Below are 72089 nucleotides of genomic sequence, written 5' to 3'. Positions count from 1 at the left end.
CGAAGCTAATGGTCAGTACCTGAAAAACATGCGGTGTAACAACCGTCAGCGAATAATGCTGGTAACCCACTGACATGACACCGCAGCATTTATAACCTGACCCATGCACAACGGCAAGCAAGTCAAAGGTGGGTTTGTGCCTTTAGCACAGTAACCGCTAGGCCTGTACCTTTAGTACAATGGTCGGGCACAAGTGGTGCCAACCGCCAACAATTCATTTCCACCAATCACAATCTCATCATCATCATCAATCAATCACACCGGCCATTGCGCAATGACCACGATACTCATCCCCATTCAATCAATCAACACATAATCAATCAATTAACAATCAAGACACAACAACGACGACACGTATTACACATAGATTCCTAGAACGATACTCAAAACACCAAGCGAGACTTATACACGACAAACGGGGTACAAAGAGACACGACAGGACACGGGGAAACAACAAATGGGGAAAAATATCACGACGCACCAACAAATTCCAGCGAGTGGATGACCACCGCCGGCGGGCAGCCACCATTCCAGCGGGTGGCCGGCGGGCAGGCCTTTGCCCGCCGGCTGCCTGCTGGATTGGGTTCGCCGAGCAGCGGGTAGGTGGTGGGCTGTCATCCCCCCACCTACCCCCCACTGGTACATAGGCAACTTTTCGGTCCCGGGATCACTCGTGGAACCCGAAACTATGTCCAGACACATTCCAACACATAACTATGACACCACGGATTCAATTAACGGAATTAAATCAATAATCGTACCAAATACGTTCTAACACGATTCCTAAACATGTCAAGACTCCACATTAATCATATAACGGTTCAGGAACATCCGGAACCATAAGAACATCAAGAAATCTATATGCAAAGTCCTAAATACCAGTCCTAGGCTAGACTCAACACCCGATCATGCATAATCCCACCCAAATATACCAAGAACATCATAATACGAAATTCACGATATAAACCCTAGGGCTCTAGACATAATTAAAATACAAGATCATACACATAATCAATCACAATATCAAGAACATCAAGATTATCAAATAAGCACAATATAAATCCTATGCAAGGGCTCTATCAAAACTCGATCACAGAATTACACATACGATTATCAAAGGAGCCAATGAATAAGATATAGCAAGAAAAATAGGTTTTGTAAGACATAGGTTACCTCTTAACCTTAATTAATCCTCCCTTGGCTATTAAGGTTCTTCTCTAAGATTTCCATCCGAATGATTTCCCTAGGCCTGGCGGTGGGGAATCTCTTGGGAATAATTTCGTGTAATATAACCATGGGTGGTAAGGGTTCTAATTGCTTTCTAGTCCCCTATTTATAGAGTTAGGAATCCTAATCAGAGTCTGGATAGTAAAGACCTACTTTCTATTCTTAACAGGTATATAGGTCTAGGATTCCTAATTAGAATCTGAGTAGTAAAGGCCCCACTTTCTTTATTCCTAATAGACTTAAAGTCCTGATTATAAACAAGGGTCCATGGTTCTTCGTGGACCACATTAATTAATTAAGGGATCCTGGCCATATTAAATTCTTTTTAACTATTCTTTAACAAAATTAATTAAATAATTAATCTGGAATTAAAGGGCGTAACACGGGGTGTTACAATTTGTGTATGAAGTTTCACACACCGACCAGCGTCGGAGTAGTGCGATGCGATTAGAAGACGGCTCACAATTGTTATTTGCAGGCGTGCCGGAAGGTTGGGCAGAACTTTGATCGGGTGAACACTATCGCCCATCAGATGGCCGAGCGGCCGGCGGAGCATTTGGCTCCCGCGGTCGAGCTAGAGGAGATCGTCTTGGAGGACGATCGTCTCGGCCGAATGGTCCAGATTGGAACTAGCCTGCCCACTTCCGTGAAGCAGGCGGTCACAGCCGTCCTCAGGGAGTACAAGGAGATATTTGCATGGGGTCCAGAGGATATGCCTGGGGTCGACCGGTCGATCATAACGCACAAGTCGGCGGTCGATCCCGGCCTCAGTCCAATGGCTCAGAAGAGAAGGCATTTGTCGAATGACTGCATGGATTTTGTGAAACGAGAGGTGGATACGCTACTAGCCGCGGGGCACATTCGGGACGTTAAATATTCCTGCTGATTGGCCAACGTGGTTTTTGGTGCCCAAGCCGCCGGCGTGGAGAATGTGCGTCGATTATACTGACCTCAACAAGGCGTGTCCGAAAGATCCTTTCCCTTTGCCTCGGATCGACTAGCTAGTAAACGATACGGCTGGTTGTGCCCTGCTCAGCTTTATGGATGCCTTTCGCGGTTACCATCAAGTATTCATGCATGAATCAGATGGAGAAAAGACCGCCTTTATCACCCCTGACGGGGTGTATTCTTACAGGGTAATGCCTTTCGGTCTCAAAAATGCTGGGGCCACTTATACTCGAATGGTAGCCCGATTGTTCAAAGGGCTGATAGGCGGATTCATGGCTGCCTACGTTGATGACACGTTCGTCAAAAGCAAGGAGGAAGCTGACCACCTAAAGGATTTGACGGATTGTTTCGAGATCATGAGGAAGTTCAACTTAAGGCTAAATCCCAAGAAGTGTGCGTTCGCAGTCAAAGGAGTGAAGTTTTTGGCTACATGGTCACCCGACGGGGGATTGAACCCAACCCGGAAAAGGTGCGGGCCATATTGGATATGCAGCCGCCTAATAACCTTAAGGAAATGCAGCGACTGACTGGGCGAATGGCTGCCCTCAGCCGATTCTTGTCTAAGTCCGCCGACAGGACCCTCCCCATCTTCGAAGTTATGAAGAGGCAGGATGGGTTCCGGTGGACTGGAGAATGCCAGGCGGCTTTCGAGAACTTAAAGAAGTATCTTCTAGCTCCACCTCTCTTGTCCAAGCCCAAGGAGGGAGAAACATTGTTGCTATACCTGGCCGCCTCCCACAAGGCGGTCGGAGCAGTGCTGGTGCAGGAAGAGGAAAAGGCCCAGCTGCCAGTCTATTACGTCGGGCGAACTTTGAAGGGCGCGGAGATCAATTACTCCCCCCTCGAGAAGGTGGTTTTTGCGTTAGTTACCACGGTCAGAAAGTTGGTACATATTTCCAAGCCCATACAGTCAGGGTGCTGACTGACCTGCCATTGGCCAGTATGCTGCGTAATCCGGCCTCATCCGGACGAATGCTCAAGTGGGCGATGGAGCTTACCCAGTACGTGTAACACTCCGTGTTTCACTAAATATTTATATTAGATATAAATATTTACCAAATAAAGCTATTTACTTATAATTAAATATTTTGCTAAAAATATATATATGTACCCAAATATGTTACTACGGGCTTTGGTTAGTTATTTTATAAACTATGATTTTAAATACCCAAGTCCCTAATTTATTGATACGGTCCATGATGGACCGTGGACCTTTGTCTAAAATTAAGCCCGTTAGCCTTTTTGATAAAATAAGAAGGGCCCTTTTACCTTTTCAGATTAATATTAAGAATCCTAAGCCTTTTACCTTTTGAGATTCATATTAGGGATCCTAACCTATATGTAGGGGAACTAGAGGCAAATTATGCTGTGCATCCGTATGCACCATGCATGGTGCATACGGATGCAAAAACGACGTCGTTTTAATAAAACGCGCGTCTCCCCTTAAAAAAAAAAAAACCAGGTTCGATTCCCAGCAACAACATATGAACTAAAATTCCATAATCGATGAACTATAATTCCATAATCTAATCTATGAACTAAAAATTCCAGAATGAATGAACTAAAATTCCATAATCTATAAACTAAAATTTCAGAATTGATGAACTACAATTCCATAATCGATGAACTATAATTCCATAATCAATGAACTATAATTCCATAATCTATGAACTAAAATTCCAGAATAAATGAACAATATAATGTTGTTGCTGGGAATCGAACCTGAATTTTTTTTAAAGGGGAGATGCGCGTTTTTTAATAAAACGACGTCGTTTTGGCATCCGTATGCACCATGCATGGTGCATACGGATGCACAGCATAACGATTGGGAACTAGAAGGTATTAGAACCCTATCACCCATATCTCCCTCTCCCCCCACGAAATCCTCTCCCAATAACATAGTCAAAGAATTCCCCATCACCGGGCTTAGGGCGGATTGATTGAGGAAAGATCTTAGGAAGTTGTGAGAAGTTTAATTAAGCTAAAAAGGTAACCCATGTCTTACAAAACCTATTTTCCTTGCTATCGTTTATCGATTGGCTCCGTTGAACGATTGAGTGTATGATTTTGTATTTGTGCTTTGTTGGAGCTTGTCTTTAGGAATTTGTGATATGGATTATTGTTATTCTTGATATTCTTGGTGGCCCTGTGTGGTCTTAGTATGTTCTCGTATTTAATTATGTTTAGAGCTTGTCCTTAGGGTTTATATTGTAAATCTTGTTGTTGTGATGTTCTTGGTGTTCTTGGGTGGGTTTATGCATGCTCGTTGTTGATTCAAGGTCAGGGCTTGCTTTTAGGGCTTTGCATATGATTTGTTGATGATATTGAGGTTCTTGATGCTCTTGGACCGTTATGTGTTTAATCTCGAGTCTTGGTATGGACTACAGCCCATGAGGCCCACTTGGTGGACTGCAGCCCTACACACCGCTGACGAGCTCAGTCGGTGGACTGCAGCCTATGTAAACCATCTTGACCGTAGCCAATACTGGGGAGTCATGCACATATATCACGTAGCAGGCACATGCAATTCACATTTATCACATTGGGAAAGGGGAGAAAACGTATAAAGAAGCATACGCGTGGTCATCCACATACTAGGAAATAGCCTAAGGGTTCATGCATCTCTCGCCTAGGTCAGTGGGGTACCAATTCAACTAGCATGCAATACACAAGACTCTTTTTATCCTACGAACGGTACCCGATTAAACTAGACTTAAACACGATAAACGGAGTCCGTCGGGACACCACGGGGGTCGGGGAACATCAAACGGGGAAGCCAACACCCCAAGGTGGGGAAAATCCAGCGGGTAGCCGGCGGGTGGAGAACCACCCGCCGGCGGCAAGCCTCCGGGCAGCGGGTGCCCGGCGGGCAGGCGTCTGCCCGCTGCCAGGGATGCCCTATTGGGCAGCGGGTAGGTGGCGGGCCCCCCTACCCCCACTGACTCTCTTTCAATATTTTGGTTCCGGGATCTTTCGTGGAACCCGAAACCATGTTTAGACACTTTTAAACACGAACGATGACACCACGTAGTCAAATAATGAATCAAAATCAAGAATCATATTGAACATATCCTAACATGACTCCTAAATATAAATAACATCCGAACATGCGAAATCCCACCCAAATATACCAAGAATATCTCAATTTCGAAATTCCCAATTCGACCTAGGGCTCTAATCATATTTAAATCATTGAAATCATTGTTTATCTTTAGAATCAAGAACGTCAAGATTTATCAAGAACATCACACAATCATCAAGATTCACTTATAATCATCAAGATTTATCAAGATCACACATAAGATCATCTCATCAATCATCAAGATCATATCATCATCATAAAGGATTTTATCAAGACCCAAGCAATAGAGAAGAAGCCAAAGAAGAAGATTATAGCAAGGAAAATAGGTTTTGTTGAGACATGGGTTACCTCTTAGCTTTAATTAAATTCCTTGGCTATTAAGGGTCTTTCTCTAAGATCTCCTCTTCTTGATTTCTCCTATGTTGGTGATAAGAGAATTCTTGGGAATTCTTGGGAATTCTTGTGTGGTGATATCTATTGTGGTGTGCCTTCTAGGTGCCTCTTATGTCCCTATTTATATATCTAAGAGTCCTAATTAGGGTCTAAATGGAAAATTATGCCTTGGACCCGTGTCCACAATGAATTGTGGACACGGGCCCAAAATGACGTCGTTTTTTTAAAAAAAAAAACGCGTCATTTAGTTATAAAAAAAAAAAAAATTCGCGCGGGTTTTGCCGTTAACAGCGTTATTTTTATTTATTTTTTTTTGGATTATGAATGTACAGTTATGCCGTTATGAATGTACAGTTATGCCGTTATGAATGTACAGTTATGCAATTATGAAATTATGAACACAGAGCTCTAACATTATGAACTTACAATTATGAACATATAGTGATAAAATTATGACCATGGAGCTTTAAAATTGTGAATATAGAGTTTCGAAGATTATGAATGTACAGTTATGGAGTTATGAATGTACAGTTATAGAGTTATGAATCTACAATTATGGAGTTATGAATCTACAGTTATGAGATTATTAATCTACAGTTATGGAATTATGAATGTACAGTTATTGATCGAATTATGAACAAAGAGCTCTGACATTATGAACTTACAATTATGAACATATAGTGATAAAATTATGAACATAGAGCTCTAAAATTGTGAACATAGAGCTTCGAAAATTATGAATGTACAATTATGGAGTTATGAATGTACAGTTATGGAGTTATGAATGTACAGTTATAGAGTTATCAACGTACAGTTATGGAGTTATTAATGTACAGTTATTAACATATAGTAATAAAATTATGAACATATACTCCTATAACGAAGCGGTCTGAAATTTAAAAAAAAAAAAGGAGATAACAGTGCCTAACGGCACTGTTACCCGTGTCCAGCATGCATGCTGGACACGGGTCCAACGCATAACGATTGGGTCTTGATAGGAATATTTTTGTAAGTTTTGATGAGCCAAATGTACTTTAGATCCCCTTAGTTTTAAGTCTTTTAGTACAAGCATCATAAATCAGAATATCGAATCAAAAGGAATCTACCATAGGAAGAACAAAATTAATTTGAGAAATTGATTTTGGTCCTACGAGTATTCATCCGAGAAAGAAGCATAAAGGAATGGCGTTGCAAGGAATGATTGGATGAGCCTAACGGCGAAATGGTAGAAGTTCTTACTCAAAATGATCACACCCAAGATTGATTCCCCCAAGGACTTATTTTTTACAAGTCAAAGTTTTCGGACAAGCACAATGTTCCTCAAAGGAGCACAATGTTACCAAAAGAGCACGATGCGGACAAGCACAATGTGTGCTAAGGAGCACAATGTATGCTACGGAGCACAATGCATCAAAGGAGCACAATGTATCAAAAGGAGCACAATGTTCAAGTCAAAGGAGCACAATGTGGCAAAGAAGCAAGATGTTTAGAATATGAATAAATTCGAAGGAATTTATTTTGGATTAGCCCACATCCACAAGAATCCAAAATTGCCTGAAGATACTTGATCAGAACGGAAAAATTATTTATGAAGACATGAATATAAAAACTTATCCTTGAAATAAATTCTATCAGATGAATTTATTTCAAAGATTCGTTGGATATTCAAATTGACAACTAAAGTAATATTTTAAGAAACAACTAGAAAATCAAGTTGTGTTAAAATATTATTTTGTCAGGCAAGTTGACAAATCAAATCAAAATTGAAGATCTACTATTGTCAACAATATCAGGCTATGAAGATTCGAAATTCAAAAATCAAATTATCCCACTCCAACGGATATATTTGATTGCTTATAAAAAGCCATGAAGACTTGAAGATACATGTAGAGGTGCAATACACACGGATAAACAAAGTGCAAAATCCAAAAGTGCAAGTGCTTAAATATTCTTAGAGACTTAGTCTGAATAGTCTCAAAAATTAGTTGGAGAGAGATACAATTACCTTTGTATTTGTAATTGTAAAAAGAGTATAGCTGTGTGCAAAATACTCTAGTGAGTGTAGCTGTGTGCAAAATACTCGTAGATGCTAAGTGTAGCTGTGTGCAAGACACTTGGTTGGCGTTGAGTATAGCTGTGTACGAAATACTCGAAGTTGAGTGTAGCTGTGTGCGACACACTCGGAGTTGGGTGTAGCTGTGTGCAAGACATCCGGAAGAAGTGCCTGTGTAGCACTTATTCACTATTGTAACTGTGTGTGGAAAATAGTGAATTTCTCCTAGACGTGAAAGGAGAAAAGTGGACTAGGAAGATTACGCCACTTCCGAACCACTATAAATTGCCTCTCTCATTTACATACCGCACTTACATAATTTGCTCTATCTATCTTATCCGACTAACCCGTTTACTATTCACAGTTAATCTTAATCGTTCGGGTTTAGTGTGCTTTCACGTATGCATGTAACTCAAACTTCTCAAGCTTAAATATTGATTTATTCTAAGCAAGTTTGACGTGTTGCATGTAACATTCGTCACACGTTTGACGTGACACGATATTTATTTACAATCTTGAATATTGTTATTATATATTGAGTGCACCATCTCCTTTATATATTCAAGATATCTCTGTCACTTTACATATCATCTGTACCCATCTTACATGCACATTTAAATTATTGGTTGGGCATAACTCTTTACATTCTATTATTCCGCTGTGCAGATCTAACTTACTCTATTTACTTGCTACTTAGAGTTGAAGTTACCAAAGAGTTATTTATTTTGAAAAAGCTTGAAAGTCTATTCACCCCCCCCCCCCCCCTCTAGACTTTCACCACCATATCGGGACCAACAGGTCTAAATGGTATGGGTTTGCTAATTCTATTTCTTATAGGACTAAGGAATTGGTTTTAGGGGTAAGGGTCCATGGTCTATGGTGGACCCTCCCTCATTAATTAATGGGATTTAATTCTCTTTTTAGGGTAGGTAATTAGATAATTAATTTGGGTTAGAGGCCGTAACACGGGATGTTACACATGCACCATGATTCCACTAGTAATTGTAACACCCCGTGTTTCGGCCTTTAATCCTGGATTAATTATTTAATTAATTCCGTTAATAATAATTAAAAACGATTTAATTTGGTTAGGATTCCCTTTAATTAATTAATGTGGTCCACCATGGATCGTGGACCTTGCCTAAACTAGAGCCTTAAGCCTATTAGGAATAAAGAGAGTGGACCTTCCACTATTCAGATTCTAATTAGGAATCCTAAACCTATTAGGAATAAAGATAGTAGGCCTTTACTACTCAGATTCTAATTAGGAATCCTAGACCTATATACCTGTTAGGAATAGAATGTAGGTCTTCACTATTCAGACTCTGATTAGGATTCCTAACTCTATAAATAAGGGATTAGAAAGCAATCAGAACCCTTACCACCTATAGTTATATTACACGAAATTATTCCCAGGAGATTCTCCAACACCAAGCCTAGGGAGATCAATCGGATGGAAATCTTAAAGAAGAACCTTAATATCCAAAGGGAGGATTAATTAAGGATAAAAGGTAACCCGTGTCTCGACAAAACCTATTTTCCTTGTTATATCTTATTCATTGTCTCCTTTGATATGTGATTCTGTGTTTGAGTCTTGATAGAGCTTTGCCTAAGGTTTATATTGTGTTTATGTGATAATCTTGATGTTCTTGATATTGTGATTGATTATATGAATGATCTTGTATTTTGATTGTGTCTAGAGCCCTAGGGTTTATATCGCGAATTTCGTGTTATGATGTTCTTGGTATAATTGGGTGAGATTATGCATGATCGGGTGTTGAGTCTAGCCTAGGACTTGTGTTTAGGACTTTGCATATAGACTTCTTGATATTATTGTGGTTCTGGATGCTCCTGAACCGTTATATGATTAATGTTAGGTCTTGGCATGATTAGGAATCGTGTTAGAACATATTTGGTGTGATTATTGATTTAATTCCGTTAATTGAATCCGTGGTGTTGTCGTTATGTGTTTGAATGTGTCTGGACATGGTTTCGGGTTCCACGAGAGATCCCGGGACCAGAAAGTTACCTGTGAGTCAGAGGGGGGTAGGTGGGGACAGGGGTGCCCGCCACCTACCCGCTGCCCGTGTCTACTATTCCAGTGGAAAGGCGACTGCCCGCCGGGCAACCGCTGGAATGGTGTGTCGCCGCCGGCGGGTGGTCCTCCACCCGCCTCCCACCCACTGGAAACTCGGCGTGGTTCATGGTGTTTTTCCCTGTTTGATGTTTCCCCGTGTTCCGTTGTGTCCCATTGTACCCCGTTTGTCGTGTATGAGTCTCGTTTGGTGTTTTGGGTACCATTATAGGAATTTATGTGTAATACGTGTCGTTGTGTTGTGTCTTGATTATTATTTGATTATGTGTTAATTGATTGAATGATGATGAGTATCGTGGTCATTGCGCAATGGCCGGTGTGAATAATGATGATGAGATTGTGATTGGTGGAAATGAATTATTGGAGGTTGGCACGACTTGTGCCCTGTCATTGTACTAAAGGTACAGGCCATAGCAGTTACTGTGCTGAAGGCACAAACCCACCTTAGACTTGCTTGCCGTTGAGCATGGGTCAGGTTATAAGTGCTGTTGCGTTATGTTAGAGCTATATGCGCTAACCCTTGGGTATGCTCCCCTTTCCCAAACCACGCCACCCCGTAGCAGAGTCGACCCCCGGGTTGCGCACCAAGGCTGCGGCCCCCCCTACAGCTGCCGAAAGGGATACATTAATCTTAAGCGCTCCCGCCGTAGGAGGAGTCCACCTAACTGACCTAACCACCCGCCTCGGCACATGTGCCTCCAGATATGCAACGATCGTCCTCCAGCTTAGGGGCAGGATATGCTGCATAGGCCAACGCCTGAACAAGCATTCCGCAACCCCTCTCGCCACCCTGAATATCACCCGCGTAACACTCGGGGCGCCTCACCCATGCATACACCCGTTACGGTGTTTCCACAGCTCCCACATCACCAAACAAGGCAACCTGTTAACAGCAAAAGAAAATAAAGGATTACGCGTCCCTCCACGGCCCCAGCCAGCGACCAACGTCCTAAGACTCCGGTGCCGCGACTGCAAGCCTAGGGATTCCAGAATATAGTTCCAGACAGCTTTCGTTGTTTCCCCATCATAAAAAACATGTGTAATAGTCTCAGCAGCTGGGGCTGGACAACACCTACATCTCGACACGAGCACATGCCCGAACCGAGACAAAGCATCATCCGTGGGTATCCGCCCTCGGAACACTCTCCAAGCCAGGAACGACACCTTAAAAGGAAGGTGTTTACGCCAACACTTAGCCAGAAGAGGATCCGGTGTAATGGGCAAAACAGGCCTAAGATAAGCCTTAGCCGAGGCATAAGAAAACATACCGTCAGAAGCTGCAGTCCATAGCGGAATATCCCACGGGCCCTGGCCCATTCGGGATAAGTCCACAGTGACCCCGGCATATACCAGTTCCTCATGAACAGTCAAATCAAGTGTACCATCATGTATGTAATCTAAGAGCATCTCCCAAGAGTAAGAAGCCCTCGGGAAAGGAAACAACCTGCCCAGTGGCCCCAAACCTGACCAGTTGTCCCACCAGAAATTAACCCGGCCCTGGAACAAGCGCCAGGTCAGCACCCTCTCTATGTCATCTCGAACTGCTAGCATCCGCTTCCAAGTGTGCGAATTAGAATACCGGGCCACCTTAGCAACTGGGTGAACTCGTCTACAATACTTGGCTCTTATAAAGTCTGACCACAAAGTGTGTTCCGTGTGAAATTTCAACCACAACTTCGCACTTGCTGCTCGAACCATCAAGTCCAAGTCCAAGTCCAAGAAGCCAACTCCCCCCTCCTTCTTAGGCAAAGAAAGAGTTTTCCACGAACTCCAATGGTACTGGGCTCCCCGTGATTGCTTCCAAAAGAAGCTTGCAAAGCACCGTTCCAAGTCCCGAACGACTTGCTTGGGCGGCGCACAGGCTGCAAACAAGTGTAGTGGAATAGCCTGTAATACTGATGATATCAAGACTGCCTTCCCCCCTTTTGATGGTACCCGCCGTTGCCAACTCAAACATTTAGCTTTAACTTTGTCAATCGCAGAGGCAAAGTAAATGCATTTCTTACGGCCTATGTACACCGGGCACCCAAGATACGTAAAAGGGAAGTCATTATGTGCACACCCGGTCCCCCGGCGAACTTCATCAACTACCCGGACTGGGGTACGAGGATGCATATAAAACGCACTCTTCTGAAAACTCACCAACTGCCCCGATATCTCCTCATAGTCTTTAAGAGCTGAGATGACCTTTGGTTCCTTTGATATGCAATTCCATGCTTGTGTCTTGATAAAGCATTTTATGATGATTATGAGATAATCTTGATGTTGATGAGATGATCTTGATGTTTATGTGATCTTGATAATCTTGATGTTTATAATGTGATCTTGATATTTATGTGTTGATCTTGATAATCTTGATGTTCTTGATTTTAATATGACTATAGCCCTAGGGTTAAATCGTGGATTTCGTATGGTGAGTCTTGATTATGTTTAGAAGTCATGTTAGAATGTATTTAATGTGATTCTTGGTTTTAATCCATTACTTGATTACGTGGTGTCGTCGTTTGTATTTAAATGTGTCTGGACATGGTTTCAGGTTCCACGAAAGATCCCAGGGCCGATTTATTACATAAGAGTCAGTGGGGGATAGGTGGGGGCAAGGGAACCAGCCACCTACCCGCTGCCCCAAAGAGGCCACCGGCAGCGGGCAGCCGACTGCCCGCCGGGTACTCGCTTCCCAGTATAGTGCCGCCGGCGGGGGATCCTCCACTCGCCGACCACCCGCTGGTTTTCCCCAATGTGGAATTGGTGGTTTTCCCCGTTTGATGTTTCCCCGTGTCCCGTGGTGTCCTATTGGACCCCGTTTGTCGTGCTTGAGTCTAGTTTGATGTTTCGGGTACCGTTCGTAGGATAAAAGAGTCTTTTGTATTGCATGCTAGTCGAATTGGTACCCCGTTGGCCTAGGTGAAAGATGTATGAACCCCTTAGGCTTATTCCTAGTAATGTGGCTGACCACGCATAAGTTTTATATAAATGTTTTCCCCCTCCCTATGTGCTAATGTGGGTTGCATGTGCTTGGCTATGTGTTATGTGTGCATGAAACCCCAATTGGTTGCGATCAATTGGCTATACGGGCAGTTGGATGGGTTGAGAACGATCGGCTATTAACCAGGCCGGTTGCGATCGGTTAGGTATATAAATATATATAAGGATGCGGTCTACCGTTTGGTTGCGATCAAACGTTATAAATGAGCTGCGGTTCATAATCTGGTTGCGATCAGAATCACACATTATTCGGGCTGCGGTCCACCGTTTGGTTGCGATCAAACGTTACTATATGAGCTGCGGTTCATCGATTGGTTGCGATCAATCTCCTTGTGCTGCGGTACAGGCAGGGTGCTTCGGGGCCATACCGGAGCTATATGCACTGGTACTTCGTGTATGGGCGCGTGAAGGGTCCTGCGGCACCACCAAAGTGTGTTTATGTGTTGAGATAATGATTGAATACTAATGTGAATGATGAGAAATAGTCTTGTGACCTTAGGGTATATGCTAGTATCTTGATATGCGTGATTATATTTGTTGACTGTGCCTATCCTTACTTGTTGAGTCTATTCTCGGTTTTAAATTAGAGTCTCATAAGTATATGATCGCTATTATATGAGCTGCGGTTCATCGATTGGTTGCGATCAATCTCCTTGTGCTGCGGTACAGGCAGGGTGCTTCGGGGCCATACCAGAGCTATATGCGCTGGTACTTCGTGTATGGGCGCGTGAAGGGTCCTGCGGCACCACCAAAGTGTGTTTATGTGTTGAGATAATGATTGAATACTAATGTGAATGATGAGAAATAGTCTTGTGACCTTAGGGTATATGCTAGTATCTTGATATGCGTGATTATATTTGTTGACTGTGCCTATCCTTACTTGTTGAGTCTATTCTCGGTTTTAAATTAGAGTCTCATAAGTATATATATATATATATATATATATATATATATATATATATATATGTATATATATATATATATATATATATATATATATGTATATATATATATATATATGTATATATATATATATGTATATATATGTATATATATATATATACATATATATACATATATATACATACATATATATATATATATATATATATATATATATATATATATATATATATATATATATATTGTATTTTAACGCATTGGAGTGGGTTACTAGCATTATTCGCTGAACAGATATATTTGGCTTTCAGGCACAGATGAGTAGCTCCGGAGCGCGCTAGAGGACCTGAAGCTTAGTTAGTTAGTTTCCTTATCGGCCTGCGTGCCATGATGATGTATTGACACTGTTTGAGGATTTTTAGATAGTATAGCATGTGCATCTGAGTTCTCCAGCTCATATGTGGCATAGCACCCCAAACACTTATGTTTAGGGGTGTTACAATGATAGTGGAGATTCTGAGAAAGAACCTGAGGTCAAGCCTAGATGCAGTAAACGTGCAAGAGTTGAAAAATTATTTGGTCCTGATTTTATAACTTACTTGTTAGAGTATGATTCTAGTACTCTAATTTGTTTATTAGAAAATAAACTAGATTTTCGAACATGTTTAATAGGGAATGGACCTCGAATGTATGTAGAAGTCGTGACTTCTACAGAAAGACCAATGTAGAAAGATGCTATTAAGAGTAAAGTGGATTCTATTCTACAAAATCACACTTGGGAACTTGTTGATCTTCCTCCAGGTAGTAAACCCTTAGGATCCAAGTGGGCATTTAAAAGGAAGATGAAACCGGATGGTTCCATCGAGAAGTATAAGGTTAGGCTTGTAATTAAAGGTTACAGACAATGTTAGGGCCTTGATTACTTCGACATGTATTCTCCTGTGACTAGAATAAACTCCATTTGGATGATACTTGCCATAGCCGCGTTGCGGAATTTGGAAGTTCACCAAATGGATGTGAAAACCGCTTTCTTAAATGGCAAGTTAGATGAATCTATATGGAACAACCCAAAGGGTTGGTTGTTCCCGGCTAAGAAAAGAAAGTGTGTAAATTGGTTAAATCGTTATATGGTTTAAAATAAGTGCCTAAACAATGGCATGAGAAGTTTGACCACGCAATTTTATCCTATTGGTTTAAGATAAACGAGAGTGATAAATGTGTCTACGTTAAAGAAACGATAGACGATTATGTCATTATTTGTTTATAGGTAGATGATATACTCATCGTTGATAGTAACGATCGAATGATCAAGTTTACCAAACATATGTTAAATTCGAGATTTGACATGAAGGATATGAGTTTGGCTGATTTAATCCTCGAGATTAAAATCATTAGAAGACCTGATGGTCTAGTGTTAAACCAAACTCATTATGTTAATAAAATTGGTGAAAAATTCAATAAGGATGATAATCAAGTGGATAAGACACCATTTGATGCAAATGTTTTACGAGTTAATTCCAGCATTGTTCCCCCAATTATGTTGATTTTCCAAAATTGGTCCCCGACTTTTAATTTGGACAATTTAAGCCCTCGACTATTAAAAAGTTTCCAATGTTGGTCATTCCGTTCTCTTGGTGTTAAGTTGACGTTAGAAGGAGGGCTAATAGTGTCTTTTTACTTTCCAATCGTATAATACTTTAGATTATACGCAATTTCCCTTCGATTCCCCCTTTTATACATAGACCAAACCCTTTTACGCTCAGGACACATTTGAGAGCTAGTAGACATACTTCAAAATCCCCAATTTTCTCGAGTAATGCTGAAACCCTAATCTGAGTACGAATAGCGAAGCGTTGATGCATCCATAGAATATCGTTGATGGATTCGAGAGGAAAGCAAGCTATGGTTGGGAGCAATGCTGGTCCACCAGGTAAATGTAGAGTTATGTTTTGTGAAAAAATATGTGGTGTGCTTTGTTTTTCAGTACTAGAACGAAATGCCAGTAGTGGGGACCAAATAAATAATTTGTGTTGTGTTTGAAAATGGTCTGTGGACCAATGTTGTTTGTCTACTTTACGATTTTGATGGGGACCAATGTTGTTGGTTTTTTTTTGAATGCTTTTACTGAAAAGTAGTGGACCATAAAATGGAGCATTTGTTGTTGTCTGTACTGTAAACTTTTTTTTTTTTTTTTTTTTTTTTTTTGTAATATCAAGTTGTCTAAGGGTACTGCTAATACTCAATTCTTGATTTCATTAGTTTTGTGTTTGAAAATGTTGTATGGACCAGTGTTTGTTTGCTTTACTTGCTGGGGACCATTGTTTTTGTTTTTTATAATGCTTTTATTGCAAAGTAGTGACCATATTTTATGCATTAAAGTGTACTGTAAACTAGCTTTTTATGATAACTAAAGTAGTCTAAAGTGTACTGCACATTGTCAATCCTTGATTTCAGGAATTTTTACTCTTAATTTAAGACATGTAGGAATGATTAGTCAATCTTTACCTGCTGAATATATAGGTGGTAGTGTTAGTTCATATAATGATATGGAAGAAGACCAGTGGGGGTTAATATGTTTAAAGGAGAAGGTAGTTGAAATAGGGTATGCCATTGATGACAGTTTCAGATTCTTCATACAGACTGAAGTGGGGTTGCAAGAATTGGTTAAAGACTTAGATCTTTGGAATTTAGTTAACCAATGTTGTTATCCTAAGGTAATATAGATTTGGATGGTAAAAGGAGGGGTTGGTGAAGATGTATATTATTGTGATGGCAGTGGAAATGAGAATGAAGAGGATTGTGATGGCAGTGTAGATGAGTGGGATGGAAGTGGGGAAGAATCTGATGGCAGTGATGAGGATTACAATTCTGATGAGTTAATTAATGTAGATCTACATGATGATGAAGAGTTTGTGAAAAATATAGATGTTAATGTAGAGTATGGAGGATTAGTTATTGTGCAGGACCAACCCCAACAAGGTAATGTATAGGTTCAACAAGTTGGTGATGAAATCAACTACTCTGATGAAGGTAACTTTGTAGGCAGTGATGGTGAGGCAGCAGCAGGGATTAAATGGCAAAAGTACTTGAAAGACCTTCAAGGTAATTGTCCTACATTTGCACTTAGATTGACCTTTAAAGATAAGGGGGAATTTAGAGAAGCTGTAACTAATTATGCAATCAAAGAGGGGAGAGAAATGAAATATGAAAAAAATGACAAAGTGAGATGTGTGGTTAAGTGCAAACATGAGAGTTGTCCATGGCAGGTTACTCTAAGATGTGATAAAGATGATAAGTGTTGGAGGATTACTATGTTAAAGGATAAACATGATGGTTGCGTAAGGACTCAAAAGAATTCAATGTGAATTCTACCATTGTTGCTAAAAGATGGAAATAAGAAATTAAAGGACATTTGGAATGGAAAACAAATGCTTTTTTAGAAAAGGTTTGCATTGATGACCATTGCGTACTAAGTAAGAAGCAAGCATGGAGGGCTTTAGTAAAAGCTAAAGCTGAAATAAAACATGAGGCAGAAGACTACTTCAATAGGATTTGGAGCTATTGTATGGAAATACAAAGAACAAATCCCAGTTCTACTTGTGAAGTGAAGTTGAGTAACTTGGAAGAGGCTGGAAAACAAAGATTTCTGAGGATGTATATCTGCTGGGAGGCTACAAAAGAAGGGTTTAAGCACTATAGGAGGATAATTGGTGTAGATGGGTGTCACTTAAAGTGTAAAACTGGAAGGCAATTGTTGACAGCAGTTGGAATAGATGGAAATGATAGTATATTCCCAATTGCTTGTGCCATTGTAGAAAGTGAGAACAAGGACTCCTGGACTTGGTTTCTAAAATTTTTAAAGAAGGATTTGCAGATTAATCCCATGGTAGAATCTTGTAACACCCCCAAATTTCGACATAATTTAAAATCATTAAAGCTTATGAAATAAAGGCAAAGCTATCATCAATACCCAAACAGAGCGGAAGCTAAACATCAGTGTTGGGGGTGCTATGCCACATCTAAGCTAGAGAACCTAGATGCACAGGCTAAGACTAACTAAACAAAGCATAATTCATAATCATTATCCGAATACAAGCATGGCTCACAGGCCGATTAACTAATACTAACTAAGTCAGGAACCGCAGCTCCTTCTATTGCGCTCTCGGTCAACTAATCAGTACCTGAAAAACATGCGGTATCACAACCGTTAGCGAATAATGCTAAGCAACCCACACCCACGCGTTGAATACAATACATATAGATATAAGAAATCATTTTGAGACTTGGGAATACATAATATAGTCCTAAACGACTCTAACTTCAAAATCAGGAATCAGACTCATGGCATATCAATAGACTAGACATGGCAAGGCACATAAAGACACAGCATACAACTAGACCACAAGGCAAGAAAACAATAAGACTCAACAATAACAAACAAGAGCACATAACAAGACATGTCCATGTTCCAACCTTATAACAATTCGAACTTGTATCTCCAGGCCACCCTACACACCACATCCTTATCTCTCCGGGACAACGCATGCCCCCCGCCTACATCCTCAATGACTCCACAAGGGGATACTCGAGGAAGGGCACATTATGCACATCGACTCTCAACAACAAGCGCCCTCAAGGCGACCACAAGACCCATAATGACCACTACAGACCATACTCTGGCACCACACGATACGAGTATGGACCACATGCAAAGACACGACTCACAATTCACATTACGACACACAAGACATCACACAAGACCCAAAAACATCAACGAAGACACCACGGGGCACGGGATTCGACCCACGAAGACCAAACGACCCCGCACCGGCCCGTACCCGCGAGGTACGGCGGGAGGATAACCTCCCACCGGCGGAACCACGTCGTTCCAGCGGGTGGACTGGCTGGTGGCCGTCCACCCGCTGGAACATCCATCCCTATCCGGCAGGTGGTCGAGTGGGGGTTCGTCCCCCCACCGACTACCCGCTGGAACGTGTTCCTTGGCCAATTTTCCCAACCAGAGAATTCATCCAATTCTCCCAAAAATAAAGTCCCAAACACGCCCAAACACATACCAACAACAATAGGGACTTGAACACATAGAACAAGCCAAGAACCAACACAATTGAAGCCTAAACGCAAACTCTAAACATGCCAAGACTCAAAGATAAACACGTAATGGTTTAAGAGCATCAAGAACCTCAAGAACATTAAGAAACCAATATACAAAGCCCTAAAGACATGCCCTAAACTTAGAATAACGCCCGAACATGCATAAACCCACCCAAGAACGCCAAGAACGTTACGAATAACAAGATTCACCATATAAACCCTAACGCAAGCTCAAAATACTCATAAACCCAAGAAAATGCAATTAACCACACAAGTTCATCAAGAATAACAAGAATCCATACCATAAATCCTAAAGACAAGCTCTAACAAGGCAAACATACCAAATCACACATTCAATCATCCAACGGAGCCAATCAATAAAAGATAGCGAGAAAAATAGGTTTTGTAGGACATGGGTTACCTGGTAGCTTTAATTAAGCTCCTTATGACTTCTAGGATCTTTCCTCAAGGTCTTTTTCCTAACAGTCTTTCCTAGGCTTGGAGGCATGGATCCTTCATCTGAATTCTGAGAGGGGAATTCGAGTGGTAGAGAAGGAAGGGTTATAAAGGCTCCCTAATCCCCTTTCTTATAGGTTTAGGAATCCCTAATCAGAGTCTAATTAATAATGGGCCCTCTTTCCATATTCTAACAGGCTTGGAGTTTCATTAAGGGTAAGGGTCCACGATCTTCCGTGGACCATATTAATTAATAATTTAGGAAATCCTACCTAAATTAAATTCTTTTTATCTATTCCTTTAACAGGATTAATTAAATAATTAACCCGAATTTAAAGGCGTAACACGGGGTGTTACAAATCTGATTTCACAGTAATGTCAGACAAGCAAAAGGTTCTCATACAAGCCTTTGACACTGTACTTCTAGCAGTTAGGCATAGATAATGTGTAAGACAGTTGCACTGTAACATGAGGGTGGCTGGTTTCACAACAAATTCAATAAAGGATGCATTGTGGAAAGCAGCAAGGGCAACTACAGTTAATAACTTTACAGGTGCATTACAAGAGTTAAGAAACTTGGATGAAAATGCATTTGCTTGGCTTGGTGATAAGCACCCATCAGAGTGGTCTAGATCCCACTTCACTGGATTTGCAAATTGTGACATGTTGGTGAATAACATTTCTTAATCATTTAATGCAATGATATTGACAGCTAGGGAAAGTCCTGTGATTAATTGTTTGGAGATCATTAGAAAGAAAATCATGGTAAGGTTATTTGAGTCAAAAACTAAGGCTGCTGAATGGAGTGGAAGAATTTGTCCAGCAATTGTGAAAAAAAAATAGATGAAATTGAGATGCAAGCTGGTGGATTGATAGGTTATCAGTGTGTTCTCACGTTATTTGAGATCATACAGACACATTCTGGGCAATACACTGTGGATTTAGGTAGAAAATCATGTTCTTGTAGGAAATGCGACCTAAATTGGATCCCTTGCCAACATGCAGTATGTGCAATCTGGATAAAATATGGGAAATGACCTATTTGGGATTATGTGAATTTTTGCTACTCAATTTCCACATACTTAAAGACATATGAGGGATGTATAAAGCCGATGTCAGGATATGAAGAGTGGCCTGCCACAAGTAGACCACCTCCATTGCCACCAGTGTATAATGCAAAGCCTAGAAGGCCTAGAAAATTGAGGATGAAGTCTGCAGGTGAGATAAGTAAAAATGGTATGCATTTGTCAAGAAGCCATGTTGCTTTACATTGCACAAAATGCAAAGAATTGGGCCATAACAGCATAAAGTGTCCAAAATACCCTACAAGGAGGCCTTCCAATCAGGTTATGTATTTTTCTTAATCTGATTAGAGTCAGTAACAATTTTCTTTGGTAAGTAACATAATAATTTTGCAGGTAAAAAGAAGAAAATCAATGCACTCTACCTAGGTTAGAGTTCAGCCACACCCAGCATCCATGCAGACTGCCCAAGTTGGAGTTGAGCCACAACTACCTTCTAGTATTGCCACAATGCAGCCTGCCCAGGTTGGAGATGAGCCACAGCCACCATCCAGTCTCCCTAGCATGCAGCCTGCCAATCAGGTTATCCATTTTTCTTAATTTGATTAGAGTCAGTAACACTTTTCTTTGGTAAGTAACATAATTATTTTGTAGGTAAAATGAAGAAAATCAATGCACTCTGCCCAAGTTGGAGTTCAGCCACACCCAGCATCAATGCAGACTGCCCAAGTTGGAGTTGAGCCACAGCCACCATCCAGTCTCCCCAGCATGCAGCTTGCCTAGATTGGAGATGAGCCACGGCCACTATCCAGTTTCCCCAGTATGCAGCTTGCCTAGGTGTTTGAAACTGAAGTAATTACTCAACCAGATGTAATTACTCAACCTGATGTTGAAGATAATGATTGGGAGATTCCAGATCATATTTTGGATGAGCAATGGCACCAAATCATAGTTCAGGTAGAGGAAATTCAAGGAGGTATGTTATAATCATTTTACACTTATGTATTGTAGGGATATTCAAGGATATTAAGCTTGATATGAAACTTATGTATCGTAGGGGCTTCTCTAAGTAGCAGTGTTCAAATACCAGTCAATCCAATTGGAGAAACATTGAATGAAAATGTTGCTGCTGGACCACATTCACATAGGAAGAAAAAACCAGTGAAGATCAACTATCGTAAAAGATCCAAGACCACATTCAAGAGTAAATTCTTTGGGAATGACAAAGATCCAATCACTTTGGATTAATTGAAGTTTAGTGACTGCATTTTGGATAGGATATGATGTAGTTGAAGTTTAGTGACTACTTTTTGGATAACTTTATGATGTATTAGATCACTAGCCTTGAAGTTTAACTCTTTTTTGTACTCAGCTTAGCAAATATGCTTGGATTATGATACTGAGATTATGCACTCAGTTTAGCAAATATGCTTGGATTAAGGTTACTCAGATTATGCTTGAATGCTTAACTCTGTTTTGCACTCAGATAATGGTACTTAGTTTACTAATTATGATTGGATTATGGCACTGTGATTATGCACTCAGTTTAGCAAATATGCTTGGATTAAGGTTACTCAGATTATGCTTGAATGTTTAACTCTACTTTGTACTCAGATTATGGTACTTAGTTTACCAATTATGATTGGATTATGGTACTGTGATTATGCACTCAGTTTAGCAAATATGCTTGGATTAAGGTTCGTCAGATTATGCTTAAAGTTTAACTCTGTTTTGTACTCAGATTATGGTACTTAGTTTACCAATTATGATTGGATTGTGGTACTGTGATTATGCACTCAGTTTAGCAATGTCAATGTGATTTGTCAGAAGGGGTTATGGTACTCATTTATGGTACTCATTTACATTGCAATGTGATTTGTTATAAATTGGAGCTATTAACTATTTTGCTTGGTCCAAATACTCATAACTTGTAGCTATTTCACTTTGATAGAATGCAAGTGTCATAATCTGAGTACAAAACTAAAACTCATTTATGGTACACTTTGATAGAATGCAAGTGTCATAATCTGAGTACAAATCTGAGTACACTCATTTATGGTACACTTTGATAGAATGCAACTTGTAGCCATTACACCCAGGTCATTACAGAATCAGTTACCCAGTACATAATCATTCATTACAAATAGGAATACATATATGGTCATTACACAATCATTCATTACAGATCATCATAACTAGTAGCCAACATAATGTCCTTGTTTTCTCTAGGCACATTCACTACTAATACTAAAACTACAAATAACACAATGCACACTGCTATAACTGCAAATATCCTCATACCGTTGCCCTATCCACCATTATTTTTTTTTTTTGACATCAACCTTAGCTTGTAGCCTCATTTTCAGTCTTGCAATCTCTTCTTCATTTCGATTGATCCTTGTCAATAACCCAGGAATTATTCTTCTTGACCTTGCGCACATTGGAGGATCATGCCATCTAACAAAACTACACATTTTCCCTCCCTACACCAAACTCAAAGAATTGCAAGTTCAATCCTAAAGTAATAGAATTGAATACACAGAATGGAACCAAAATTAACATAATTGAATACACAGATTCTTAACCACTTACATTTGCGCTCAATACACCAAAATAAAAGAATTGCAAGTTTAATCCTAAAGTAACAGAATTGAATACACAATGGAACCCACATTGTTATAATAATATTATTATTATAATTATTAAACCAAGCAAGTAATTAATAATTAGTTAATTTGTTGGAAATAATGAAAGTAATGGGTGTGGGTCATGCATTGTATGTGAAGAGTGGCCTAAATTATAGCATTAGTACATGGAGCATTAGCTTCCTGATTAGTAGCTTTCATTTAGTATAAATATGTGGTTTGTATTCATTTGTTAATCATCCCTTCAAATAACATTATTCATTCCTCTCTCTTCTCTCTCAATATATAAATATAATATATTGATATATTATATTTAATATATATTATAGATATATTATATTATATTTAATATATATTATATTAAATATATTATATTTAATATATCTAACATTTGGTATCAGAGCCAGTCAACCTTTCAACCCCGAGATATTTCCCGTAGTGAAATATGGCTACAAATTTCAATATTGTATGGACGGGTCCCAAATTGGACGGGAAACTCGATTACAATTATTGGCAAATTATGATGTCCACACATTTGCAAGCTCAAAATCTTTGGAGCTTTGTTGATCCCGGTTTACCCGAAGGAGCTGATGCAGCCGCTATACGGCGAGATAAATTGGCCTTGGGTCAGATTCACCAAGGTGTTCATTATTCCATTTTTGGGCAATTAGCTCGTGCTCAAACAGCAAAACAAGCTTGGGACATCTTAAAGGTGTCACACAAAGGAGTCGATCGGGCACAGAAGTCTAAGTTGCAGTCGTTGAGAAGGTTGTACGATAATTGTGAGATGACCTCTACAGAAACAGTAGATGTGTATTTCACTCGTCTTATTGATATGGTGAATAAGATGAGGCTATATGGAGATACGATTGAAGATGGTGCAGTGGTTGAAAAAGTTCTTCGAACTATGCCGATGAAGTATGACCATGTGGTGGCTTCAATAACAGAGTCACACAAAACCGAGCTCTTATCAATTGCAGAGCTGAAAGGTATGGTAGAAAGTCATATTGACAGGATTGCGTCAAAATCGGAACCACTAGCAGAAGAAGCTTTGAAGAGTCAAGTCACCCTTAATGTGACTGGCATTAATCAAAGAGGTGGAGGATCTGGTAGAGGTCGTGGAAGAGGAAGAGGATGTTCTGGTGGAAGAGGTCGTGGTAACTTCAACCAAGGAGGAGGACGTGGTAACTCCAACCAAGGAAGAGGTGGAGGTAATACCAAACAAGGAGGTAAATTTCCATTTCATTGCTACAATTGTGGCAAGTATGGGCACAAGATTGCAGATTGTTGGTATAATGAGGACAACAATCGTGGAAATCAAGCAAACATTGCTGAAAACACTGCTGAAAAGTCTGGTGAGAGTTCTGAAACTTTACTTTTAGCCAGCGATAGTTTTTCTGCAGATAAGAACATATGGTTCTTGGATACTGGGTGTAGTAACCATATGTGTGGGAAGAAAGAATTGTTTTCTGAACTGGATGAATCAGTCCAGTCTGAAGTGACATTTGGCAATAAGTCAAAGGTGCCAATATTGGGAAAAGGTAAAATCTCTATTCAGTTGAAGGATGGTACTCAAAATTTTATATCCGATGTGTTCTATGTTCCTGAACTACACCAAAATTTGTTGAGTATGGGACAGTTGTCAGAAAAAGGATATAAGATACATATTGCTCAGGGGTGTTGTACCATTGAAGATGATAAAGGAGTTTTGATTGCAAAGGTAAATATGTCCCAAAATCGACTATTTCCTTTGAAAATTAAGCATACTCTCATTGCTTGCTTTAATTCTGAAGTTTGCGATGATAATTGGTTATGGCATATGCGGTTTGGGCATTTTCATTTCTCTGGATTAAACTATCTTGCAAGAAATGAACTTGTTTCTGATTTACCTGTTGTGAATGTCCCTAATCGTATATGTGAGATTTGTGTGATTGGGAAGAAGCATAGAGATCCCTTCCCCGTGGGCAAGTCAAGGAGAGCCACAAAACAGTTGGAGATTGTTCACTCAGACCTGTGTTCGTTGGAGGTTCCCTCATATGGAGGTTGTAAGTACTTTATTACTTTCATTGATGATTTCAGTAGGAAAACATGGGTTTACTTTCTGAAGCAAAAGTCTGAAGCATGTGATGTTTTCAAACAATTTAAGGCTTTTGTTGAAAAGCAAAGTGGTTATGAAGTTAAAATCTTGAGAACTGATAGAGGTACAGAATATATTGCTTGTGATAATTTTCTGAAAGAAAAGGGTATTCAGCACCAAATGACAGCTAGATACACTCCACAACAAAACGGAGTGGCTGAGAGGAAGAATAGGTCAATCATGGATATGGTGAGGTGCATGTTGAAATCTAAGGATCTGCCTAAGCCTTTTTGGGCAGAAGCTGTTGCTTGTGCTGTCTATGTGTTGAATAGGTGCCCAACTAAGAGTGTCCGTGATAAGACGCCCGAAGAAGCTTGGAGTGGGAGAAAACCCTCTATCAAATATCTCAAGGTTTTTGGATGTTTGGCATATGCCCACGTGCCGAATCCATTGAGAAAGAAGTTGGATGATAAAGGTGAGAAGTGCATATTCATTGGTTATAGTGACGCTTCAAAGGCTTATAAACTATACAATCCTGAAACTAAAAAGGTTGTTATAAGTCGTGATGTCACTTTTGATGAATATGGTGCCTGGGATTGGTTAGCTAAAGATGAAAGTTCAGTTGTTATTCCTGCTGTTGAAAATATTGTTGAAGAGCAACCGATTCCAGATAATGTCCAGTCTCCTTCACAGCCAGAGTCGTCAGTTCGACGATCTCAGCGCGAGCGCCACTTACCAGCTCGCTTGCAAGATTATGTTTTGGGTCATGATAATGACTTGTCGGATGAAGAGATTATTCAATTTGCTCTTTTTGCAGATTGTGATCCTTTACCTTTTGAGGAGGCTGCTACAGAAACTCATTGGCTTAAGGTGATGGATGAGGAGATACGTGCCATTGAGAAGAATGGCACCTGGGAGTTAACAGATGTACCTCTTGGGAAGAAGCCAATTGGAGTAAAGTGGGTTTACAGAACGAAATACAAGTCCGTATATCCAACTTGAAGACAGAGACATTTCTCAAATTGAAGAAGGAAATTGGAATGACCAATATATCCAACTTAGTTTAAAGGAGGCAATGTTATAATAATATTATTATTATAATTATTAAACCAAGCAAGTAATTAATAATTAGTTAATTTGTTGGAAATAATGAAAGTAATGGGTGTGGGTCATGCATTGTATGTGAAGAGTGGCCTAAATTATAGCATTAGTACATGGAGCATTAGCTTCCTGATTAGTAGCTTTCATTTAGTATAAATTCATTTGTTAATCATCCCTTCAAATAACATTATTCATTCCTCTCTCTTCTCTCTCAATATATAAATATAATATATTGATATATTATATTTAATATATATTATAGATATATTATATTATATTTAATATATATTATATTAAATATATTATATTTAATATATCTAACACACATTAACATCATTGAATACACAGAAATTATATTACCTTTTGTTTCTAATGGAACAAAAAAATAAATTTTAACAATAATTAAACCACTCACATTTTCGAATGAACATTCCCAATACCTTCTACCAGGATTATCATTCGTCCAAGATGTTTGTAGGTTCAAACATTGCCCACCTTCTAGGGTTACATTGCTATATGCTGTGTCCTGAGCGTAAAAGGGGTTTGGTTTATGTATAAAAGGAGGAATTGAAGGGAAATTGCGTATAATCTGAAGTATTATACGATTGGAAAGTAAAAAGACAATATTAGCCCTCCTTCTGACGTCAACTTAACATCAAGGGAACGGAAGGACCAACATTGGAAACTTTTTAATAGTCGAGGGTTTAAATTGTCTAAATTAAAAGTCGATGACCAATTTTAGAAAATCAACATAGTCGGGGGACCAATGCTGGAATTAACTTAATGTTTTACTATCCAAAAATCATGGAGAGTGTACTTCTCACGTAAAATACGCTCGGATTATTGGTAGTTTAATGTATCTAATGAGTTGTACTAGGCCAGACATTGCCTTTCAGATTAGTAAATTCAGTAGATATACGAGTAACCCCAGTGATATACACCGAAAGGCAAATACCTAAGGGGTACACGTGACCTTGGACTACACTATACAAGATATCATGTTATACTTGAAGGGTATAGCGACGCTAATTGGATATCGGATATTAAGGACTCTAAGTCCACGAGTGGCTACGTGTTCACGATAGTCGGTGCATTCGTAGCGTGGAAATTCTCTAAACAAACTGTGATAGCCAGATCCACGATGGAATCAGTGTTGATAACCTTAGACAAATGTTGCGAAGAGGCTGAATGGCTACGCCATTTTCTCGAGGATATTCCTAGTTGGGTAAGACTTGTACCTCAAATATGTGTGCATTGCAATAGTCAAGCCACGATTGGTAGAGTACGGAGTAATATATATAATGGTAAGTCTAGACATATACGTCGTAGACATAATATCATTAAACAACTTCTCAATACTGGTGTTGTCTCGGTTGACTATGTGAAGTCAAAACACAACATAGCGGATCCGTTAACCAAAGGGTTAAATAGAGAGTTGATTGAGAAGTTGACATGAGGATTGGGTCTAAAGTCCTTGGAATAAGGTTCTATAGTGGATACCCAACGTAGTTGGCACCTAGGTTCAATGGGACAACTAAATTTTGGAACAAAGCGTGTAACTGTGGAGTCTCGGACTCCCTACCATTCCTCGTTAGAACAGTGACTCCAGCACGAGGTTAGCGCACTGATGCTTTAGTGATTCGAATGTCGGTTGACATTGGTGAGTATGCGGGATACTTGAAAAAGAATCACCTATGTGAGAGAGAAGTGGGGTTGCTTCAAAGGAGAATTGATTAGGCTCAATTCTTTAGAAACTCTTGCAGAACCAGGAACGGTAACCCATGACCAAAACAGGCACACTCATGATAACAGAACATGGTTGGAGGTTCCTGTGTGAGATATATCATCATCTACACAAAAGACAGTAAGTTCAAAGACATCGCGTTCTACCGAACAACTAGTAGAGTAAATATATCTTCATAAGAGAAGGTCCAAAGGGTAACATCTACCTATCTTATGCAAGGATCGACTGTTGAACACAGTCATTCCATTTTAGAACAACCCCGAAAATCAAATTTTCATTCATGTGGGAGATTCTTGGAAAAATAATAGCAAAAATTGCATTGTAAGTGGCTATTTTGTGGTACAAATACATGTGGGATCCATTTTCGATTTGGGTCAAATCAAAGTAGGTTCGAGTTCTTCGTAGTGAGACGAAGAGATTGATATATTGTACGCTAAAAACAGATAATGAGTGAATGACAAATTGATTTTCAAAGTATCCTTTGTCCCACATTGAAAAAAAGAAGGGGATTTGCACCACTATATATACAAGACCCATTTAGAGAGATATTGAATTGTATAGCATAAAGGTTATCCATTGCACGCATGAGGTGCAAATCAAATCCCAGAATGAGCTTGAAAGTGGCTGACCTTGTGAGCTTACTTTTTAGTCACCATCCGAGTAGTAACTATTTGGAATTACTATTGTTCCAACTTTTCAAAAATATTGTCCGAGTAGTAACTATTCGGAAATACTATTGTTCCAACTTTTCAAAAATATTTTCCAACTTTTTAGCCATCGTCTGAGTAGTAACTATTCGGAATTACTATTCGGTCATACTGGATTTGAATGAATGGTAGATTTTGACTCCTTGTTACGTAACCCTTCGGGTACCTTTCGAACTACTCACGTTTCGAACCACTCTTCGGGTACTGTTCAGAGTGTCGTTCTAGGTATTAATTTTGATGCTACAAAATTAATTTCAAAATTTAATTCTAATTTTGAATTTGAGAATTAATTCTCAAGTTAATGGTTGCCAGTTATTGAGGTTACACAGACTGTATCAGTTTTAATGCAATGATAAATGCTATTTATCCTTCTCCTATATAAGCCTTTGGATGTAGCAGGTGGATTTTGAAAACTCTAACACTCATGGTTTTGCTTTAATTTCAAATAAAAAAAATAAAAAAAAAATAAAAATAAAAATAAAAAAAATCTCTGCTCATCTTCCTCCTTCCTATGTTCAAAGTCGTGTTCTAGTTCACCGGGTTTATTCATTTGAGTGCTCAAACATTAAATCGTAGCTTGTTTTATCCTGGGAAACCTAGGCTACAATTCTCCTAGCACCTTTTGGGAGGTAGCAAAATTTTTTTTAAGGATAGTGTGCCCGGGTATGACATGACGCAAGCTAACTTAGCCCTTTCATCATTCGTTTTTGTGCTTGTTATTTTAATTTGTGTGAAAATAATCATTTTTGTATCATCCGGGTTGGACTTCCATTTGGAAGGTTATGATTTCGAGCCTCAGTGGAGGCGTTATTGGCTCTTTGTGTTTCAGTAGGTTGAGAAAGTATATGAACAGATACTACATTGTAATAGAGCTAGTAGCATTCAAAAAAAAAATATCCCTAACAAAAAATTGTAGAATTCGGGATAATCGTAGTCAAGTTAGTCATGCTGCTGACTTGATAAATACTCCGTACAAGATTACAAGCTAGTTGGACGACTCCGATTCCCCACTGACCCAGCTATGAATAATTTAAAGTTGGTTTATCTCATGTGATCTTTTGCCGGCTAGAATCACAAGTCAAGTTTATCCTCTGCACATCTTCGGGGGTGTTATGGTAATTACAGTGGCCATTTATAGCGACCGGGTTCCAGAAATACACCAACAGTGTTGACAACATGCACCGATAGTGTAATAAAACACACCACAGTGAAACACACCAATAGTGTATTCCTGAACACTGTATGGTGTATTTATTCATATCTAATTACGCGTTTTTGGTGATGCGTACCTGATTTGTGTATGTTTTTTGCTATGCATTTCATAGCATGGATGGTGTATATTTGTATAACAATTGGTGCAGCCGCACTGACCAATACACCAGAGTAAGGCTAATAATGCATCAATTACACATCCCGGTGCCCTATGACGAGTTTACCCTTGCAGTTCGCTAGGTAGGAGAACGTGCGCGAAAATACTGGAAGAATCTTGATTAATGTGATTCATTGGATCTATCTAATCTAATGGCCTTTAATTGACCATACGATCACACCTAACAACATGGTTGCACTTGACTCATTGGATCTATCTAATCTAATGGCATTCATTGGATCTATCTAATCTAATGGCATATATATATATATATATATATATATATATATATATATATATATATATATATATATATATATATATATATATATATATATATATATATATATATATATATATATAGGGAAGGGATCAGGCGCATTTGAGGCTTCCCTGCGATTGTGCGGGTGGACGCATGTTAAGCATTAATCTGACGCACTTAAAGTACACAACACACGCACATTAAGCACACAAACAAAAAACACAATCTCACGCATGTTAAGTACAAGTCTTTTACGCATGTTAAGCACAAACCTCACACATGTTAAGCACAAAAAAAAACACACGCACCTTAAGTTTTAAAAACAACTCACATTAAGTACACACTCACGCACATTAAGTACAAAACTCATGCACATTAAGCACAAAACTCCCGCACATTAAGCATAAAACTCATGCACTTTAAAGTTTCAACAACAACTCACATTAAGTACACACTCACGCACATTAAGCACAAAACTCACGCACAAGACTCACGTAAGTACAAAACTCACGCACGTTAAATATTACACACTCCCGCACGTTAAGCACAAATCTCATGACATTAAGTACAATACTCGCGTACATTAATCACCTGCACAACAGCACGGGAAACACTTAAATGCACCTAAACCTGAACCTATATATAAGTATTTCCCGTGCTGTTGTGCTGGTGATTAATGTGCGCAAGTTTTGTACTTAAATGTGCGTGAGTTTTGTGCTTAATGTGCGTGAGATTTGTGCTTAATGTGCGTGAGTGTGTAATGTTTAATGTGCGTGAGTTTTGTACTTAATGTGCGTGAGTCTTGTGCGTAATGTGCGTGAGTTTTGTGCTTAATGTGTATGAGTGTGTACTTAATGTGAGTTGTTGTTGAAACTTTAAAGTGCATGAGTTTTATGCTTAATGTGCGTGAGTTTTGTGTTTAATGTGCGTGAGTCGTGTGCTTAAGGTGCGTGAGTTTTGTACTTAATGTGCGTGAGTGTGTACTTAACGTGAGTTATTTTAAACTTAAGGTGCGTGTGTTTTTGTGCTTAACATGCGTGAGGTTTGTACTTAACATGCGTGAGGTTTGTACTTAACATGCGTGAGGCTTGTGCTTAACATGAGTGAGGTTGTGTTTTGTTTGTGTGGTTAATGTGCGTATGTTGTGTACTTTAAGTGCGTCAGATTAATGATTAACGTGCATCCACCCTCACAACTGCACGGGAAGTTTCAAATGCACCTGATCCCTTCCCTATATATATATATATATATATATATATATATATATATATGGATGCACTCAGGTGCGAATAAGTGCTCAGGAGGGAAATGCGAACGAATTAGAGCGCGACACGTGTCCAGATCTAATAACTTTTAAAAAAAAAACGCTGTGGCATTTTCGTAAATAATTGAACATCGAAGTGCAAGTAAAATCACTTACAAGTGCACCTACTTTCACCTATAAGTACATGTAATTTTGCCTTGTTAGCATTCACTTTCCGCAAACATTCATGCACCTGGGTGTGCTTATAACTATAGGTGCACCTACTTTCACCTATAAGTGCATGTAATTTTGCCTTGTTAGCATTCATTTTCCGCAAACATTCATGCACCTGGGTGTGCTTATAACTATATGTGCAACTATTTATAACTATAGGTGCAACTACTTATAACTATAGGTGCACCTACTTTCACCTATAAGTGCATGTAATTTTGCCTTGTTAACATTCATTGATCTGAGTTCAGCGGGTAGTAATACCCCTGAAAACCACTCGCAAACATTCATACACTTAGGTGCAACTACTTATAACTATATGTGCAACTACTTAGAACTATAGGTGCAACTACTTAGAACTATAGGTGCAACTAAGTATTGATGCTCAGTGTAAATTTTTACTTGCACCTATAATACATTTTACATGCACTTGTAATACGTTTTACTTGCACTTCGATGTTCAATTATTTACGAAAATGCCACCGCCTTTTTTTAAAAAATCAGTGTTTCTCATCCATTAGATCTGGACACGTGGACGAACAGAATTCATTCCTATTTCGCGCCTAGGCACCTGAGTGCGATTCTATATATATATATATATATATATTGCTTCTTTTTCCTTTAAATAAATCAGTACAGCATATATATTGCACGTACTTTGCGTCATGGCTGACGGCAATTGTTATTCTGGCCGGAGGAGTATCGGAAAATCAAGATTTGAATATATGCTGCAAATTAAAGATGGAGTTTTAACTTATTATTGTGCTAAAACCCCATAGAAGACAGTAGTTAGCTAGGTTCCGGTGGCAATAAATGAACATCGACATTAATCATTAACCAGACAAGTATGCTCAAGTCTCAATCATGGAATGGTACAGGCAGCCATGCCCCCTCCCATATTTGTAAAGGAGATTACTTGAAATGATTCTCATCAGCTTCTGACCAACAGTGCAGAGATTGATAGGGGACATTTTTAACTCTTTCTTCAATTTCAAGACCAGAAATTTTGGTACATTTTTCGTTGTTGTGGACTTGTGGTGTGCAGATGCAGACTGCTCACTCTGGGTTGACAAGAGTTGGCCTATGTAAACTTGGTAAAGTTGGTAACAATTTATGAGCTATGTCGCCCTTGTCCTCAAACTTTGAACGTGTCTTAACGATTTATAAGTTTCCCAAAGTGTTTATATATTTGTGTTCATAATAGGAACTGAATTCTGCACTCTTTGTGACTGTCAACAAATTTGGGTCATTATCTTATTTGGACGAACCTAAGCTATTAGCTCCTTGTATGACGAGAAAAATTTGCAGTCACTATCAGATGGTATGCATTAGGTAAATCCCCTTCTCTGGATTGACTAGCGGAATTTAAAAATCGGACTTTCCCTTAGTAGGAACCGAATTCTGTACTTTGTGGTTGCCTATGAACCTAAGCTATTAGATCTCTGAGTGACGAGAAAAACCCGCAAGCACTACCCAAGGGTGTGTAGTGGTTAAACCCCACCTTGTGATCCTAGCCAACAAATGACTACAAAGAGGTAAACCAACCTAAGTTGTCTATAGCTGATCGGTTAAAATCAAGAATGCCAACATCCCACTCCGTTAAGAGTCGAACTTGAAATCTTGTAATGTTTAAGTCAACCACCAACTTAGCTAGTTTACAGGAAGACCAACTACCTGTCGAATTGCAAAAGTTTGATATCATGTCATCCAATACTAAGTTATACTAAAGTAACCTGCATTATATGTAAGTTTACAGGAAGACACAGAATTGACAGAGGGGGGAAAGGGGGACTGAGATATTATAACATAGGACCAGAAGACTAAAACACAAAAATTTTAACATGGGTAGACTACGGCAACCATTATAATTGGAGTTGCTCCAAGCACTTCACTGCTGTTGATTCATCAACCTCGGTGCATTGGGACTTGTTTGCAGATTCGGGAGCTACAGAGAGTGAAGCTTTTGGAGTACTTGAAACAGCTTCCTTTGGGGCAGGTGGGGCAGCAAACACAGGGATTGCCTGCCTGACAGAGACGGGTGGGGCAACTCGAACAGGCTGTGCAGTGCGCATCACTTGAGGTGAGTGCACAGAGCGTGGAGGAAGTGTAGGTGCTGAGAAAACTGGAACAGCAGTTCTTATTGTAACAGGTGGAGCAATACCACAGTAAGGCATCCTATATGGCCTAACGGGAACATAAGGAGCTGCACCTGCTGTAGGATATTTCTGGGAGCAAATGGAGCGGCCCTCTGATGCAGGAGCTGGGGATTGTGGCAGAGGCTGTGGAGCGGCCCTATCATGGGCTGTTGTTGTTGATGTTCTGTACCTAGGACTGGTTTTCGGGCAAATTAAAGGAAGGATTTTAGACGTGGATGCTAGTGGACGCTGTGGGCTTAAAGGTCGAGGGGTGGGGATGGTAAACTTCTGGAATGGAATTGAACCATTGCTGGATTTAGCCTTGTCTATCTTTTCCTTCAAACAGTAGTTCAATAATGCCCTTGCTATCCTGATCTGCTCCTGCTCGTCAGTGTTCTCTGGCTCAGACGATAAACTGGCATCTTGCTTTGCCACTGTGAGATTAAAAATTATTCTTTTAAAAAAACACAGTGCTTATCAATTCTGACAAGGACATCATGTTGGCAGCAAAGAGATAAATTCCAAAAAAGAACAAAAACCGATTTTACTAAAAGTAGCAGTAACAGTTCATTGAAGGTCAAAAAGGTCAAATTGGGAAGAGCATTTGATCTACTAGGAGTGAGTAACATCAATGAAATGTAAAAATTTAGAAGCATGGATAACTCATTAATGCATTGCACTGAAGATTGGCTTCAAATTTGGGCTGCTTTTCCATTCCTGCATTTATAATGCTTTTCCATCCTACTCTAGAATTAAATGGGAAGCACATAGAGTGGGATTCTATCTGTAAATTAGGTAAGTGATACAGATACACGACGAACTGTTATAATAAGAACAGATGAATTAAAAGATCTTGTATCATAATACATGTGATTGAAGCATGACCTGCTATAATAAGTTCAGGATGTGTAGTAGTCAAAACGTGTGAGGATGTTTCTACATTTCTCAGTGGCATATAAATGAAAATATAATTTGCAAAAACTATGGCAGAGCATTCGCATTGTTTAAAAATTTTCAAGAGTAGGGAACTCACATTGTTTCAAAGACGACCAAGCAGCCAATGCAGCATTTTTCTCGGCTTGCTTTTTGTTCTTGGCTGGTTCCCCAGTAAACGTGATTCCAGCAAGTTCCACTGTTCCTGTGAAGACAGGTTGGTGCCCGAGGCCAGACCTAAATGTCGTATACTGAGGCAAAGGAGATCCAACTCTCTGTGCAATCTCTTGTAAAAGGTTTTTATACACTCCTGTTTCGTCCTACAAGTTGTTCACACAATCAACCAAATAAAAATAACTTCCAATGATCCTTTCTGAAACCAGTCACCTTCCATAAACATGTATCAAGTGTTTATAACAACGAATAGCATCAGTACTTTGTTCATATATCAAGTCGAGTTAACAATTAGAAATATCAGACCCAGCACACAACACTGTATCTATGCATCTACAGACTACAGAGGTTCCATGAACGGATCATTGACCAATTAGCTCGACTTTGCCATAACGCATCATTTTATTAAAATACAAAAGCTAGAACCGGTTCTTTTGGTTCCATATACTGCTGTACTATTCCGTCTGCACTAAGCAGTAAGCAAGGAAGACGACAGGCACATGCAGTTACATCTCAATAGGAGAAACGAAATAAAACCGAGGGAGACAAGACCATAAATGCGAAATTCAATCTAGATACACTACCCAGAAGCACCATACTGAGCCTTTCCCTTGTCATAAAAACCCACAAAACACCTTATTTAATGCTGAATGCCTACACAGGCCATGCTCACCCCCTCAATCTTAAATTGCTTGTTCGAACCAAGAACTGTGCATCCTAGCAAAGTCAATAATGTCCTTGATCCGTCTTTGTCATTTGCTGAATAAAATTCACTACCCCCAATTTAATGCGGGGCGAAAAAACAGCCTTCAACAGTTCAGCAGCATGTGCCAAACTGATGCCCTCTGCCCTCCTTGAATCAAATACATTTCTTTAACTCCCTATTTTATTCAGTTAGGTAGGACTAACCCTCACTTTTCAATGCATTCATACCCATTTCAACATATTATTTATGCCAATAAACGACTAAGGGAGTTAGTAATCCTAATTGCTGTCATTATCATGTATAAACACAGCACAGAAGTCATAACATGTATTCATTATTCATTTAAACCCAATGCTCATACTGCCAAATTACTCATACTTTGACTGGTCTCATTATCTTATCAACATTTCTGGGTTTATTTATTGTGGTCCTCCAGAGACTGAATCCGCGTGCCATGAAATTATTCCTCAATTTTCATAAATATATTCAATTCTTTCAAAGAAAATACCCCAAATTTATATGCTTATATTACAGAAATACCCTTCATAACATGAACTTGCTGCAACATAGTGTAATATTACAAGAAAACTAAAAACAAATGTTAAGCATATGATATATATATATATATATATATATATATATATATATATATATATGGTCATTGTCAGTAAACTTCGACAGTTATACTGTATCCCAATTTACACCAAACTTTTCTGAAAATTCCATGGCATTACAGTTAGTAGAGGAAAGCTAGCACGAGGCTATTTTGGTAATTTCCAGCCTCCATTAAAGTTCCACCACCAAACCTCAGAACTGATCATCAATTCTGGTGCAGAGAATGGAAAGAATGAAAATGCAAAACCCAACGGCAGCTTAAAATCGGTGAATAACTCCCCGCCGGTGCACGATAGCACCGTCAATATCGCCGGAAAATCAATAAGTCAACAAGAAGGAAAGGAGCTTTTTGTTTATTTATTTATTTTTGTTTTGCACACATTAACTAAATTTAAACTTGCGGCTTCCAGACAGGTTTCCAGATATCTAGAACGATAAGCCGTTTCTACGCATTGATATTAATGTTTAAAAAATAAATAAAAATAAAAATGAAGTTATAAATTACTGTAACATTTGGATTGGGAAGCATTTTGGAGAGCTGGAAGATAGTAAAAGAGGGGCTTACGATGATCCGGGCGGCGAGGGAGTGGGAGCCGCGGTGGGAGAGGGAGTCGAGGGCGACCTCGGCGGCGGCGTGCTCGGCTTGGCGAAGAGTGGAGCAGTAGTTGGGGCTCTCGAAGGCCTCGCCGTTGAAGTTAACGACGGCCTTGAAGCGCGGCGCGTGGTCTGGACCTTCCCGTATGCAGATGTAGGAGGGCAAGTTGAAGCAGCTCCTCTGCGCCAGCTCTTGCAGCTGGTTCTTATACATTTTCTTTTTCTCCGAGCAAGCGGGACGGTAAACGAGTGATCGGATCGGAATCAGAGCGTTTGCCGATGAGCGTTTTCAGACGGGTGGCGGAGGATGAAGGAGGCTGCGAAACATCGTTGAGAGAGAGAGCAGAGAGAGAGAGGGAGAGAGAGAGAGAGGGAGAAAGAGAAAATAGGCGTTGGGTTGCAGTTGGTGTTTACTACTGATTTTAAAATATTGGAATAATGGTCAAATTAGTAGGCTTGTGCAACAGATGGGTTCGGACGGTTCGGGTTCGCGGAGGGTTAATATGATCGGCGCATACCCTAATCTAGCACCTAATTGTTTATTTTCCCACCTAATTTTGTCGGATATTGTTCCAAATTATCGTTCGAATATCCGACTCAACCGTCAGATATATCGGTTATTGATGATAAAACTGTAAGTGCAAAAATAATAAATTTATTTAATAAAAAGAATTGATTTTTAATAGTTAACCACTTAAGTAGTCTAAAATACAGAACTACTTAAGTAGTAAAAGTGTAAGACACTTCACAAGTTCACAGTTTCAACTTACAAATTAAAATTTACATTCATAACTCATAAGCATTTACTGATTACAGACTAACTAACTAAGAATTAAGCATACAAAAATACAAAAACACTGAAGTTCAGACATTAAGCAGTAAGCAATTAAGCTTTAATTGAAGCCTCCAAAACTTGAAAGTCCAATGTCCAAGCCACCAAGCATCAGCAGTCAGCAGTCAGCAGTCAGCAACTCAGCATTCAGCAAAAAGAATACCAGTAGACCCTAATAATATGATAATAACCTATTTGGCTATTTCTCTTCCTAATAAGTAAAAACACAAAACTTTTATAAGCTTTAAAATATATAAACTTTAAAGTTTAAACAATTGAACATGAATGAGTTATGAATGTAAATTTTAGAGTGCTCAGATTGCTATTTTTCCAGATCAACCAAGGATTGGGGGAAATTGCTCAATATGAGTATGGCACAAAACACCACACTACATAGGCAACATGCCAAACCCAATTCTATATATTCAGAAAACATGGTGGAAGCATCATCATTGCACAAGGGGCCAAAGACAATTAAGTAATTAACAATAAGTCAATAACAGAGATATGGAGACTTGAGAGAAGTGAAGCCATATACATTACCACTTTACCAGACACCATTCATCATTCAGGTGCCAAATGCTCGATGGCAGCAACATTTAAAATGTCACCAAGCCATTGAACACTTTCCAATTCCATTGCCCAGCCAAGGAATGAGGGCCTGAGGGACATTGATATTTGATACACATACATTGTAACACTAATGCAGTCATACAGAGATATCATATAATAATCATTGATCAAATATCAAAATAAATACAGAAATGCTTTATGGAATAAAAGTTATAAGTATATAACCATACAGGTATTGTAGGCAATAATCCAACTCCAGTGTGGATGTGCTGCACAACTCTGCAAAAAGAAAAAAAAAACACAAGTATAATTAAAAGAAGTATTAATTTATAATAAATAGTTATAAATTCTAAGTTAAAATGTAAATTTTAGAGATTTACCTTTCTCAATCCTTTCAACATCTTCAATATTTTCTTCAACAGAGATTGGTTGATTGGCTAACCTCAACCAATCCTGTGCGCACACAAGTGCCTCAACAATCTTAGGAGTTAGGGAACTCCTAAAGGCATCTAGTACTCTCCCACTGGTACTGAATGCTGATTCAGATGCAACAGTAGAGATTGGAACAGCAAGTACATCCTTTGCCATTTTAGATAACACAGGGAACCTATCAGAATTCAGCTTCCACCATCTTAGAAGGTCAAAAGAATCCTCATCATCCACAATGACCTCAGACAAATACACCTCCAACTCAATTTTTTTCATTGACAAATCACCAGTACCCAATTTTTGTTTCTTAATCTGGGATTTCAATGATGCTTGAGGTTTCCCAACAGAAACACAATCAGAAATTATAACTGAAGGGGCTGATTTGGCAGAATTTTCAGGAACAGACTGGACAGGAAAACAGGACACATAATCTTGAAATAACTCCTTAAGGCCAACAACAACCTTATCAAACATTGTTTTACCTTTGCCCTCACCATATAACTGGGTAAACTGAATGGGCATATATTCTATTTTGTCCTTGGGGTCTAAGATATTTGCATAGAATATGAGAAAGTTCATTTTTTCAGGCTCACCCCAATACTTATCAAACTTTGCCCTCATATTTGTACCCATCAGTTTAACTGTAACACCCCCTTAAAAACATGCTATTTAAAAGCCTTAAACATGCAGATAACTGAACTAAACAACAAACACAGCGGAAGACTGAAAGATAGATAGATAGACATAATCCGGAACACAGGGTGTTATGCCACGTTCACCAAAAGGATGAACGCACCGGCAACATCTGCAATGTTTACATCTAAACCCATTGTCTCAAAGTTCTATATCTAAGCTGGCACACAGGCCACAAAACGAAAGGGAGAAGCTATACTAGCAAGCACTAGACCGCGCACTCGTCTAGGCATCACCTGAAAGAACACAATAAAACATGGGACGACGCCCGGTGAGCGAATAATGCTGGTAACCCACCAATACATGTGAAATATCATACATAGATAAGATATAAGTTGTAAAGCCATTTTCGAAACGGAATACATATATATAAGTACAAAACCAAGAGTAATAGTCAACACAAGACTCAACACTCTCAACAAGAACACGGGAACACATCCCAAGACCACAAAGAACAACACGACTCACAAGAACTCTCAAGGTATGATCTATCATCACACAATAGATCCAAAACCCGACATGCATAACGCAAAGGAATAAGACTCACCCACGGCAACACATGTCAAGGCAACACTTGCCCATGTGACTACACACGTCACAAGAAGAGAATTCACAACAACGGCTACACAAGCCCTCGTGACATCACCCATCACGAGTTGATATGCCTTCCTTATGCTCGGTTCCAACCTTATGGCTACCCCCAACCTTATATCTTCTTCCAACCATTACCTCCAGGACCCCTGTACTTCTTAGTCCAACCTTTTCCCTCCTGGGACCGTCGTCCCCCACCAACAAACCACCAACAAAACCACCAATTTCATAGTACACGAGGGTACCGTACACACACACGGCAACACATGGCACCCAAGAATCACGTGAACCTTACACAAAGGTCACAACTCCATAATCACGTCACGACCACCACAAGGACCGCTGCAATACCTTGGTGACTAGTGTCCCATACCACTAATCGTGCAATCCAGGTAAAGCCACGCACACATCACACCTCAACAGGAATCAATCAACGGATCACAACGAAGATATGAAACCATACTCAATCAAGGAATGGATCACAGTCCAACAACAACAACAACGATGAATAACACAAGTTATCATCAACCAATAGGAAGGTACAAACAACTCACACGCTAGCATTTAAACACCGAACTAGCATGCTTATCAAACGGATAAACCAAACGTAGTTCCGAAGAACACACAAAACTCATCACGGTTCTACGAAACACAATGTTGAACACTTAGCACGATCCAAGACACCAAAACCTACATGGAATCCTACCATATAGTTCTAGACATACGAAACATCAAGAAGACACTCAAATAGTTCCACAAAAGAACACCGGGAAGTCAAAAAACCAAATACCAAGTCAAAAGAATCACGGGGAACAAATCCCCAACAACATCACCACACGTACCCGCGGGTAGGCCCGCGGGTAGGCCTCTACCCGCGGTTCCGCCCACGGGTACTGGCTACCCAAAATGTGTACCCCGCGGGTGGGCGACGGGTTGGACCCCTACCCGCCGTTCCGCCCGCGGGTACACCCCTGTACCACAAACAAATCCCTTCGGGGATTTTCAACTCCAAGCCCAAATTCAAGTCCAAAACATGCCAAATCTCACCAAATACAACAAAATGACTTGAATCAAAGGAAATGCCAAGCAATGGCACAAATGAACCCTAAACACAAGCTCTAGATATGCATTTTCACAAGACAATGCATAAACACTCACATTTCATAGCAAAACACATGTAGAATCTAAGAAATATTCACATAGGTAAGCAAAATAGATTTTGTAGAGCATGGGTTACCTCTTGTAGACTAAAGACTTCACTTTACACCTCAACAAACTCCTCTCAAGGCTCACCTTCCAAACCCACTTCAAGAACATACCAAAAGATCATAAAGATCCTATCTTTAAGAAAAGACACCTAAGATAAAACCAAAAACACAAGATGAACTTAGATCTTACCCTCCTAGATGCCCAAATATATGAAAGGTTGAATCTTGGAAGCAACTCTTGAAGTTTTGGCAAGGCTCCAACTTGGCTTGGAAGAAAAGCTACCCAACTTTTTAGAGAGAAGGTGGAGCTAGATTTTTAGAAAGTGTAAGGAAAGAATGAAGGTGGTCTACTAGGTTAGGTTACAATACTAACACCAAGTGAAAGGTCAAGAATACCCTTACTAACATAAGGAAGTGTAAGGAACAAGGGAACTCCTTACAAAGCTCAAGGTACAACTTTGACTTTGGGGTTGACTAGTCAATTACTAGTCCCCAACTATTAAATTTCAGGAATTTAAGAAATTAAATTACAAATTGAAATAGGATTAATTACTTAATTAATCCCTTAATTGAATTTGGATTTCGAGGTGTCACATTAACATTAACACTGCCATCAGCTTCCACCATATTACTTAACAAGCAAGACAGATCAGAAATCACAGAGAAAAAAGTATTAGAAGTCACATACAGTGAACCAGAAATTCTAACAGTCATTTCATAAAAAGATTTTAGAATCTGTACCAAACCAGAAATGGTTTCCCAATCCATGAAGTTAGGTATATTATTCTCACCCAAATCAGATTTAAATCCACTGTCTGAGCTTGCATACTCTTCAAAGACTTTCTCATACAACAAAGCAGCACTGAGCATCATATAGGTGGAGTTCCACATTGTAGGAACATCAAGACACAAAGACTTCTTGGCTTCCACCCCCATTACATCAACTAGCTCCCTAAACCTTTGAAGCCTAGTAGGTGAGCTTCTCACATACCTAACCGAATCCCTCACTTTTTTAACAGCACTATCAGATTCTTTCAACCCATCCTGTACCACCAAGTTAAGGATGTGAGCAATGCACCTCATGTGCAAGTACTTACTCCTAACAGCAGTACAACCCCATGACACAAACATTTTCTTTAAGAATCCTAGGGCAGTATCATTGCTAGAAGCATTATCAACTGTGACACTGAAAACTAATTTTAGACCCCAGTCCATAAGACAACTTTCTAAAGCCTTTGCAATACTTTCACCCTTGTGGGAATAGATAGGAACAAATGAAATGATTTTCTTTTGGAGCTTCCACTCACTGTCAATGAAATGTGCAGTTATGCACATGTAGTTTATTCTCTGGACTGAGGTCCATGTATCAGTTGTGATACTAACCCTCTGAGTACTAGTCCTAAAGAACTTCTTCAAGTTGAGCCTCTCATCAGAAAAAATCTTAAAAATGTCCCTACTGATAGTCCATGTTGAAGGGATTTTAAACCTAGGACAGCAAACAAACACAAACTTTCTAAACCCCTGTCCCTCAACTATCCTAAAAGGCAATTCATCCAGAATAATCATCTCAGCTAAGGCTCTCCTTATCAAGTCTTGGTCAAATACCCAAGTACCTAACACCCCTTCTGATCCTTCACTACTTTCAGTTTCAGCAGAAGAAGGTTCACGTTGGAAAGTAAGCAAGGACTGCCTTGTATCCTTAGAGTGAGGATTTTTAAGGCAGTTTACCACATGAAGTCTGAGAGAAGAAGTCCCATTTCGACTACAAAACCACAAAACCCTCTCCGCATCGGAATCATTGACGACGGCCACCCCTTTCGCGACCTCCGCGGTCTCCACCATGCCTGGCCTGCGCCCTCCAAAACCACGGCCAAAGCCTCCTCTCTCAGCCATGATTGGTTCTAATAGTTGATATCAAGATGAAATTAACAGAAGCAGAGTCAAAAAAAGGTTTACGAACCCTCAAGATCTCCCAAGTCAACCTCACCACCACCCACCCTCCCACCTCACTGCCAAGCTCAACCAAACCCTCTCTGCCAAAAACCCTAACAAGAAATTGATCTACACCTACGACCCCATCTCCCTCACCACCTTCGCCTCTCAAGTAACCCTAACCAAGGGCTCCTTCCCGGGTTTGCACCATGGTTGTGCTGATGCTTGAGAAATTGAAGAGAAATCGAAGAAGAAAATGTCAGAGGTTTGTTCTTACACGCTGGAAGCAACAAACACAAAGGAAATTAAAAGAAAAGAATAAATGTTGCCATGTAATCATCCAAGTCAGCAATTAACCGGAAGAAAGGGTTGGGAACCGGCTACTAGGTGAAATTAAAGGCATTTGGAGCGTTGAGTGGAATAATTGCACGTTTTTTAAGTCTAGTGACCTGATTGAACTTTCGCATTACGTTCAGTGGCCAATTTGTCCCTTATAGTTATTAGTTATAATTTTTGTATATCCATTAATAACTTGTTGATTGATTAACCTATCATTATAATACAATTATGTAAGAAATGTAAATGCATGTACAAATTTTTAATTATAGTTTTTCTCTTTTTTTTTTTTGTTTTTTTGACTAGTTGATATCATTAACTGATTGTAGAAAAGTGTTTGGTAAATTAGCTGTTAGTTGATAGTTGATTATATGCAAAATGACTTTCTCAAAAAGCTGATTGAAAAAGCTATTTTAAGTAGTTTTTTGAATTTTAACATTTTGAAGCAATAAGTTGTTACAAAAAACTAATTAATCAAACACTCATATCGATTGTTTAACTAAGTCAAACAGTTAATAGTGGTCAAATAAGTCAAAATTGGCGGATAAACTAACTATGTTACCAAACATGGTCTTTGTGTTTAGTTGATTGATGTAATTAAATATTCATTAACAATTATAATATTTTGTCTTTGTTGTGACGATGAAAATCTGCAACTATTACCACACATAAGAGGTAGATGTAGATTGTACCAGGAAGACATTGTGTGACGGATTTGACCGAGAGAGTGTTAAGATGAATTGAACTCGTAATTTTCTTATATGAAAATTATGTTCCACCAACTCGGTCACCCATTTTGGGCACAATTATAAATATCTTTAGAAAGATCAACCGTTAATTAATTCATTAGAACAAAATAAATGTTATAAGTTGAAGAAATTAATTACTCATTTCTGGAAGACAATGAGACGAAAGCATAGTCTAAGGGCAGCATTTGATCATTTTATTTTATGAATTCCAGTTGGTTTGACCCGTCGGGAACAGTTTGTTTATGAATAATACTTTTCTATTGTTAAAATTTATTAATTAAAATAAATCAAAATACAAACATAGATCAGTTAATCAAATTTTATCAACTTTTTAATACGAAAATTGTGTTCTACTTACTCACACACCCCATTTGGAGTCATGCTAGTCATTATTGTTTCTACACGTTTATAAATTAATGTTTACACTTTTTTTTTTTAAATTACATTAAATATCTCAACTTATGTAAGAGTGTAAGACAAATTTTAGGCCTCTAAAATTCTTATTGAACTGTTATTCGAAGAGATAAATTACGATTCTCTCTCTCAGTTCCTGATTTAATTTCTACTTTTGTTTGTACATTATACGCACATTAATATAAAATTTCTGTCAAGACTGGCTTCTACATTGAAAAGTGGCCAAAAAGTGGGAATGAAGGTGCAAGTGTGTATAAGTGGATAATCATGAAAAAGTAAAAGAGGTGTAGTTGAAAGTGAGGGCCATATGCCTATAAGCCAATTGGTTAATGTGCAAAAGGAGGATAATGGAAAGTAAGAATCTTTTTGACTCTTTTAACTTAATTGTGTGTGGGTGGGTTGGGGACTGGGGGATAAAAGTCTTTGAGAGATCCATCCTTCAAAATACTTCATGCCATGAACTACAATCTTCAAGAAGCAACCTACTTCCTTGTGTTCTAATGCTCAAGAGGAATATTTGTTTGAAATTGGCAAATAAATATTTGTTGAAATCATTGTTAAAAACATGAAAATTGCTATAGCTATAAAATCTTTTCACCAAAATTCGTTTGACCATTTTACAAGACAATAATTTTTATTTATTTATTAGTTACCATGAATTGACTGACTTATTGAGCTTAAAAAATGAATTTATTTATTAATCAATTACTAATTACATATTGTCACATAATGAAATTGGTCTCTGTAGTATGATTCTAAAAATATATATAGTGGTGTTAAAGTAGAATGTTACTATTATCTACAAATCAAAACGGAGCCAATAATGTTAGGCCCTTAACGGGAACAAAAAAAATTTTGGTGCCAATAATGTTAGGCCCTTAATGGGAACAAAAAAATGGTAGTGTAATTGTTTCTTAAAATGAATGGTTCATATCATTTTGATTTTAGTATTTTTTTTAATGGTTTTCTTTATTTACCCTCTGTTACATTATTTTCTTCCCTTAAATAACCTTAAATTTCGTTAGTATAAACTTTAGTAACAGAATATACCGTTAACTATTTATTATTCTTAACTTACTCATTAATTTCTATAAGAAAGGTCTTAGGTTCGAACCTCATTCCAATTTGTAACACCCCGTGTTACGAATCCTAAAACCAATTGATTAATTAATTAATTAATAACCCAGGAGAAAGAATAAATTATAATGATTAATTAGGGAAAAAGGCCACCATAGCCCATGGGCCCAAATATATAAACCCAACCCCTAACCCCAATAGGATTAAACACTAAATAAACCCTTGGATCTATAAATAGGGAACTTAGGGAGCACCTAGAACCCCCACACGCCTGGACGCCCCACCACCCCAGGAGAGCTCCAAGAATTCCCTTAGAAGAAATCAAGAAAGCAAGAAAGCTTAAAGAAAGATCCTTCATAGCCAAAGAATTAATTAAGGCTAAGAGGTAACCCATGTCTCAACAAAACCTATTTTCATAGCTATGATTTCCCCCTTAGGGTTTCCCCATATTATTGTGTATTAATGACTTGTGATGATTATTGTTGATGATTGATGTGATGATCCCATGGGGGATCTTGATAATCTTGATATTGAGAGATTCTTGATAGTTATGATGTTCTTGATGATTATATGGAGTTCTTGATGATTATGTGTCGTTCTTGATAATTGGGTGATGATCTTGATGATTATGTGTTATTCTTACCGAATCTTGCAATTAGAAGACGAACCGTGTTATTGTTAATATAAAAGTGACTAGAACCCTAGGTTGTATCGTATGATCTTATTCTTGGATTATCGGGTGGGGAAACCGCATGTTTGGGTGTTGATTATACTTAGAAAAGCATGATAGGTTATGTGCCGTTCGTTCCTCGTATTTGATTCGTTAATTGTCTACGGGTTGTCGTTAATTGTGTTGTAAAGTGTCTAAGCATGGTTTCGGGTTCCATAACGGTTCGCGGGGCGTAAAGTGTGTGAAAAGAGTCAGTGGGGGGTAGGTGGGGGGGGGGTAGGGGACCCGCCACCTACCCATGGCCGTGAAACACCGCCTGGCAGCGGGTGGCCGGCGGGCGGGCAGCTGCCCGCCGGCGACCCGCTGCCCGGAACAGTAGAATCCGGCGGGCAGCCGGCGGGTAGCCCACCACCCACCGGCTACCCGCTGGAAATTCGTCCCACTTGGGACCCCGGCTTCCCCGTTTGATGTTCCCCGTTCCCCGTGGTGTCCCAACGGACTCCGTTTATCGTGCCTATGTCTAGTTTGATGTTTCGGGTACCGTTCGTAGGTTTATGAGTCTATTATATTGCATGCTAGTGGAATTGGTATCCCGTTGACCTAGGTGGAAGAAGTATGAACCCCTTAGGACTATTCTTAGTGAGTGATGGATCACGCATAGGTTTTGTTATACGTTTTCTCTCCCTTCCTAATGTGTAATGTGGGTTGCATGTGCTTGCTATGTGTTATGTGTGTGTTACCCCAATTCGGTTGCGATCGGATTGGTTATCCTGAGCTGCGGTTCAGAAGCTGGCTGCGGTCAGATTGATACTCTTGGGCTGCGGTCCACCGTTTGGTTGCGATCAAACGTTTCTATACGAGCTGTGGTTCGTCCTTTCTCCTGGCTGCGGTCAGATGACATTCTCTTGGGCTGCGGTCCACTGTTTGGTTGCGATCAAACACTATGATGAGCTGCGGTTCATCGGTCGGTTGCGATCGACCCCTCCGTGTTGCGATACGGGGCAGGGTGTTGCGGGGCCGTGTCAGAGCTATATGCGCTGACCCTCATGTATGGGCATGCGATTGGTCCTGTGGCGCCAACAAAGTGTGTTATGTGTTGTGATATGGATGAGTTGTGATTATGAGTGTCTTGGGGGATGTGACTATGGGATTTATATTGGGGATTGTTCATGTTGGGTTATGATTATCGTTTATGCTTGCCTTGTCTGCCTTATCTTTTGTGAACTGCATATGCTCGTTATAACTGTTGCTTGTGTCTAGCCTTATCTGTCGAGTCATTCCCGGTTTTAAAGCTAGAGTTCGTAGGATATATCTTCATGCTCATAATGGTTTTCGTATATCTATATATGTCTCTATATGTATTGTATTTCAACGCGTTGGAGTGGGTTACCAGCATCTCTCGCTGAACAGATATATTTGGCTTTCAGGCACAGAAGAATAAGTCACTGGAGCGCGCTAGAACTCGGAACGTAGAAGTAGATAGTTCCCTTTTCGGCCTGCGTGCCATATTATGCATTTACATTATTGAGGATATTAGTTAGTTAGCCTGTGCACCTGGGTTCTCTAGCTCAGGTGTGGCATAGCACCCCGTACACTTGTATTATGTTTTGGGATTTAATGAGATATTACCTTTATTTTATAAGTTTTAAATGTCTTGAAAATCTGGGGTGTTACACAATTAGAGTTGACATAATTGTTAAACATATATTACGAATATGTTAAAATGCATTTAAAAAAATACTCTGTATATAATATAAAATTTAACACAAACTTTGGTCAAATAATTAGCCTGACTAAATACATAGCATTCAAAGTTGAGCATCAAAAATTATAAATCAGGAACTTTAAAAATCATTTGATTTTCTTGCATTTAAAAAAAAAAAAAAAACTCTCAAAACAATTTCTCTCAACAACAAATGGAAATTAAAAAAAAAATCAATGATTTCATTATTGTTGATGAAAAATATGTACACCACTTTATTACTCTTATTAAATTAAAAATAAATTATTAGATACAACAAAAAATAATACATATGCATTTAATTAATTTAGAATTAGATGTCTATAATTCCTTTATTTTAAAAAATTAGTCATTATAAAAAATTTAAAAAGAGATATAATTTCATTATTAAATTACTCTTACCTTCAAATTTATTAATTTATTATATTCACTACATTGTCCATGTCTTCTTTTTACATTATCTTGTAATTAAATATCAAAGTTATGAATGCTGATGGGAATTGGGTGGAAGGGGATGATATGACAAAGGTTATTCTGGGATATTTTGAGAATATTTTTACCACCACCAATCCAGATAATGGGTCTGCTTTCTTTGAAAATATTGCCCCGCGAGTGACACATGCACATAATGAGTTTCTGCTACGCCCTTTTGTGGCAAAGGAGGTTAAGGCAACACTTTTTTCAATGTTCCTTGATAAAACACCTAGGCCTGATGGGATGAACCCGGGGTTCTATCAACATTTTTGGGATGTGGTGGGTGTAGATGTTTCGAAATTTGTGACAGATTCTTTGAATACTTGTGCCTTCCCCCTAGTTTGAATGATACGGATGTTGTTTTGATTCCTAAGAAAAATACTCCTGAGCTAGTTTCTGATTTAAGGCCTATTGCTTTGAGTAACGTGATTTATAGAGTTATGGCGAAGATGATGTCTAATAGGATGAAACCACTCATGGGAGAGATTATATCTGACTCATAGAGTGTCTTTATACCTGATAGATTAATTACAGATAATATCTTGGTAGCAGCAGAGGTGGGTGATTTTTTGAATAGAAAACAGTGCGGGGCTGTTGGCTGGGGTGCACTAAAATTGGATATGACTAAGGCCTATGATCGTATGGAAAGATCGTTTTTGCGTAATATGTTGATAGCTCTAGGTTTTGATAACAGATGGGTAGAACTTATTATGCTCTGTGTGACAACTGTTTTGTATAGTTTCTTGGTAAATGGCTCCCGCAGTAGCTCAGTGGCGCCAACCCGTGGCCTGCGCCAGGGAGATCCGTTGTCCCCGTATCTGTTTATTATCTGTGCAGAAGGACTGTCATTGTTATTACAACAGGCACAGGCAAGTGGCGCCATCCATGGTTGTAGAGTAGCTAGAGGTGCACCCCCTATTTCCCACTTATTTTTTGCAGATGATAGCCTATTTTTTTTAAGGCCAACTCGCAGGAAGCTACTGAGATTAAAAGATGTTTGACTGTGTATGAGAAGTTATCTGGACAGGTGGTGAATTATCACAAGTCTAGTATTTGCTATAGTATAAATACAGGGTACCAGGACAGGGAGGAAGTGGCACAGATTCTAGAGGTTGCCCAGGCTCCTAATTTTGGGAAATATTTGGGGTTTCCATCTTTCATAGGAAGGAATAAGAAAGCAGCTTTCGCATATATTGAGGATAAAACCAGACAGAGAATAGGTTCCTAGAATAAGAAGCTTCTTTCACAGGCTGGTACGGAAATTCTATTGAAAAGTGTGGCACAAGCTATGCCTACTTTCTCAATGGGAGTCTTTTTGCTACCTGTATCTGTTTGCACAACAATTGAACGAACTATGAATCGATACTGGTGGGGTTCAGGAACGGATGGTGGAATACACTGGAAAGCATGAGATAGGTTATGTATCCCGAAAAAATATGGGGGTTTGGGTTTCAAGGATCTGCGTGCCTTTAATCTAGCTATGCTGGGAAAACAGGCATGGCGTATGCTTATTAAGCCAGAATCTTTGGTGGTAACCCCAGTTTTTGTTGGCGGAGTATCATGGCAGATAAGGGTTTAATTTGTAATGGGGTTAGACGAAGAATCGGGGATGGAGAAACTACACTTATATGGACTCATCCCTGGATGCAGGATGAGCAGGAACCTATGGTACAAATTGAGATGCCTCCACAACTGACAGATGCCAAAGTGGTGGGGCTAATTGACCAGGATACACGCTCGTGGGATTATTTCATTTTAACAGATTTATTTGAGCAAGCTGATGTGGCTCGCATTATGAAAATACCTGTATCCCCAGATTATGAAGACACTTGGTATTGGTATGGGACACAAAAGGAATCTATACCGTAAAAAGTGGCTATATGCAGGTTATTGGAAATTATGAGGAAAATAATGGGGCTTTTGATAAATGGCTCGCCCTGTGGAAACTGAAAATCCCCCCAAGCGAAAAACTTTTCTATGGAGGGCCATTAGTGATATTCTTCCCACTACTAGAAACTTATAAAAAGAGTAGAGGTGGACCCATTATGTGCCATGTGTGGTTTGCTATATGAAGACACTATGCATGCTTTGGTCTTGTGTGATTATGCAAAAGCCATATGGAATCAATCCAATCTTCCAATGTCAAATATTATCACAAATATTTTTCATGTATGGTTTAATGAACTATTGAATGTTCTGGAACCTAATGAAATTATCTATGCAGCAACCATACTATATCATATTTGAAGGGCGCGGAATGGAGCGGTGTGGGACGCATGCCTCCCCCGACCGAAGAAACTGTTTGCGGTAGCAACCGCAACGATGCAGGCTTGGAACCAAACTCATCTCGCCACTGCCATGCGCCAGCCGGATGTGCAACTTGTGGCCGCTCCTTTGCCGCCACCGAATCACCACCCCGCTATAGCCACTACGCCGAGGAGTGTCACACTGCCAAGGCTATGCCGTATGGATGCAGGCTATCACCACACTACCGGCAAGGCGACGGCAGGAGCCATCCTTCTCGACTCGGATGGAAGATATATCTCCACCTTCAGTGCTCCACTAGTAGATTGTTCATCACCACTAATGGCCGAAGCTTTTGCATGCAAGGAAATTTTGTCATGGTTAAAGGATCGGGGGGAGCGGTCCGTAGAGCTTTACACAGATTGCCAGATTCTTCAGCGATATCTCACATCGCCACCATCTACAGTTCGTTCGTACATTAGCTATGCCATTGATAGTTGCAGAGCATCATTATCTTTTTTTTTTTTATTACTATTCAGTCAGTTTTATTTCTAGATCAGATAATGTTTTAGCACATACTTTAGCTTCTACTGCTTTCCAGCATTCTACTACTATGTATTGGGATCACCACCCACCAGACTCTATTGCGGCTCATTTCGGTTAAATATAGCACAGTTTGCTTTCAAAAAAAAAAATATCAAAGTTATAATACAAAATATGTTGTGTGTGTGTGTGTGTCTATATATATATATATATATATATATATATATATATATATATACATATATATATATATATATATATATATATATATATATATATATATATATATATTTATTTATTTATTTATTTATTTATTTATTTATTTACCAAGTATTTTATACAAATATAATAAATACTAATATTTTGTTCAATACTTTCACATGATAACCTACGACACACATCTCACAACACATGAAACATGTAGGGGAAAAACTACCACTACCAAATATCAATAAATGCTTGTAAAATAAAGAGTTCATAGTACAACTAAGATCTCAGTCATATACACAGCAAGACAAATCTAAAGCTTCCTACACCATAATCTCATTGCATGATGAATCCCTCTATGCTACCACCAGTAACCCAATTGCACATGACACACTACCAATAAAAAAGAAAAAAAGAATAAAAAAAAGGACATGTACTGAAGATGAAGACAATGACAATGCTACCCAAAAGAAAATTAAGAAGAATTAGAAAATTTTAAACCAAAAGTACTATTTATTTAGACTATCGCTTTTAGACTAAGTATTTAGACTAGAATTATTACAAAGTTGCAAATATTTATTTTAGTGACAATTATAATCAATTTCTCATATATTATCTTGCATTTATATACTTTAAATTACCAATTTAAATAAACAAATTCAACATTTATTTACCTATGCATGAATATCTCCTATATAATATTGCATTGATATACTTTGAAATACTTATTTAAAAATAATCATTAGGCATTATCTCATTCGCGCAAAGCACGTAAAAAAAAACTAGTAAATAAATATGTGGTGATACTTTAGCAAAATAATAGGACATGCAACTAGAGCCAACACGAACACATCAAGGCAATTAAGGCGGTCAAACAGTAACGACCAGGAGCTAAGCATTAAGCGTAGAGCCAAGGTACTTAACAGTTATGAAGACCAAAGCACTTATGAAGGAGAGCGTCGTGCTTATTACACTAGTAGAGATCTGATAATAAAAATATGACTATTAGCATCTGTTCTTTGAAAAAGGACTGCTAAAGCTTGTAAGGTGGCATTTTTGTAATTGTTTACATAACATATAACAACTATTTATTAATACAACAGTTGCTAAAAGTTCAACTTTAAAATTTTCGCCTATAATAGGCGCCTGTTTTGTGTAAAACAATAGCTTGTTGTCTTAAAAAATAATAAAAATTAATAATAATTATAAAGCCCTAGATTTCCGTCCTTCCAGACATTGATGATAGCTTATCCTTTCAACTTTGCGCCTCCTCCCAAAAAAACCCTAGTCCTTACTCGTTTCTCTCTAGTCTCTTGGACTCGCTATCTGATGACGACGAAGCATGAACTGTTGATGATGACGGCGCCATGAGCAGGGCGATGTTAGCAACGGCAACATGAAGCAGAGGCGGCGTGAACAGATCTCTCTTCATCTTCCCATTGCCAGCCAACAAGTATTTTCTTTTCTCTTCTTCTTTTATTTTTCATTCTTTTTGTCTTGAAGGAGATGCTCCAGGCAAATATCCATCCTCACTCGGAACACCAGCAAGCTCGAGATTTGGTTCGCCACCGGCTGCCAAGTTGCAGCTTTGGGCGCCGATGTGCCGTTAAGAAGGTTGTGGAGGAAGTTGGGCGGGTTGATGTTATGATGTGCAACCATGGAGTCTTCATACCGCCAAGACTATGAAATTGCTATCATGTCTTCTAAAGCCGGTCAGGTATAAGCATCTACCTCTAGTTCCGATTTGGCATTTTACTGACTATGGAAGTATGGTTTAGACAATTTCATTTGTGTTCACTCTTGAGGCAAAGTTTTATATTATAATATATTGAATGCATTTGTGCCAAAATTAAAATTGTTTTATGCACTCTAACTATAGCATATGAACTTACTGCTATATGTTCATAGAAATGCTGAATTGGAAGTTAATATGCTTGTACGAGATCATAAAGTTTGTTAATTCAGTAATGAGAATCACTGTATTTGATGTGCTTGTGATCAACAAAGCTTTTAGATATTCTATTGACAGAATTGATATATACTACAGATTATTAGTTAATGCCCGCCGTCGCGCCCAATAGGTGGCGAGCAAAATTGTAGTCAATGGTGGTGAGGGTGGAACGACAATTGACTGGCCTTTCCAGGTCCTCAAAGTAACCTAGGTCCCTATCAATTAGAGGATCGACGAGGGCAACAGAGGTGGCTCCCGGGGCATTTGCCGGCTGGGAGGTTGTAGCCGGTGGGTTAGAACTGACGCTTTGGCAACTGGCGAATGAAGAAGCGGAGGTCTGGGAGGACGACATTGAAGAGAAAAAGAAGAAGTAAAGGGGGCTAACCTTTGAAGGAGTGAAGAAAGATCGGCCGGAGGTCGAATGTAACTGACTTAGAAGGAGATGGGAGGCCAGAGATGAATGCTAGTTCACCGGAAAGGAGTGAAGGAAGGGAAGAGGTTCGTCGGTGAAAGGGGAGAAGTATAGAGGAAAGTGAAAGAAGAGAAGGAGGGAATCAGTGGAGTATTTATAAGGAAGGCCGACCACACAGATCGTGACACGCGTCCCCCATCGGATGGACAGGGGGTGATGTGAGCATAATTGTGTATATTTCTAGTATTAATTTGATTATATTTATTAGGCTTGAGTTCATGATTGTGGTAATTTAATTGCATAATCACTTGTTTTATCATTTAGTTATGCTTCACACTTGTTTTGAATGTTTTACGGTGTTTGTTAGTGTTTTTGAACCATTGTAGGTCAAAGTTATGAGTAAGGGAAGTCCTAGGACAAATTTGGGATCAAAAGTGGACCGAAAGATGTATATACAGCAAGTTCGACGCGTCGAGCCCAATAGGCATTGCGATCGAGATCAGGAGGTCTCGACGCGTCGGAACAAATTTCAGCGCTGCATGTATTCTCTTAAATCACAAAAGGGCGCTGGTTGCAAAGGTAAAGAAGGGTTGCTTACCAAATAATTAGGCCCTTATTTCAAGGGATTTCAATTTCCAAAGCCAAAATATATTCTCCAAGATTAAAGGGCGGCAGCAACATTCCAAAAGCGAAGAAGCAGCAATATAATTACATCCTATTCCATATTATAATAGGTTAACAAATTTCCGAAAGAAAGGAAAAAAGGGCGGTAATTTCTAATATAAAAATAGAGAAAATTTCAATTTCGGTCCGCGTACAATTTCAATTCAATTTTGTACAGAATTTCTATTTCAATCAAAATTGGTTCTGAGCTTCTAGTTATAAAATTCCACCTTCTCCAACCCTAATATCATTCAGAGATCTTTGGAGATAAGACAGGGAGAAATCAAGAGCCACAAGTTATCTTGGGAAGCAAGAAGAAGACTAGGGAGATTCGAGAGAATCGTCTGGTTCATTCTTGTACTCTTTTGATGATTTGTAATTATTTATTTATATTTTCTATGTATAATTTATCCATGCTTGGCTAAATTCTTTAGAGATTCTTCATTCTTGGGTAAGAGTGTTTATGAACCTATGTGCCTGAGCTCTTAGTTTCTTTAATATATTATTATTTGTGTTTAATACTTGTGTTGCAATAGTGATTTGTATTGTTGTTGTTAGTAGTTAAACGACCGTAATTACTTGCTTCATAGCCATATTCATGTCTGAACGGGAGTTAGGCATAAATTAGGGTATAAACAATTGCACCTAATTGTTGCACCTTGGGAAATGGTAATTTATTAGGGAGATTTAATTCTTGATTATTGGCAGTTCGGGAGAGGTAGTAGTTAGGAATTTATAATGCTTGTTCTTGTTTTATTGGGTGATTATCGCACGGGAGTGGATATTCACCAATGTTAGTGATTACGGGAGTAGCTCTAACCGCTTTGCATCCTCACACTCGTATGAACCCAGGTTTAATATTACATTAGGTTAGACACTAGAGGATAAACACTTAAATCCCAGGAATCTTAGTCTTTCCCCATTGTTTTTGAAACCCCTGAATCATTTACTTTATTTATTTTATGCAACCTATCATTCAAGTCAATTGTTAGGATTAACTTTGAAGAATAAATTAGTAATTAGTGCTTGATACAACCACTTCCCTGTGGATCGATTACCCGATACTACGCATCAGGGGGAGAGACGCAACGTTTGCAAAACGGGTACGAGGAGACGCGCCCATTGAGATTGTAATCGGTGAAAATCGGGGAGGCGCAATTATTACGTCTCAATAACGGTACCGTGCACGGAACCAGTCAGGATAACCGGAATAGGTGACTTCATTGCTCGGTAGACTGACTGCGTACCCCTACCTGGATGCCTTGAAAAGATTGATATGCAGTTGGTCAGGACCCAAGTTCTACACTTGATGAATTTTCTACTTTTTTGAGTTGTCATCCAGCTAGACTTCAAGTGAGGGACTGGTGATAGACACATCCTAGTCGGGCACCCAGCCATGCACGATGTAGGCAGTTAGGTGGAGGCGCCCAAGACACTTAGCAATTTAGAGAGAATGGCCCATGTTGGTCTGACGATCGCGTGGCACTCAGGCGACTCACTAGTCGACTCGGTTGGGCGACCAAACTAGGCAGTCGGTGTGTCCCCCGACCGAGTGTGCACTCTAGAGGAAGTTAAAAGCAGATTTCAGCGAAGATTCTTTCCTTGTACGCCAAGCAAATTCATTTTCTCACATTAGGAAGATACTCAACAGTTTTAAAAGCTTTTCTAAGTTTATTTTAGTTAATTTCTCCTTTCTTGCCTTCTTCAAGAGCATATTCCTTCTATAAATACACATCAGGGTCACATTGTAAGGGATCCGATTTTCAATACACTTAACGTTATTGATGGATGATATATAGGCATGGGTCACATATATCGGCCCAAGAAAGCAACGAGATCAAGGAAGCCCAAAAATGATACACAACACAAATACTTATCATTCACAAGCAATATTCATCAATACAAAATACTTGTATTCTCTCAATATATTTTCCCTATATTTTTCCTATATTCTCGTTATTTTAGCTACCTGTCGTTGACTGCCCAAAAGTAAAAAGACAAACAGTTACTGTGCTCTTATATTTCTCTCATATATTCTCTATTAGACCGCCGTCCGGCTGCCCTAAGTTGTAAAAACAACTACTTTCTAAATTATTTTATAAAGGTGTGTGTATATATATATATATATATATATATATATATATATATATATATATATATATATATATTTTTTTTTTTTTTTTTTTTTTTTTTTTTTATGGTGTCAAGTGAACTTATATTACAAAGTTGTGCTTATAGACCGTCTATCTCTCATTCTCTAATGTTGAAAAACCTTCTTAACTGATTTAGTGTTGTTTCAAAGTATTCTGAATTTTTTTTTGAAAATATTCCTTCTAAATTCTTGTCTAAATGTTTTCTAAATTGTGGTCTATCCGAGTTTCAAAGCTTATTTGCAAAATATATACTATTTTCAAACTAAAAATATATTTATTTGGGCAAAATAATCCTTACTTAGTTGTCTTTTCCAAATCTTGTTGTTTTTCATGACTGGAGTTTGAGAAAAGCATGTGAGCACATTGTAGTCACGCTGGACCTTGTAGATGGTAATAAATTAGAATATTGGATTGAGTAAAAATATTTAGTTTGAGCCGTTAATTTAGATTTAATATTTAACCCCATTTTCACCCATAACCACTCCCTAGTCAATAAAACATAAATAAGCAAGCAAATGATGAGGTAATTAAGTTAGAGCATTTCGTGATGATCAGCATCTGTCGTCTTGGTCTGCACATTCTTGTAAGTATAATTCCTGGCCACAAAGATGTTAACGCAGAAATTCGCCGTCGTGATGGCTCCCAACAGCCAGTAAAAGTAGTCCAGCCTGCTACTGTTGAGGTCCTTCCCGAACCAGCTCCGCCCAGTCGTCTTCTCCGTCAGGCGGTCCACCACCGTGATGAGCAGGCTGTTGAGAAAATTCGCCGCTCCGTAGACGCTGTGATAGAACGCAATGACCAGGCTTCACGTCGAGTCCGGGACTTGGTCGTAGAAGTACTCTTGTAACCCCACCAGCATAAACCCGTCTCCAATTCCGATGATAAGAAAATGCTCATTGGATCCGAGGTTGTGTTTTCTCGGACAAAATTTTGTCTCTTCCGTTCCACCAAAGCCGCGACAGCCATGGTTGTGACGGAGAATATCTGTTGGGGAAAATTGCAACGTCAACGCGCGACCTGGAAGCCTTTTAAGAAGCACGGACACTATTGGTGTATGGTTTAAAGGAAATCTGTACCGTGTTATAATAACACTACCAATAGTGTCCGTGCTTCTTAAAAGGCTTCCAGATCGCGCGTTGACGTTGCAATTTTCCCCAACAGTTAAAAGCGTTATTTGCCCGGTAACGGTGCAGTTAGAACCCTGGCACGCTTTTGACAAGCTACATAGACCTACTACGGATAGCTTGCACTAGCAATCACGTAGGCGAACCTCACTATTGCTCAAACGAAAGGAGGAAGAAGGAGAATATATTAAATGACTCGAATTTAAGGTGTGTTTTGAAACGATGTTGGGAGCTGCTATTTATAGTAAGCAGCCTCTCCATCCCACCCACATAATGGACACAGGATTTTGTCCACATTTTAGCGCCTTTGGCGCTACTCCTTACATAGGAGCGCATTGTGCGCTACCATTGTAACACCCCGTGTTACGGCCTTTAATCCTGGATTAATTATTTAATTAATCCCGCTAATAATAGTTAAATATGATTAATTATGTTAGGTTCCCCTTTAGTTAATTAATAGGGTCCACCATGAACCATGGACCCTTGCCTAAATTAGAGGCTTAAGCCTATTAGGAATAAAGATAGTAAACCTTTTACTATTCAGATCCTAATTGGGAATCCTAGACCTAGTTATCTATTAGGAATAAAGGAAGTAGGCCTTTTACTATTCAGATTGTGATTAGGATCCGCTTTAATTAATATGGACCCTTATCCCTAAAGCAAGTCCCTAAGTCCTATAAGGAATAGAATTAGTAAACCCATACCATTCAGGCCCTAATTAGGAGTCTTAAATATATAAATAGGGAACTTAGGAGACACCCGGAACCCCCCACACGCCTAGACGCCCCATCACCCCAGGAGAGCTCCAAGAATTCCCTTAGGAGAAATCAAGAAAGCAAGAAAGCTTAAAGAAAGATCCTTCATAGCCAAGGAATTAATTAAGGCTAAGAGGTAACCCATGTCTCAACAAAACCTATTTTCATAGTTATGATTCCCCCTTAGGGTTTCCCCATATTATTGTGTATTAATGATTGGTGATGATTATTATTAATGATTGATATAATGATTCCATGAGGAATCTTGATAACCTTGATATTGAGAGATTCTTGATAATTATGATGTTCTTGATGATTAATTGGGATTTTGATGATTATGTGTTGTTCTTGATGATTATGATGTTCTTGATGATTAATTGACATCCTTGATGTTTGTGTGTTATTCTTACCGAATCTTGCAATTAGAAGATGAATCGTATTCTTGTTGATATAAAAGTGATTAGAACCCTAGGTTGTATCGTATGATCTTATTCTTGGATTATCGGGTGGGAATTCGCATGTTTGGGTGTTGATTATGTTTAGAAAAGCATGATAGGTTATGTGCCGTTCGTTTCTCGTATTTGATCCGTTAATTGTCTATGTGTTGTCGTAATTGCGTTGTAAAGTGTCTAAGCATGGTTTCGGGTTCCACAAAGGTTCCCGGGACGTTATTGTGTGAAAAGAGTTAGTGGGGGGTAGGTGGGGGGGTAGGGGACCCGCCACCTACCCATAGCCGTAAACCACCGCCTGGCAGCGGGTGGCCGGCGGGTGGCCCACCACCCACCGGCTACCCGCTGGAATTTGTCCCCCCTCGGGACCCCGGCTTCCCCGTTTGATGTTTCCCCGATCCCCGTGGTGTCCCAACGGACCCCGTTTGTCGTGCCTATGTCTAGTTTGATATTTCGGGTACCGTTCGTAGGGTTATGAGTCTCATGTATTGCATGCTAGTTGAATTGGTATCCCGTTGACCTAGGAGGAAGAAGTATGATCCCCTTAGGACTATTCTTAGTACGTGATGGATCACGCCTAAGGTTGTTATACGCTTTATTCCCCTTCCCAATGTGTAATGTGGGTTGCATGTGCTTGCTATGTGTTATGTGTGCGTGTTGCCCCAATTCGGTTGCGATCGGATTGGTTATCCTGAGCTGCGGTTCAGAAGCCGGCTACAGTCAGATGGGAATTCCTGGCTGCAGTCGGATGACGATATCCTGGGCTGCGGTCCAGAAGCTGGTTGTAGTCAGATGGGAATTCCTGACTGCAATCAGATGACATTTTCCTGAGCTGCGGTTCAGAGGCTGGCTGTAGTCAGATGGGAATTCCTGGCTACAGTCAGATGACACACTCTCTTGGGCTGCGGTCCACTGTTTGGTTGCGATCAAACATTATGATGAGCTGCGGTTCATCGGTCGGTTGCGATCGACCTCCCCGTGTTGCGATACGGGGCATGGTGCTGCGGGGCTGTGTCAAAGCTATATGCGCTGACCCTCATGTATGGGCATGCGATCGGTCCTGTGGCGCCAGCAATGTGCGTTATGTGTGTGATATGGGCGAGATTGTGATTATGTGTGCCTTGGGATGTGACTATGGAATTCGTATTGGGGATTGTTTATGATGGGTTGTGATTATTGTTTATGCCTTGCCTTATGACTGTTATAACTATTGCTTGTGTCTGACCTTATCTGTCGAGTCATTCCCGGTTTTAAAAGCTAGAGTTCGTAGGATATATCTTCATGCTCACAATGGTTTTCGTATATCTATATATATATCTCTATATGTATTGTATTTCAACGTGTTGGAGTGGGTTACCAGCATCTCTCGCTGAACAGATATATTTGGCTTTCAGGCACAGAGGATTAGAGCACTGGAGCGCGCTAGAACTGGAGCGTAGAAGTAGTATAGTTTCCCTTTTCGGCCTGCGTGCCATGTTATGCATTTATATTTCGGAGGATAGTAGTTAGACAGCCTGTGCACCTGGGTTCTCTAGCCCAGGTGTGGCATAGCACCCCGTACACTTATGTTACGCTTTGGGATTTAATGAGATGTTACCTTTATTATTAAGTTTTAAATGTCTTGAAAATCAGGGGTGTTACAACCATGTAATGAAATGGGTTTCCCATTTCATAATCCAATGACAAAGTCAAAGGGGTGAGGTGGATATGGAAGCGTTCATCTTTTGATTTTCCCAACAATATCATCTCGATCCCGATTCTCTGGAGGATGGTGAGCCCCCGCTCGTTTCCTGTCGCTTTTCTCAGAACGGGTATGGCTCCCAGCGCGTAGATCGACGCCGGCGGGATCTCAAAGCCATTGATGATCTTTCGGTCCAATATCGCACCTTGCTTGATGAAGAATGTGGTGGCTTGAGCTATGCACGTACCAAACGATAGAGTGGTTAACCAAATGGGAACCATGTTGATCACTAGCTTCATCTCCTCCACTTTTGTCACGGTTGCTAGCCTCCATACCAGTTTCATCTTCCACGATTGCAGCTTTGTCAAGAAACCTGAAAATCCAAACACAAAAATAATGCCCTGTTTCAGTGAGGATTTGAATCCCATTGGAACCTGGGTCAATTGAAGCATGTACTCCATCTCAACTAAAAGTTTATGGGTCAATTGAAGCATGTACTCCATCTCAACTAAAAGTCTAAGATAATTGGGTTGTACATTAATGGGTATATGCTCAACAGGGTCAACCTTAACAAATCAGAGGTCGTGCAAAGAGTTACTTGAGTTTTGTGGTGTGACAGAGAAGCCTCCCGCAGGCATATTCTGATTTGGGGACTTCATATAAGTGGGCAGGATTAGAAGGGCAATGAAAATTCCTCTTTCTAATTGCAGCTACAAGCACCTGTAACAATGGCGTCAAGGGGCTCCCAGCAGCCTTCCTAAAACGGTAAACCGGCCTGCCAACACAGAAGATCACTATACTAAAACCCATTACAGCACTGAGAATTAAGTCTGCTAAACCCCAGCTAACATGATCTTGCACGTAAACTATCAACGTCACACCAAGCAATAATCCCGAGCACAGCCCAAAGTTCCACCAATTGAAGAAAGACATTTTATTCTTTCTCTCTTCTGTGTGATCATCATCAAACTGATCAGCTCCAAAGCTCTCCAGTGATGGCTTGTGCCCTCCTGTCCCAACTGATATCAAGAAAATCGCCATGAAGAATATAGTTTCGTGCACCTTTCCTCGTCCACCACAAACATCACCTTCACATGGCTTTAAGCTTGGGATTACCCTTGACATTGTCAAAAGAAGCAAGCCCTGTCTCCACACCAAACCAACAATTTAAATGTGTTTTGTTTAAGAATGTATTTTTTACTTTCTTGTAGTCCTTTGCCAGCTAGGGTTAGAAGAAGACGGGGTTTAAAAGATGTTGAGATTACCAAGAGGTAGACAATGGAGGAAGCAAGAACAGTAGAGAATCGGGTTAATCATGCATCTGCTAAGAACCCTCCTAACAGAGGCATCAGAGTGGTGACACCACTCCAATAATTCACATTTTTGGCTGCTGTTTTCAGATCTTGATGGATAATCTTGGTCAGGTATATGATCAAACTTGATGCTATCCCGTAATAACTCAAACGCTCCGCGAATTCAATCACTGCAGCAAATTAAGCATTCAGTTAGTTCCCATATCATTCCATTTGAATGAATAGAAATCAAGAACAAAGTAGCAGCATTAAAGTGTTGTTGTTTTGGCGTGAAACTAAAAAAGCTCAAAACTTTTGGATATGAAATTTGTTAGTCCTTACAAATGATGAAAAGAGAGGCCTTCCAGACACAGGTAGAGGCGCGAAGAGGAACCCTGCCTTTATGATCAAGGGAAGAATCACAAACCCATTTTTGGTTATCAATTTCGCCTACTTCTTCTCCCGTCTGCCCGAGCTTCATTACAGCTCCAACCACCACCAGAAAACCATTTACTACACACAGCTTTACCCTTAGTCCTTAGTATGAAACCAATCTATGATTTTAATCTCTTCCGAATTTTGGCAAAAAAAAAACAACCAAACAACACCAGCTAAGAATTATTGCAGTTACTCCATGAATAGCAACATAGTATTCAACTTAAAGAATTGGATTGTTGAATACGAATGCAAAGGAACAAAAAGCAATGCAAAATAAAGAAAAAGAAAGGCACCAGAAACTTGCTGCTGCCGAAGTGCAATTAACGCCCAGGAACTAAACTTCCACCAAGAACAAAGTGATGCTGATGCCAAATTATTAATTTGCTTCCATCGCCTAACCGAACCACCAACAAACACAAACCCAGGATTGCCTCAGACCGAAACTAAGGGTCCGTTTGGAAAGCAGGAAAATGACTTCTGAAAAATGTTTTTTGGAAAATGAGTCATTTTTCGGAAAACATTTTCCTTTCCAGTGTTTGGTTGCATTCTGGAAAACTGTTTTTGTGTGTTTGGTTCATTTTCTGAAAAATGAGTAGAATTGTATAATTAAACATTTTAATTATTTTATTTCGAATATTACAACATGTATAATAATATAATAATAATTTTAAATATAATAAAAAAACTAATAATATATCAAAAATATTATGGTGGTGGTGGTGGTGTAGTGGTAGTTGTGTTATTTGTTATATAATAATAATAATAGTAATAATAATAATAATAATAATAATAATAACAATAATAATAATAATAACAACTGGTGGTGGTATGACGGCAGTGGCAGTGGTGGTGTGGTGGCGGCGACGGTGGTTGCGGTGGTATGGTGGTGGTGGCGACTGCGATGGTATGGTCGTGGTGGTGGTGGTGGCGGCGGCAGTGTGATGGTGGTATGGTGGTGGTGGCGGTGGTATGGTGGTGGTGGTGGCGGCGATGGTATGGTGGTGGTGGCGGCGGCGGTGGTGGTAGTGTTGGTGTGATGGTGGTGGTGGTGGTGGTGGCGGCGACAGTGGTTGCGATAGTGGTGGTGGTGGCGGCGGCGGTGGTGGTAGTGGTGGTGACGGTGGTGGTATGGTGGTGGTGGTGGCGGCGACAATGGTTGCGGTGGTATGATGGTGGTGGTGGTGGTGGTATGGTGTTGATGGTGTTGGTAATGGTAGTGGTTGCGGTGGTATGGTGTTGATGATGTTGGTGGTGGTGTGATGTTGGTGTAAAAGTTGGAAAATGACTTCCCCTCAAAAAAAGGAGAAGTCATTTTCCTCCAAAATGAGCCTATTTTCCAAAGTCAACGGAAAATGATTTCCATTGACTTGATTTTCCAGACACATCCAAACAATGGAAACTTGGAAAATGATTTCCAGAACTCATTTTCCAGGTTTCCAAACACACCCTAATATTTTATTTATTTAACTTAGTGTTGAAAATCTTCAGGCACTCATTCGTCCTCTCAGTACAAGGCTACGACACTATTTATACTCCTCTCAATCAGAATTCTTCTCAACAACCAAAAGCTTCAGCAACGTAATTTCGATTTTCCCTTCGAAAAACTTGTTAAGTTCAACGGCAAATTATTATGTGGACCATGGTCTACACAAACAAAAAATACATTTTTAATATACTAAATATATATTATTTGTGTACTAAATGTAAATTATATAATATAATATACACTTTGTACACAAATAATGTACATCCCCTGATTACAATGTATATTTTTAATATACTAAAAATACATTATTTTTGTACTGAATATACATTATTTTACAGTATACAAAATATAGTCTACACAGGGAATAAGGGTCAAATAGGTCCTTTAAAAAAAAGGTCAAATAGGCCATCGAACCGCACACAATAATGCAATTAGGCCACTAAACTCTAAAAAGCTACAATTGAGTCCCTAAACTAATTCATTTCAAGCAATTTGTCCAATTTGCAAGTTTTCCCCCTTTCTATAATAGTCACCCAATTTAAAATAATTTATTTTTTAAAAAAATAATTAAAATAAACTTAAAAAAAAAAAAAAAAAAAAAACCTCGTCTCCGGCCATGGAGAGGAAGGTCCCTTCGTTTCCGACGAAGACGAGTTTTTTTTTTTTTTTTTTTTTTTTTTTTTTTTTTTTTTAATAATAATTTTAGGGTGTGTTTGGTTGGTGGGTTTTGCCCATAGGAATGGGTATGAAAGTGATTGTTGTTGTTTGGTTGATAGGTTTTTAGAACACTACTATGGGTTTCGAATACCCCAACAATTGAAAAACCCATACCCAAATACAATAAGGGTTTCATTCCCTTATTCATTCTCAAGCACTACTATTAGTAACCATTCCCATTCCACCTTACTACCAAACATGTTAAATATTTTCACCAAAACTCATTACCATTACCAAGTATTTGATACCCATACCGATTCCGATTCCTATGTGTGAACCAAACACACCCTTAGTTTATTTTAATTAATTTTTCAAAATTATTTTAAAAAATATTTTAAATCGGATGACCTGTTAGAAAGGGAGAAAACCTGTAAATTGGATAAATTGCTTTAAATAGGTTAATTTAGGGACTCAATTGTAGTTTTTTTTGAGTTCAGGGGCCTAATTTATTATTGTGTGCGATTCGGTGACCTATTTGACTCTTATTCCTCTACACAATAATGATTGAATTGTACTTAGGTGGGCTAAATGGGCTAACGTTTGTAGAGAAACTCCCAATTTCTATGACATTGAAAGGGCTCTTGAAAAGCCCAATTTATTAAATGGGCAACTTTATATGTGCTTAACCCAAATTGAAATGATGGACCGAAGCCCATGAGCATTGAAGGGCAAGAAAGTCATTTCACAAGAAAGATGCACAGAATGCCAAAAATCGTAGCTTATAACCCTAGCGTCTTCACTCTCTGCTTCTCTTTACAAAGTGCACGTTAAACCTAGCATCGCCGCCTGCAATTCGATCTCTGCAACAATGCCGCCGAAGTTCGATCCAACTCAGGTTGTCGAGGTTTGGAACCAGAAGGTCCCACGAACCAAGCCAACACAAGCAGAGTACATGGGAAAAATCATGGACTGAAGGCAGAAAAGTCCACGCATTTCGCCTACATGCGTGGGACGATGCGTGGAGTGGAAACAGAAAAGTCCACGCATCCGGCTCACACATGTGGGGTGGTGCGTGGATCGTGCACTAAAGCCCTACGCAGAATTCTTATACTTATGCTTCCCTTCTCCACCACTTCATCCCTACCCACGAAAAGGTACTCCATTCTCCCTATTTTCTTCCATTCTTGAAATCTCCAAGGATCAATTACTCTTCCAAGAATCATCAGCCAAGATGAACGAGAGGGCAAGGACAAGGTGCCGAGAGGGCAAAGGAGGCAACTAGGAATCTACCCCCACTACGGCCGGCACTGCTACTGCATAAATATGTGGTGGTCACGGATTGGGCTTCTTTGCAAGCTCATATGTATCGACTCCACCATGCACAGATGGAAGAAACGCTAATGAAGACGATGAGGAGGCATGTGCGCATCATAGAAAATCAGCAAAACATCATGGACGACCAATTCAAGAGAACTGAAGTGTTGCAATCGCAAGTTGCAGAATTAAGGGTACTCTTAGCGAGAGCTCAAGGCCAACCCTCTAACAGGCCGAACCCGATGCCATCAGTCTTCGCACATGCCAGCTACTGGTGGTGATGATATATTGATATGTCTTGAGCCACCCTAACAAGAGAAAAGAAAAAGAAACAATTGGGTCCTTGGGTTACCAAACAATTGGACACATTTAATTTTGCTTGCATTTTATTCTCGTACTTTTATTTTCATGCAATTTACTTTTATGTTTTTACTTTCTTGCAATTTACTTTTCTTGCATTTTTAAATTCCCTAATCATCACGAGAGAATGGCTAGCTAGTGGAGCCTAGTTTCTTTCAATGTTTTTTGTTTTAAGTAGTTTCATTTTAATGCTTTCTTTTATCATCCAAGTCTTACGAAAAAAAAAAAAAAGGAGAGAAAAGGAAAGAGGAAAAGAAGAGTGTGAATAGTTAGAAGATAGCTTGACTACTCCATTGCACCAATTGCTTTCATACATAAATGCACATATGCCACTAACCATTTTGTGACGCTTTGATTTTGATGGTGCAAAGTGAACGTGGACACAGGCTACATGTCATGAAAAAGGGAAATGCTCTACAATGAGTGGCAATTTCTTTCCCTTTTACATTTTGTGACCCGGTTTTCAACTCTAAAGTGTGGAAAAAGTTTTTGTGTACACGTGTTGATTTCCATTTATCATACACAAAGGATTCTATCTTGCGTCTTAAAATCCCGGAAACACCTTTAAAGTGTGGAAAGTGACGTACACATTGTTAAGACCCGTGCTCCTTTTTCCACCTAGTCCTCAACGTAACATCGAGGACGATGTTAATTTTAAAGTGTGGAAATGACACACTTTGTGCTTAAATGATTCTAATTGCTCAATTGTTCTAATGGTGTTTGATGGATGAGTGTGTTTGATGATGGAGAGTGCGTCATTGTTCATATCATTTTGTAAATGTGTGGGTTGTGTGCCTAAAATGTTTTTACTCTTGAAATATCCTTTGGAAGTTACCTCTTTACACCAAAGTGAGGAAATGCTCAGAACCCCATATGTTTACATTTTTCTTGTATGCTTGCATGTCTTCATCTCTTATTTCGTAAGGACCTTAGTCAAGGATCTCTCAAAGTGAGAGTGTGAACTCTCTAACCTTAGAAAGATAATGGAAAGCAAGGCTGAAAATGGACTTAATCTTGGTAAGGTATGGGGCAAAAGGTGAGCCTTTGGTGAGCATAAATAGAGTAAATCTTGAATCCCTATAAAATGCATGAGGGATTGAAGTGGAGAAAGAAAGAAAAAGGCTAAAAGACGAAAAATATTGCCACTCCTTGAGAGAAGAAATGAGGTGAGCCATCTCGCTAGGGTTTGGGGAAAATCCATTGCACTGTCTTCGAAAGGTGTAGAGCTCTACGTGAAGTCAGTTGTCCCAATGACGTTACCTTAGGAGACAAGAAGAGAGAGAGAGGAGGGTAGCCACCCTGCTAGAAATCGGGCACCCATAGCAGCGATCTTCGAAAACGCATGGAGCTCCATATGAAGTCGGGTCGCCCGATAACGATTCTAGGGGGATGAGAAGAAAAGAGTGCCCGCCTAAGCCAATTAGATGGGAGTGGTCCATACCAAACTTTCATTTGATTTTTATGCATAGGGCATTGGCGTATAAGGTTGGATGTTGGTTGGGATGTACACATCGTTCCCACTAGTGGGCTCAGCTCAAGGCCTTGACATATTGGTGTTGAGAGTGTACTGTTTTCTCTTTTTTATATGCTTAATTTTATCTAATTATTAGGGGTTTTTGCTTCCTTAGTATATTTCTTGAGTTGCATATGTAGGGCACACAGTTTACACATTAACTTGATGATATGGGGGATTTCACCCTCTCCGTTGGCTTGCACATTTTTCTTGATAGACCATTAGGAGAATTGAATCATCTTTGAGCTAGATTTGAAAAAGTATCTTTGGCACTTATATGATCATTGATTTGATTGATAACTTGCTTGAGGACAAGCAAGTGTTAAAGTGTGAAAACTTGTGATAAGCGCCAAAGACACCTATATTTAAGGGTCTAAAAGAGTGTATTTTGTACTCAAATGATATCCTTTGTGCATGATTTATGGTTATTTAAGCTAAAATGTGCAATGTACCACAAAACTCCGCCACACTTTGTATTTTTATGATTTTGGAAAGGTTTAGGCTTGAAAAGGAAGCATATGCGCATCACCGGAGCGTTACAAGGCAAGAGCAAACACGAAGCCATGCTGGGACCAACCCATGCACATGGGACCTTGCATGGAGAAGAGACAGAAAGTTCCACGCAGTTGGCCCACATGCGTGGAATGAAGGAAAACAGAAATTCCCACGCACCCAACCAACGTGCGTGGGAGGAGGCGTATTGAGCGTAAGTGACCGATCCACGTGCGTGGGTCGGGGGCGTGGGAAGGAGCAGCACGAGATTTCAAGTGTGCATAGGAAGTGTGCATAGGAGGGAAATGCTATTTAAAGGCTTATATTAGAATTAGGAAGATGAGAACTCATTTTTTTACATTTCATTTTATAAATAATGGATCAAGCTTCAAGGATGGAAAACTATAAGCAAAACATTTTAGTATTTGGTGTGACAATATATGGTTTGTATTTGATTATAATTAGATTCATTTTTTAATAGGGTGGGGTCGATCAATTCACAATAACCATTAAACAAAAAAAGAATTATTATTGCCACATTAGATCATGATTGTTTTTAGTCAATAGAAATGAGTTATGGTATTTTTATAAATAAACTAATAAAATGTCGATAACGTGTTAAGATAATAATATTTAGAATAGGGAATAGAGAATAGAGACATGAGGGGGAAAGGATGATAGTCTCTTCATTTATCATCTTCATCTACAACAAGCTAAGTATAGAGAATATATACATAATACAAAGGTATTAAATCGATGCAATAAATGTATAACAGTTACATACGTTACAATAATAATGTCCATAATCATAATGAATTATAACAACTTTCACTATTTACAAAAATAACATTGTCATTTTTATTTATAGTAATCATCATTGTAACACCCCGTGTTACGGCCTTCAATCCCGGATTAATTATTTAATTAATCCCGTTAATAATAATTAAATATGATTTAATTCGGTTAGGTTTCCCTTTAATTAATTAATAAGGCCCACCATGAACCGTGGGCCCTTGCCTAAATTATAGCCTTAAGCCTATTAGGAATAAAGAAAGTAAACCCTTTACTATTCAGATTCTGATTAGGAATCCTAGACCTAGTTTTCTATTAGGAATAAAGGAAGTAGGTCTTTTACTATTCAGATTATGATTAGGATTCTCTTTAATTAATTAATATGGTCCACTATGGACCATGGAACCCAATCCTTAGTCCCAAAAGGAATAGAATTAGCAAGCCTATAATATTAGTTCCTAATTAGGACTCCTAAATATATAAAGAGGGGACTTAAGAGGCACCTAGAACCCCCCACCACAATAAACGACTCACCATCCCAAAAGAGCTCCAAGAATTCCCTTAGAAGAAATCAAGAAAGCAAGAAAGCTTAAAGAAAGATCCTTCATAGCCAAGGAATTAATTAAGGCTAAGAGGTAACCCATGTCTCAACAAAACCTATTTTCATAGCTATGATTTCCCCTTAGGGTTTCCCCCATATGATTGTAAATGGCGAATTACTATGATTATTATTGATGTTGATTTAATGATTCCATGGGGAATCTTGATAATCTTGATATTGGGAGTTTCTTGATAATTATGATGTTCTTGATGATTAATTGGGATTTTGATGATTATGTGTTGTTCTTGATGATTATGATGTTCTTGATGATTAATTGGTATCGTTGATGATTATGTGTTGTTCATACCGAATCTTGCAATTAGAAGACGAACCGTATTCTTGTTGATATAAAAGTGATTAGAACCCTAGGTTGTATCGTATGATCTTACTCTTGGATTATCGGGTGGGAAATCGCATGTTTGGGTGTTGATTATGATTAGAAAAGCATGTTAGGTTATGTGCCGTTCGTTATCGTATTTGATCCGTGAATTGTCTACGTGTTGTTGTTAATTACGTTGAAAAGTGTCTAAGCATGGTTTCGGGTTCCACAACGGTTCCCGGGACGAAAAGTGGTGAAAAGAGTCAGTGGGGGGTAGGTGGGGGGTGGGGGACCCACCACCTACCCGCGGCAATCCGGGCAGCTCCGGCAGCGGGCAGCTGCCCGCCGGGCACCCCTGCCCGGAACAGTGTCAGCTGGCGGGTGGACCCCCACCCACCGGCTACCCGCTGGAATTTCTCCCACCTCGGGACCCCGGCTTCCCCGTTTGATGTTTCCCCGATCCCCGTGGTGTCCCAACGGACCCCGTTAGTCGTGCCTATATCTAGTTTGATGTTTCGGGTACCGTTCGTAGGTTTATGAGTCCGTTGTATCGCATGCTAGTTGAATTGGTATCCCGTTGACCTAGGTGAAAGAAGTATGAACCCCTTAGGACTATTCTTAGTATGTGATGGATCACGCATAGGTTTGTTATACGCTTTATCCCCCTTCCCAATGTGTAATGTGGGTTGCATGTGCTTGCTGTGTGTTATGTGTGTGTGTCACCCCAATTCGGTTGCGATCGGATTGGTTATCCTGAGCTGCGGTTCAGAAGCTGGCTGCGGTCAGATGGGTATTCCTGGCTGCGGTCAGATGACATTCTCTTGGGCTGCGGTCCACCGTTTGGTTGCGATCAAACGTTTCTATACGAGCTGCGGTTCGTCCTTTATCCTGGCTGCGGTCAGATGACACTCTCTTGGGCTGCGGTCCACTGTTTGGTTGCGATCAAACATTATGATGAGCTGCGGTTCATCGGTCGGTTGCGATCGACCTCCCCGTGTTGCGATGCGGGGCATGGTGCTGCGGGGCTGTGTCAGAGCTATATGCGCTGACCCTCATGTATGGGCATGCGATCGGTCCTGTGGCGCCAACAATGTGCGTTATGTGTGTGATATGGACGAGTTGTGATTATGAGTGCCTTGGGATGTGACTATGGGATTTATATTGGGGATTGTTTATGATGGGTTATGATTATTGTTTATGCTTTGCCTTATCTGCCTTATCTGTTGTGAACTGCATATGCTCGTTATAACTGTTGCTTGTGTCTAGCCTTATCTGTCGAGTCATTCCCGGTTTTAAAAGCTAGAGTTCATAGGATATATCTTCATGCTCATAATGATTTTCGTATATCTATATATATCTCTATATGTATTGTATTTCAACGCGTTGGAGTGGGTTACCAGCATCTCTCGCTGAACAGATATATTTGGCTTTCAGGCACAGAAGAATAAGTCACTGGAGCGCGGTAGAACTCGGAACGTAGAAGTAGATAGTTCCCTTTCGGCCTGCGTGCCATATTATGCATTTACATTATTGAGGATATTAGTTAGTTAGCCTGTGCACCTGGGTTCTCTAGCTCAGGTGTGGCATAGCACCCCGTACACTTGTATTATGTTTTGGGATTTAATGAGATAATACCTTTATTTTATAAGTTTTAAATGTCTTGAAAATCTGGGGTGTTACAGTTGGTATCAGAGCCTAAGTTTGACCCAAGGATAAGACTCTTAAGACCGGACTTTAGGACACTAGGCTTGAACTCTAGGTACTTAGGAACATAGGATCCAGGAATCTTAGGACGCGCAGTGAGATTGTGAAACCTACACATAACCTCCCCTCAGTTCATCACTCTCTAACTTAAAGGAACCTCCCCCTACGCTTACCACACCAAGTAAGGGTGCGAATAGATAAGTTTACTTCCATAACTGGATAACGTACACTTACCCGATAAATCGCCTCGTCCTAACTCCCGTCAAAAGACTTGACAAGGACCCGGACCAAAGAAAAGGAAGATTTGGATGACTACTAAGAAGAGGCGTTACAGTCAGGACTGCTAAAAGGGACGGACTGCAATACGCACCAACCCAGGGTAACCACGATAACCCCCGAGTCAGACAAATG

At 39.4% G+C, this 72089-nt stretch overlaps 3 protein-coding genes, 1 long non-coding RNA gene and 1 pseudogene across 4 annotated transcripts; all 5 read right to left on the bottom strand.

Annotated features, from left to right (window-relative positions):
- Positions 1–10620: 10620 nt before the first annotated feature.
- On the bottom strand, positions 10621–11913 carry LOC109174263. The gene has a single exon (XM_019323508.1). It carries the CDS (start codon positions 11911–11913, stop codon positions 10621–10623), a length of 1293 nt encoding a protein of 430 aa, XP_019179053.1.
- Positions 11914–22373: 10460 nt separating this feature from the next.
- LOC109174665 lies at positions 22374–26591 on the bottom strand. Its single transcript, XR_002053145.1, has 2 exons — positions 26512–26591; positions 22374–22756 (listed from the first exon to the last, which is right to left on the bottom strand). It is a non-coding gene; the product is annotated as an uncharacterized LOC109174665 (long non-coding RNA).
- A 6745-nt stretch (positions 26592–33336) lies between these two features.
- Positions 33337–37217, bottom strand: LOC109173366 (double-stranded RNA-binding protein 2-like). The gene is made up of 3 exons (XM_019322603.1): positions 36781–37217; positions 34821–35040; positions 33337–34221 (listed from the first exon to the last, which is right to left on the bottom strand). Exons 1-3 carry the CDS (start codon positions 37021–37023, stop codon positions 33515–33517), a joined length of 1170 nt encoding a protein of 389 aa, XP_019178148.1. The 5' UTR covers positions 37024–37217; the 3' UTR covers positions 33337–33514.
- A 988-nt stretch (positions 37218–38205) lies between these two features.
- On the bottom strand, positions 38206–43028 carry LOC109174255 (zinc finger BED domain-containing protein RICESLEEPER 2-like). Its single transcript, XM_019323501.1, has 4 exons — positions 41744–43028; positions 38595–39296; positions 38445–38493; positions 38206–38341 (listed from the first exon to the last, which is right to left on the bottom strand). The coding sequence occupies exons 1-4, from the start codon at positions 43026–43028 to the stop codon at positions 38206–38208; spliced, it is 2172 nt and encodes a 723-aa protein (XP_019179046.1).
- A 14205-nt stretch (positions 43029–57233) lies between these two features.
- LOC109174234 lies at positions 57234–62483 on the bottom strand (annotated as a pseudogene).
- Between the last annotated feature and the right edge of the window lie 9606 nt (positions 62484–72089).

This window comes from Ipomoea nil, unplaced genomic scaffold (assembly GCF_001879475.1).
Source record: "Ipomoea nil cultivar Tokyo-kokei standard unplaced genomic scaffold, Asagao_1.1 scaffold0146, whole genome shotgun sequence".
Taxonomy (NCBI): Eukaryota; Viridiplantae; Streptophyta; class Magnoliopsida; order Solanales; family Convolvulaceae; genus Ipomoea; species Ipomoea nil.
Note: the sequence above shows the minus strand (reverse complement) of the source record. Positions and strands in the feature narration are given on the sequence as shown.

Bases quoted from the DNA above. Each gene is read 5' to 3' on its own strand.
- LOC109173366 (XM_019322603.1), bottom strand. From the start codon at position 37,023: ATGTATAAGAACCAGCTGCAAGAGCTGGCGCAGAGGAGCTGCTTCAAC. The intron at 35,041-36,780 runs GTAAGCCCCTCT...AACAACTTGTAG, and splicing joins CCCTCGCCGCCCGGATCATC to GACGAAACAGGAGTGTATAA. The intron at 34,222-34,820 runs GTGAGTTCCCTA...TTAATCTCACAG, and splicing joins TTGGTCGTCTTTGAAACAAT to TGGCAAAGCAAGATGCCAGT.
- LOC109174255 (XM_019323501.1), bottom strand. From the start codon at position 43,028: ATGGCTGAGAGAGGAGGCTTTGGCCGTGGTTTTGGAGGGCGCAGGCCA. The intron at 39,297-41,743 runs GTGTTAATGTTA...CATGTTTTTAAG, and splicing joins TATGGTGGAAGCTGATGGCA to GGGGTGTTACAGTTAAACTG. The intron at 38,342-38,444 runs GTATGGTTATAT...TGACTGCATTAG, and splicing joins GATTATTGCCTACAATACCT to TGTTACAATGTATGTGTATC.
- LOC109174263 (XM_019323508.1), bottom strand. From the start codon at position 11,913: ATGCATCCTCGTACCCCAGTCCGGGTAGTTGATGAAGTTCGCCGGGGG.